The 56,975-nt window shown below is 33.4% G+C and overlaps 3 protein-coding genes and 1 long non-coding RNA gene across 4 annotated transcripts; 2 read left to right on the top strand and 2 right to left on the bottom strand.

The window, feature by feature from the left end:
* The first annotated feature begins 6,087 nt into the window (after positions 1-6,087).
* Positions 6,088-6,595, top strand: LOC131657177 (subtilisin inhibitor-like). Its single transcript, XM_058926654.1, has 2 exons — positions 6,088-6,240; positions 6,333-6,595. Exons 1-2 carry the CDS (start codon positions 6,192-6,194, stop codon positions 6,530-6,532), a joined length of 249 nt encoding a protein of 82 aa, XP_058782637.1. The 5' UTR covers positions 6,088-6,191; the 3' UTR covers positions 6,533-6,595.
* An 8,123-nt stretch (positions 6,596-14,718) lies between these two features.
* On the bottom strand, positions 14,719-17,648 carry LOC131657176 (uncharacterized). Its single transcript, XR_009300521.1, has 6 exons — positions 17,519-17,648; positions 17,362-17,436; positions 16,154-17,254; positions 15,919-16,072; positions 15,562-15,835; positions 14,719-15,193 (listed from the first exon to the last, which is right to left on the bottom strand). It is a non-coding gene; the product is annotated as an uncharacterized LOC131657176 (long non-coding RNA).
* Positions 17,649-23,775: 6,127 nt separating this feature from the next.
* Positions 23,776-24,372, top strand: LOC131657175 (subtilisin inhibitor-like). Its single transcript, XM_058926653.1, has 2 exons — positions 23,776-23,929; positions 24,032-24,372. The coding sequence occupies exons 1-2, from the start codon at positions 23,881-23,883 to the stop codon at positions 24,229-24,231; spliced, it is 249 nt and encodes an 82-aa protein (XP_058782636.1). The 5' UTR covers positions 23,776-23,880; the 3' UTR covers positions 24,232-24,372.
* Positions 24,373-27,091: 2,719 nt separating this feature from the next.
* On the bottom strand, positions 27,092-29,410 carry LOC131659762 (uncharacterized). The gene is made up of 3 exons (XM_058928908.1): positions 28,394-29,410; positions 27,671-28,210; positions 27,092-27,574 (listed from the first exon to the last, which is right to left on the bottom strand). Exons 1-3 carry the CDS (start codon positions 29,408-29,410, stop codon positions 27,092-27,094), a joined length of 2,040 nt encoding a protein of 679 aa, XP_058784891.1.
* Between the last annotated feature and the right edge of the window lie 27,565 nt (positions 29,411-56,975).

Genomic DNA, 56,975 nt, shown 5'->3' with positions numbered 1-56,975 from the left:
TACTTGAACACAGTTCGACTATATTATGTAGGTCTTCGACTGCAGCATGCGAACAAGCTTCGACCTCATGCATATTCTCTGTCGAACCAGAAGCTACCCTTCGACCTAATAGAGTTCGATCCAATTCTCACAAATCTCCACGTTGGAAAAATCTATAACATCAAAGAACAAACTAGCTTTCTTCATACAACTTTATCAACTGCATACAGTGGAAAAACTTGTAACTCGACAATGTCTTGGTGATCATATCAGAAACATTATGATCTATCGAAACCTTCAGCACTTGGACTTCTCCATGCTTGATTACTACTCTGATGAAATGCAACCTCACATCGATGTGCTTGGTTCGCTCATGATATATTGAGTTCTTCGACAAGTGTATAGCACTTTGACTATCACATTTAACAGTGATATCTCAACTTTAAAGTTTTAGCTCCTTAGCAAAACCTTCAAGCAACAATCTTTCACAGCTTCAATGAGGGCAATATAGTCCGCCTCAGTGCTTGATAAAGCAACAACCTTTTGAAGTGTTTCTTTCCAACTAATTGATGTGCCAAACATAGTGAAAACATATACAAAAGTAGATTTTCTAGAATTCATACAACCTGCATAATCAGAGTCGACATATCCTTCGATTAGTGCTTTACTATTTTTACCCAAGGCTCCACCATAAATTAGGACTTTGTTCAGAGACCCATTTATGTACCTTAGAATCCACTTTAATGCTTTCCAGTAAGCCTTTCCAGGATTCGCCATGTACCTGCTTACAAGACTTACTGCATATGCTATGTCGGGTCTAGAGACAAACAAGCCGACAAAAACAAGTTGGCCTGAACTAGTTGGGGGGTCACTATAGAAGAAGCCGAGAGGAAAATAAAGGAAGAGAATCCAAAGGCTGAAGTTCAAGTGGTGCCACATGATTCATTTGTTAAAGCTGATTATAGAATTAAGAGAGTTAGATTGTATGTTGATGAATCTAACAAGGTTGTTAGAGCTCCAGGAATTGGCTAATCCTTAAACCAAATATGGATTATAAGGGAATTTGGAGATAAAGCTAGTGATGTAATTTGAGAATAAATTTTATAAACTTCTATCTCTTATGAAATAACGAGGTGGAAGAAGATAAACGTTAAAGCGAGTAGAATTGTCCTTTTTGTTATTTCATTTGTATTATTGTATACAATAAGATTGGGACCCTAGGGTTGCTTTGATCTATAATTATAATTTGGAGGGTGGGTTCAAATTTTTTTTTTGGAAAATATAGAATTATATTAAGCCACTAAAATAATTAGGCTTAAATGCAGTTTTGACCCTCTCGATTTCTAAATTGTTTGATTTTGGCCTCCTATATCTTAATTGTCTGATTTTAGTCTCCCAAGTTTTTTAATTGCTTGATTTTGGCCTCTAAGTTTCAATTGCTTGATTTAAGTCTCTTAAGTTTGTCCTCTTTTGCATTTGATAGTTCTCTAATAACATGCAGATTAAATTTCTCCTTTTTTGTTGTTTTTTTTTTTAAGTTTTCTTTTTTACAATTCTATTTTTCTTTTCTTTTTTTAATAGTTAAGCTTTGAATTTGAATGTAATATTTTGAAAATCTTAAATATTTCATTCAACTTAGAATATACGGACAAACATGCAATATCCCTTATAAAAAATTGAAAGTCTATATGAATAATAGGATTCCTAGACTTTGGGATTTTATGCTTAACTATCAAGGAGTTATTGACCAAAGACATTGTTATTTTAATTAGGTAGTTAAATTTTTTTAAATATTACATTCAAAGTTTAACTATTATAAAGAGAAGAAAAATAAAATTGTAGAGAAGAAAATTAAAAAAAAAAAAAGAGAAAAAGCAAAAAATAAAAAATAAAAAATTTAGTTTACATGTCATTAGGGAACTATCAAATGTAAAAGGGGACAAATTTGAGGGGCCAAAATCAAGCAATTGGAATTTTAGGGAGCAAAATCAAGCAATTACAAAACTTGGGGGAAGAAAATCAAGCAATTGAAACATGGGGGACCAAAATCAAGCAATTGAAAAATTTAGGGGGTCAAAACTTCATTTAAGCAAAACAGTCATACATAATGCGATCGCACGGATCCAGCCATCTAACCTAGGCCTAACAAACTAAGGATTCACGGGTTTACAAATATGCTTCCTCAAATGAGGCCTTATCCAAATACGGTAAACTACGCTATCAATAATTTTGGAATCAACTAATAAACTATTCTTATTTTTCCAAAACAGTTGTCATTACAGAACTTCCACACTTTGTAGATAATTTCCACAAATGCACACTTCAAAACTGTTGCTTTCCCGCCTTTCCCCTTGCTACGCGTAATCATCCAACTAAGCCCCTTCTTCCAACTCCCAGGTTAATGATTAACGCCCACCTACTGCAGGACCTTTAACCAAATTTGCTTCAGAGGTTTACAGGTGAAAAGAAAGTGCTCCAACGATTCAGTTTGCTTGCAAAACACACAAAAATTGTTGTCCACAAAACTGAAATGGTGAAACTGCTCCTTAGTCGCAAGACGGTTGTTACAAGCTAGCTAAGTCATGAATAACACTCGCAGTCTCATCGCATTTCCGTACATAATCTTCCTCCAAGGGACAATAGGATACTGAATTTTCACCTCGTTGTACATTCCACCCGTATGGAATTTTCGCTGATGTAAGCTTATACTCTAGAACTACATCCTGCCAGCAAGACTCAACATACACGCACTCCAATGGGTAATCCTTCTCATCACTTTTTCCACCAAAACCATACAATCATGAACCTACATTTTTCTGCTACCCAAGGGGATACCCAGGTAACGAAATGGGAGGGAGCCATTAGAAAAATTAGTCCAGCTTCTAATATCCTGTTGGAGACCTAACGGAGGCCTAAAGGAGGCAGTTTACATGAAAGTTCCTCAAGGTGTGCAACTGCATAAGCTAGGCCAAGTTTGCAAATTCACCAAGTCCCTTTATGGCCTCAAACAGGCCAACAGACAATGGTTTGACAAACTGACTTGCTTCCTTCTAAACTCTGTATTCATCCAAGGAGAGGCAGATCATACACTCTTCATCAAGTCCACAACTGCTTCCTGCATAGCCCTTCTAGTATATGTTGATGAAATAATATTGGTTGGGCCTAGCATGACAAAATTTAATTCACTCAAGAAAGCATTGAATTCAAATTTCTGCATTCAGAACGTAGGAGAATTGAAATTCTTTCTAGGATTGGTAGTGGCTCACTCTACAAAAGGCATTTCCATCTGTTAGAGAAAGTAGTGCCTTGAGTTATTTGAAACTCCAGGCACGAGCAACTATAAACCAGAAAGCACCCTACTTTATCTTGCTATCAAATTAAGTAGTGATGACAACACTCCATTGGAAGGTGTTGGATTATAGGAGACTTATTGGTCAACTCATATATTTGACTACTACAAGGCCTGGCATTGCTCATGCCACTCAACAGTTGAGTCAGTACATGTCTTCACCTAATGTCAATCACCATAAAGCAGCCTTCTGGGTTTTAAGGTATTTGAAAAATTCACCTGGTTATGGTCTTATTTTTCCTCGAATGAAACTCAACCCTTCAAATTCAAGGATTCAGTGACGTTGACTGGGGAGGCTGTGATCAGTGCATTTTGATGCACATTCCTCTACGGTTGTACTTATACATTTCCATGGTTTGCTTTTCTTATTTTTTTATTTTATAATGTTTTTATATTTTAATTTATTTTTATTGTTATTTGATTTTCGTATTTAATTTTCAGCTTTAACAGTCTGCACGGAAACGATCATAACTGGAGTTTCAGGAGTCCGATAGAGGCGTTCTAATAATTGACGGAAAGCTAAGAGAAAGAGCTACAATTCTTATGTTGGAGTCGAAGTCAGAATCGGACTGTAGATGGGCCAGAAAATTTGTTGAAGTTGCAGCACTAGTTTTAGTTAAGTTTCAGGTCAATTAGTTTTGGGCCTGGGTCATATGTTTGACCCAGTTGGATTCTAAAACGGGTTGTACTTTTTCCCCTTAGGGTAGCAGCCGCGGTACTGTAGCGGGGATGATCACTATTCACGAAAATATTTCAAGCTTTTGTACGATCGTGTAATGGAGAACTAATCCAAAGGTGAAATCTGCCGGAGTCGAGTTCCAAATACTTTGAGGTTTTTTATCAATTCCAATTAAATTATTCATTCCTTTCAATATCGTGCTCTGTGTCTTGTTTGCTTAATTCAAGTTCCATAGAATATATATTGATTTGATTCGATGATTGTTCTTCCTACAATTTAATCGCGTTTGCTTTATCCGCGCAATTGTGTTTGCTTAATTCACAATACTTTAATCCGTTTGTTTAATCCGGACATTAGGAATTTACAATCTTGTAGTATGAATTGCGCTTGTTAATTCAACATTACAATCGAATAGGAATTGAAATCATTTAGGGATTGGAATTATATTGACCGATGATAAGTTGGATATCGAACCGGCAGATTAACCTGTTTTAATCACTTATTTTCAAAACAGCTTATTTTCAGAATCACTTATTTTAAGCATTTTTTCTGTAATTCGAAACTGAACCAACCCCCTCCCCCAAATTCGATTTTACTTTGGTTAATAAGAATAGGAATCCTTAAGAGACGATACTCGAGTTACCGTTACCGTCGTTGTTACTACAGTTTTACAAATTAACTCGTTTTTGACCCGCGTGCGACAGCGGATCAGGCTGCTTGGACACTAGGAGGTCCATCTCTGGATATTTCTTTTTTCTTGGACATTCACTCATTTCTTGGAAATCCAAGAAGCAAAGCACTGTTTTGCGTTCTTCTGCTGAGGCTGAATACAGGCCCCTTGCAACAACCACTAGAGAATTACAATGGATCACCTTCGTTCTGCAAAATCTTGGTCAACAATGAATTAGGCAAATTGTACTCTATTGTGACAGTCAAAATGCAATGCACATAACTGTCAATTTTGTGTTCCATGAAAGAACAAAACACCTTGATAGCGACTGCCACATTGTCATCCAAAAGGGTTGATGAAGTTGCTTCCTGTTTCTTCTGCCTCACAAGTTGCTGATGTTTCTACCAAGGCTTCTCATCCAAGACCTTTTCATGTTATGATGATCAAGCTTGGATTAGTGGACATCTTCCACCCTCCAGTTTGTAGGGGGTAACAAGAGTAGATGGTGGTGATGAATGAATGACTTGCTAGTCACCCTTGAGCTTTGTTTGCTTGGACGGTTACTTGCTTAATAAATCATCCGATTTTCATTGAGCTTTATTGTTTGCTTGGACTGTTACTTGCTTAATAAATCATCCGATTTTGATTAGTTTGTTATGATTCAGTTTTGGTAGTAGTTTTTTTTTGTTGTAACTACCTACCTTGAATCATTGTGATATATATTGATTGTAACACTACCTTTTCCGATTAATAAAAATCAATTCAATTCATTCACTTTACCATCCCAGTTTCATTTACTCTTACCTTGTTTTGTAATGAATTCACCTTTTGTTTATATCTTATTCATTAAACTTTTAAAGAATAAAAACTTTGTAGTACATTTATCATCGATTATTGTACTAAAATTCAAAAATAATAATTTATTTATCATGTATTTACTTTTAACTAATTTATTGACGTTAGTTTGGAGATGGTTTTTTTTGGGAAAATTACGTATCCCAATAATTTCTTTTACGAGTTTATTAAGGATCCTTTACTTTTTCTTTCGTAATATAATTGGTTTGTAATTTTTCTTTTTTTGTCGGACTTTTCCGTTTCTTCATGTAATCGGGTTGAAGAACCCTTAGTTCTCTCTATTAATACAACTTGCTTAAAAAAAATTAACGACCTAATATTAATCAATTATAAAATAATCACTATTACTATTTTAAAATTAATAATAATTTCATTTTTCCTATTTTTCTATTAAATATAATAATTTTAAAAAAATTATATATAAAATATTGGCAAACCTCGTGTATCACATGCAAACTCTATCGTACAAATATATTGGCAAGCCTCGTGTATCACATGCATTGCAACAATTTATATTATTGGATGTTAGATTTTATCAGCACTAAAATTACTATAAAGTCTCTAAATGTTTATCTATAAATATCACAAAGTTTAGTATCTTTAAGATATAACTTTCATAGCTCACCAAAATCTCTTTTTCAAAGTTTTCTTTTCTATTGATGGCAGAGGAAAAACAACAAGGAACTATTCCTCCTCAGGAAAAGCCAAGTGAGTTATAATTTTTAATATAGTTTTTTTTTTGGTTGAAAATTATTTAAACTATGTAATTATATATTGATATTTTTCTTTTCTTTTTGAAGGTGCTGCAAAAACAAGTTGGCCTGAACTAGTTGGTGTGACAGCAGATGAAGCTGAAAAGAAGATAAAGGAAGAGATGCCTGAGGCTGAAATTGAAGTGTTGCCTGATGATAGTGATGTTTCTCTTGATTACATATTTCAGAGAGTTAGATTATTTGTGGATGAATCTAATAAAGTCATTGAAACTCCAACCATTGGCTGATATTCCATGTAGTTATGAAGCTAGTGATGTAGTTTGAAGAATAAATTTAGTTCATTTTGATAAGTTTGTGTCTTAAACATGTATCGTTTTTCTTCAATAATCTATCTCCTTCAAAATTATTTTGTGGTTTTAATATTTGGTAAATCATTCAAAAATATGCTTAGACTTTCATCAAAGATTAAAACTGGTTACAATAATACTTTTAGCAACTAAAAATATAATGCTTTATATATACTAGAATAAATTAAATTATACTTCTACCGACTATAATTACAATTAAAAATAACTATTTTTATACCATTTAAAAATTTTATTAAAATATAATTAATTAACTTAATTATACAGTCAAAATAAAATTTATTATAATATTCTTAGTTATAATATTTTTGAATTATATAAAAATATATTAGTAATACAGTAGTTTATATAGATTAATAATATATGGGAACTGCTAAGCAGTGCTCTCAGGGCAATGGTTAAGTAAATTTATTTTAGTAATCTGCGTATTTAATACCTCGAAAATTAAAATATTACATTTTCTATAAAATATTTTCTTTTTTTGGAATGCTTAACCATTATCCTGAGAGCACTGGTTAGCCAGACCCATAATATATTTACCCTTATTTTGAATGACCTAAAATAATTAATTTCAAGGTAGACTAGTTTGTATTAGTAATTATACTAGCGACTATTTTTCATTGAATGATCAATTATTGAATATTTTTCTAATAAATCAAATAAAATATTTTGATAAAATATTTATGAAGGTTTATACATTATTGTCCTTCTTGTTTAAATAAAGATGGACGAATCGACCACTATCTATCTTACAACCTCTACATATCATACAACTACATCTACTAAAACTAAAAGTACAAGAAATTTTAGAGGTGCCACGATGATGATTAAATTGTCAAAATCTCATGAAAACGGTAGTATTAGTCACTCAATTGATTTTTGTTTAAAAATTGTTAAAGTTTATGGTAAAAATATGTAAGAGTTGTAAGAGGCTTCAACTTAAGGATATTTTTTGGATCATTGCCAAAGATTAACAAGTAATGTGCAAGAAATAAATTGAAGAACCAATTGATGAAAGGGTGGGTGAAAGGATACAAGAAGCCTTAGAAAAGGAGCGAAAAAAGTTGACTCATAAGGTGCGAGACAGCGTGACTCGTGAGGAACGGGAGATGATGCATCAAAAGGAGTGAGAGAGGTTGACCCAGGAGGTGCAGGATGATTTTATCTAAGAAGAGTAGCATATGGGTCATCAAGAGGAGCCGGAGAGGTTGACCGAGGAGGAACGGAGAAGATGGTTAAGGTTATGAGAGAGAAGTGTACCCAAGATGTGATTAAGGTACGTATAAGTTTGGTTTAAATTATTTTTGTTGTGTGTTGTTGTTTTTTATGTATTTAAATTTATGTATTGTCACTACTACAAATAATACATTTAATGACAACTATTTCACCTGATGTAATGAAAAATCGAGGTATAATTCTTGGACGCACCATTTTTTTTTAAAATTAAAATTCTATTATGTCGGTTTTAGATTAAAACCGATGGGTAAACTAATTCAGGGGACATGCTTCGTATTCCAGTAACTTCAATTTAAGTTTTTAATTCATAAAAGTGGCGTCTTCCTACATATTTTATTTTTAATCCAAAAATAAGTCACTTTTCACCTCGGTTATGTTAACCAACTAAGGTGAAATTGTTTGCTCTGATACATCACTTAACTTGTAGCTTTCAATTTCACTTGCCTAAAACTAAAACAACACACAAAGAACCCTAATAAAGATCCCTAAAAAACAAAATCCCTAAACACATAGCATCCTCAATATGAAGATGATGTGTGTTTAGGGCTCTTGTTCGATACTTACCATAATGAAATACCCAAATTATTTCTTTTATTTCTTTTTCACGTATCTGGCACGTCAAACATCACTACTCAAGTTACTATAATGTTTTTGTTATTGTTGTTGCTATTTTGTTGTTGTTATCATCATCGTCGTCGTCATTGTTGTTGTTGTTGAGACGTAAAACCCTAGAGGTATACTATTATTGTTGTTTTTAAATGGAGATTGATTGTATAGGTTTATTATTGATGTTGTTGTAGTTTTTGAGTTGTTGTTCAATGTAAGTTGTTGTTTACGAGTTATTGATGTTATTGTTGTTGTTTTTTTAGTTGTTATACCTTTCAATGTTATGAAAAGCTATATGTTTTAGTTTAGTTGTTGTTATTGAGTTTGATATTGATACTGAAATTATGATTTGTGATTCTTTGTGCCACTCTTATCTTATTCATCGAACATCTCAAAAGCACATTATAGTGAGAGAAAATACATATGAGTTTATTATATCTAATATCGATGGTTTGTTTCACTAACCCGTATCTGAACATATAACCTAATAAATTGATTTTGGAAATACTAATATGAAAAATATATTATTAAATCCAAAGATGAAAATTTATTTGTGTAGGATTTGGTTGTTCAAAAATCCAAAGATGGTACATTTTGTTCCACAAGAACGTCGTGACATATTGGTAGAATAGATTGGGATATTGGAGCATGCTGGGCATGTCCGTGGTCTTGGAAAAGGCGTCGGCTTGAGGATATTTTTTGGATCATCGTCAAAGATTAACAAAGTAATGCGCAAGAAAGAATTGTACCCGGGATGTGATTAAGGTAAGTTTGAGTTTGGTTTAAAATTTTTGTGTTATGTGTTGTTGTTGTATATGTATTTAAATTAATGTATTGTCACTACTATAAATAATACATTTTATGACAACTATTTCATCTCAAGTAACAAAAAATCGTGGTATAATTCTTGGATGTTCCATGTTTTTTTCTTTTAAAAATTAAAAATTTATTATGTTTGTTTTAGTTTAAAACTGAGAGGTAAACTAATTCAGGGTACATGCTTTATTTAATCTATAAAATAAGAAAACAAATGTACCTGGTAAATACTAATTTTCCATTTACTTAAAAAATAACACCTCATTGTTTAGGGGTAAAATGTGTCTAAAAAGATACTTTTTGTGACTAAATTTAGAAATTGGCTACATTAAAACTAATCGTTTGGTCTGTTTGTGTTACCATTGGACTACAGAAGTTGCATCTAGTTTTCCTTTATTGTTATGTATCCAAACTATAACTTTTTCATCAATACCAATGAGGCAGATTTCTCCTCTGTCCCAACAGTGTTTCTTTTGCTCATATCACTTCAAACTTTCTGCTCCAAACTGAACCACTTTCTTTCTGCTATCACTTCCTACCTGCCTTCTTCCTCTTTCCCATCCTTCTTCTTCTTTCTATGACTCTGCCTTTATATCTCTTTTTTTTATTACCTCAATCTCTTTCTTCCTCTTCTTTTTTTTTCTTTCATATCCAACGCTTCCATGGATACACTATTTTCCGTTAAAAAGTGTGAAAGTCACGAGAATCAGAACCGCAGAAGAGGATGTATCTATATTTGTCTTTGAAAATATTGAAGGAATTGGGTCATGAAGCATAAGTGGTATTAGAGGTATTTCATTGATAAAGTTTTGATTTTTGCTCAAATCGTTGTTGTATTCGAGGTATTTCGTTGATAAAGTTTTGATTTTTATATATTTTGGATAAACCCTTTTGTTTGTTTTAGCTAAATGTATTCAAATTTTTGTGATTATTGTTTAGGATTTTGATTATTTTGGATACACCATTTTGTTTGCATTCTCTTGTCTCAAAAATCGTAGCGAGTTTCATGGGCTTCGGATTTGAATCTTTGTCAGGTTACAATTATCTTCCAGTTGTCGTATCCAAATCCATCGATTCGTTCGATTTTCATCCCGTAACTGCTTCAGTTTCAAAACCCTAATTGTTTGTGTTGTGATTTTGAGGACCTTGCCTTGGATGATGCTTCTGTTAATCCATCATTTAAATTCATCAGTTAAATGTGAAGTTTGGTGTTGTTCAGAGATGAAATGGTTTAATTGGATTGAAATTTGAAATAAAAATTGAATTTTGAATGATGGTGAAAAAGAAAAAAAAAACAGCAGAAGAAAAGTTGTATGCAAAATAATAAGGAACTTAAATATATTTAGGATTGGTGGTATTGATTTGGTGATGAATTAGTTTTGAAATTGAAACGCTTAACGAGGATTTATTTGGATTTGTTGCTGATTTTTCTTTCTTGTATAATCACGTGGAATATTTGGGTAGATTACATGAGTTGTATTATTGCTTTAATCGTGTATTATCATCCTCTATTTTTTGTATAGGATTGAATCTTTTTGAATTGGTATATCTGAAGTGAAGGATGTTGATATTGAAAATATCCTTGCGCATTATAAGCTAGCATGCTTTGTGCAATTATCCTTGCCATTATAAGCTAGCTTCCTCTGTTTTTTGTATAGGATTGAACCTTTGTCTACTATATCGTATCAAAACAAAATACATGTGGATTATAATAACTCAAACTGTGACTTGATTTCAGGTTGTTGCAGCATGTGGATTATAATTATTATATTGTGTCAAATTACTGTCAAGGTCGACATGTTTGTGTCTTATTGAAGAAGCAGTGGGAACTGTGAAGAAGATCAAAGCACTAAATGAAAAAGCTGTCGAGATATAGTTGATAGAGATTTAAACAGAATATATCGTGAAAGGAATGAAGTTAAGAGTATTGTTACTATTGTATATGTCGTGAATAACTTTATATGTAACATCTCATGAATTTATTGTAGAAACCTATAATGGACATACTTGGAGAAGCTTATGACAGCCCAAACAAGGTTAGTCAATAACTATTTTAACTATATGTGGGAGTGCTGCTACATTCTTGGATTAAACATTCATTGAATTTTAATTAGACACAATTGGCATTGCAATTATACTGGGCCATTAGTGAGCATGGGGTGGTGTTGGATCTTTAATATTATTGGATCTTTAAAAATAGTTGTTTGTTTTGACTTTTGAGTAGTAAAATATAATCGGATCTTTCAAAATCATGTTTTTTCTGACAGGTGTGGACAGTACAACAAAGTTGTTGTTGTTAATACTATCCGAATTGAACAAAACCATGATCCAAGCAAGATCTTGATGGCTTCTTTAATGCGTAAAAATGGTTCTAAAGCATTACCTTTTTGTAGGAACTTACTTTCTGATGCACTTTTAATAGAACCAACTAACCGCAATGCTTTCAAAATGTATGAGTTTTCTTGTTTGATTTTTTTTTAATTTCTAAGAATTAATTGTTGTAATCTAAACTGGGGTTAGGGTAACTTTTAGTTCTTAAATGCTGAACTTATTTATCTGTTTTGTTATGTTTATGTTTTGATACTGATGTTTGTTTGTTACATTGATCAGTTTGTTTTTGTTGATGCAGGATTTGAAAAGTGGTTTGTTTTTTTAGGTGATTCTTTCTTGGATTACGATTGAGGATCACTTGTGAGAAAGCTTAATATCGATCAGATTGATTTTCTATCGTGTTGAGGTAATGATTGAAATTGGTTTTTGTGATGGGATATAGGTTGTATTGAGTGAAAATATCTGATTTGTATTTGATGATCTCAGTTAATAGTTTATGTTGTTATAGACTGGTTGGCTACTGGTGTAGGGATAAGCTTTTTGTAAAATTGTTTGCAAATTGCAAGTCCTTTTCAAATTTATAAGTTGACTTATTAATAGTTTAAGTCCTTTTCAATTTTATTGAAGATTTGCTTGTAATATTTAGTCTTTTGATAGAAATATAGTTGAGATACAATTGTACAATCATCTATTGGTCGTTGAAAGTTTTAGTTACTTAAAGTCAAGTATTGAAGGCGGTTCAAGGTTTGGTTTTGATCTAGTGGCTTTCACGCTTATTTTCAATTTTGCTGCTATCTTTTGTCAGTACTTATCTACTCGAGTTCTTTGGGTGGCATGTATACTGAGACTCAAAGTTCTGGATGCATATAAAAGGGCATTGGAAATACGGGGAAAAATGTATGGTAAATCCTAATATTTTTAGAAATGATATTTTATTATTTATTTAATTTATATACAAATACGTGTATCATACCAGTATCTGTGCGAACGCACGGGTATCCCGTTAGTTATTTGAGTGTTAAACGTTAAAAGCCAAATTTTTTAAAATAGAGGGTTAGAAACTAATACCACTTGCATATTACATGCATTGCTATCCACTAAACCACTTCTATTTTTTTACTAGCGGGATACCCGTACGTTCGCACGGGTACCAGTGTGGTACGCTCATTTGTTTTAGATGATTTATTTTGTATAAAAAAATAGTAAAGTTGTTCTACTATTATTTAATATTTTTATCAGTAACTTCATGTTCCCGTTATTAATCAATATTTTGATAAATAGTTTTATATTTCCGTTAATATTCAATATTTTAATTAGTAACTTCATGCTCCCGTTAATATTCAATATTTTGATCAATAAGTTCATGTTCCCGTTAATATTCAATATTTTGATCAGTAATTTAATATTTCTGTTTATATTAAATATTTTGATCAGTAACTTCACTTTTCCGTTAATATTCAATATTTTGATTAGTAATTTATGTTTCCGTTAATATTCAATAGTTTGATCAATAACTTCATATTCACGTTAATATTCAATATTTTAATTAGTAATGTTATATTCCCGTAAATATTCAATAGTTTTATCAATAATTTCATGACATAGGAATATTAGAACAATAGTTTGGTATAGTTACTCGTACATCCATACAATACTTGTGTGTTACCCATGCATTCGCACGGGTATTAGTGTGTTACGCGTCGATTCATAGTATTTTTTATTTTTTATTTTTATATAAACCATTTTTAATTGTAATTAATAAAAAATTATGATTAGTGAATTATCTTTAAAGAAACAAACTCAATCTATTTTTTAAGCACATATATATTATCATGAGTTCATAAAAAAATGTTTGTGAAAACTTTTATAGGGAATTATTTTAAAAATACATACAAAAAATAATATAGAAAAATAAATATGCATAGTACATAATTATTTTATTGATAAAAAATATATAGAAAAATAAATTATTAGATATTTATTTATTTCTATTTAACAATCATTTATTAATAATAATTTAATTATATTGTTAATTAATAATTAAATTTTATGTTTGGTTGTTATGTCTAATTTAAATATTCTGAATCATTTATTTTTAAAATTGAAAAAATTAATCTATTGTTCCTCAATATCATATTGTAAAAATATTTTAAAATTTATTATTATGAAAATATTTTTGTTGATAAAAGTGATTAATAAATTATGCACACCAAATGTTTGTGATAAGTCCTATGTAAATAAAAACATATATTCTTTAATATTAATTTAAAATTGTGTTTTAGGTCTCCTTTAAACGTAAATATTTTTGTTTATTGGACTTTTCTAAAGTTAAATCTTCCATAATTCTTTTAGTATCAATATTTTATATGCTTTAATTTTAACATTACTACTTTCTTGATATTATACACAGTAAGTTTTCTTTAGCGTCTTTGTTAGACATGTTGGAGATATCCAAGATGCTTCATAGTCAAGGTATAGCAAGTCATTTAAAATTGAAAAATTGAATCAGATAAAAAGATAATCATGTAGTATTTATGTAGTTTTTCTTTAGACCAATTAGAACTATCGGTAGATAAAATTTAGCAGAGTTCATCAATAGCAACTTCAACTGCTTTTATTTTTGTGTGCTATGAAATTCTTATTATAAAAATGACATATAGGGCCCATTTGTTTTGGCTTTTTTTAAAAATGATTTTTATAGTATTACCAAATTTTGTGAAAAAAAATTTTACAAAGAAACTTTTTATAAAAGCTTCAAATTAAAATTTTGTTTGAATAGTTATTCTTAAAATGTGATTTTAGGTATTTCATTTATTTATGGAAAAAAAATTTGAATATCAAATTTTTAAAAAATCACTTAATTTTAAAGCTATTTCAAATAGATTTTCATAAAAATCATTTTTAAAATACAACTTTTTGAAAAAATTTTGATTTTGACTAAGTTTTGGTCTTCAATTATGTATGTTTATGTTATAGGATGTCAAATTAAGTGTTTCATTTTAGAAAAAACGAATATAAAAAAACTTGTAATATTTTGAAAAACGGTTTTAGAAAATCTATTTTCAAAAATACAAAGAAAAAATCCATTTTTTTAAAGCTGAAACAAACTGGCCATAGTGTACAAAAAATGAACTTGGGTAAGTGAGTGATGTGTAAATGTTTTAGCACACCCAAAATACTGAAGTTTGGCATTCTAATGGCAAAATCATGATCCTTTTTCTTGTGTCATTTATATCTCTCTGGGTGTCAATGCCAAGCAGGCACACCGACTTGGATTTGAGTCTCCTTGGAATGTTGTTGCTTTGAGGCTGAATTTCCACTCACTTGAAGCTGTCAAATGATGTTTCTAAACATTACTAGTGGCTGAAATCTGCATGTTGTTGTGTCGATATAGCTGTTGTAGCTGTTGTGATTTATGGTGACATATGAGCATCATTTCAATAGAAGACTCTCGTTTTTTCGAAGAACTCGACAATATTTCTAAGATATAAATCAGGTGGGATGTTGTCGGTAACGGCTCTAATGTCAATGATCAAAAATGCTTTGTCGTGACTCATGAATCTCAACAAATTGGGACATGTCTTACTCATGCACCTGAAAAAAAAGTGTTCAAGATGATGTTATTACTCATGTTGTAAATTCTTCCAATGATCAAAATTTACATGCTATTACTATTATGGCTACTACTACTACTATTGCACATGATCAAAATGTAAAGACTGCTAAAAACATGTTACAAGCAAATGCCAAAGATACAAAATTGTCTGTTACCAACACCAATCTAAAAAAAACAAAGTAGAATTGGAGAATGGATATAACATCCCTCCAAATGACTCAAATCTCTAACAATTTAAGCAAATGTCAAAATAAATAAATAATGAATTTGTAGAACAACAGAAGCATAACATAGCATGCCTTCAATACACACAATAGTTGCCTACTTATCAGGTCGATAAACTTACCAATATCATGCTACTCCTTAAGTAGTAATCCTTATGAAGCAGCACCTCGAATCACGCAAACACCGCCAAAGCCGATCATAGACTTCAAAGCCTAAGCCCCTCACTATATTTCCAGCCATTACCACTACTATTCTATTTTAACCCCGCGTGTCATGAATGGTCAATAAGGAGTGAGAGCAATCTTATCCTACCAAGCCATCTATCTCACCCTCGAATCGAAGGGCAGATCCACTGATCTAATGAACTGTTCTTCATGAACTTGTAAACTAAAAGGCTGCAAAACAAACACTTCTTAAGCCAATTAAAACGCTGAAAGTTGAATTTTCATGATGAAATTGTAAATAAAAAAGTACACACCTCTGACGAACCAAATTCATAAGATGCATTGAGCCAATCATGTTTATTTCAGTAATATATTATTTTTCTCCATAAGGAAAAATCTTGTCAAGTTTCTTCATCGCCACTAAGGTACTATCTCCTAAGCTTCCTTTATACACACATCCAAATCCACCTACAAAATATAAACAGTTAGAAATAAATTATACTGAAATCATAGCGCAGTGAGATTCAATTCAATACATAACACACATACCTGTTCCTATAAGTTGCGAAAAATTGCTTGTCTTGATTTGCAAATCGTGGAAAGTAAAATTCACCGGAGCACCTGATAAGACCAATGAACTTTCCATCTCTCTTTTTAAAGTTATTTTTCTATGAACACTATAATACAATATCATACAAAGTAAAATAATGAGAACTATCATGCCTAAAACAATTGGAATATTCACACAACCAAAGCTGACAATGTTACCAATAAACAAATAGTTAACTATTCAAACATATGATTTAGAAGCACTTCACTGCAAAAGACTATACATACATAGCCATTGTTTATGAAGCAGAAAGAAGTACAAGGTTTGAGTTTCTATTTGAAAGTAGATCAGGAAGTAGCTATAGAGAGACTAACTCTTTATATAAATCATTTTCTACCACAACACTAATTATCCACGAGGGAAATTAATTTTTCTGCTTCTTATTTAAGTGCTACAAATAAATACAAAACATTGTCAACAAAATATTTACTAAAAAACAATTGCAAAAACTATGAATAATTTGAACAAATGTTAAACTTACTTCTTTCGCATCTTGCGCTGCTGAGAACAAAGAATGATAATCTGCCCACATGGAAGGATCCGTACAAGGTTTGGGCGACAACATTGCATCTTCTAATATCACAACAAAAAAAACACTAATGGAAGACTTAACACTTTCTAAATTAATCAACTGAATGGAAAACTGTGTAGTCTTGCTAAATTTTACAGGGTTGTTGATATGCGAAGATAACTTCTTCATAGCATCAATTACTTGCTCTTTAGAAGCATCCATGGAGGTTTTAAACTTCAAACTCTTTTTAGTGTTGCAGATAAAATTACAAATACAAACTCAATTGAAAAATTACCTATGAGATGAGAATAAAAGTAAATTTCAGTCAAGCTTTGAGTGTATGAAGTTTGCAAATATCATATTGATCATAGTAATTCTTAAAATCACTCTCGGTAACTGTGGATGCTATACCTCCAACAAATAGCTTCTTTGTGCAGATAGGAGTAAGACCCGTTGACCCATGACTGTTGTTGTTGCTTATGCTAAAAACGCTCTAATCATCTCTAGGGACATATTTTCTTCCTTCAACCTGCATGATGACACTAAAACTCAATTAAACACTATCATTTAATTGTATATAAGCAGTGCACAATTAAACTCAAACTATTAAACCAACACCAACTTTGAGAACATAACTTTGAATCCTACTAAGATATGAAGACATAAGGGTTCATGAACCGAAGGGCCATCCGCGTTCATCCAATCTGATAACTGAAGAAAGAGAAACCACCAGAAGTCATTTTTATTAGTTTAATCATTAAAAAAATCCCAAAATGAAAAAACAACTATTTACCCGTAGGATGTTTCCAGGTATCCATATTTGCAGGTCTTGAAGTGGACCATGATTTTTAATTACATTTGTATGCACCTTCGTGAAATAAATAATATTAGACAATCAGAAAAACTATTGAAATTTATTTAAAGAAAGAAAGTAAGAGAATATGAGACCACAAGCCGCTCAAATTCATCTTTAACCTTTGAACATTCTGATTTTAATATATAGGAAGCATTAAACCTATAATTCTATAATGATTAGTGGCACTTAGAATACTAAACCGTTATTTTTCAGAGATGAAGCCAATATAATTTTTTTTATCAAACTCTAATTTTCTATCATTCCACAATTGAATTGAATATAATTTTTATCATGAAAGTCACTCAATACAAAATATTCTTCTTTAACATTAATGTAATATTGAGCAAATACAACTATGCATACCAGTAATAATGTACTTCAACCTGTTCGTGAAGCCATTTTTGGAGTTTCAACAACAATTTTGATTGAACCCAACACAGATTCTCCTCTTAGATTCTGATTTTCCATAGCCGACATAAATTGTCTCCATTGTTCCCATCATCCGTTGTCTTTCCACAATTTCAATTCCAAGAAACACAACACCTCTAACTGTTCAGATAAATCAATTTGCTTACATTCATCCATTCTAACAGAAAATTGAGTTTTAGGATTTGCTCGAGAAAATTGGATTTTAACCCCAACATAAATTTAAGTAACCAAATCATTGGCTTACCCGCTTGAATTTCGATTCCATACTTCCTAAAATAAGAACATAAAAAAGTGAGATAAGAAGAGGAGGATGAAGAAGAAAAGGGAGAAGGAAGAAGAAGAGGATCAGTTCGTGAGAGAGTGAAGAACTGTTTTTCATATGGAATATGGAACAGAAACCGTTTTGGGAAGTGAAGTGGAAAGAATACATGAAAAAAAATTTGGAAAATAAGTGAAGTGTCATGAGTGAGAGCCGGTTGTTGAAGTTTGAAGAGAAACTCTTGTTGCACAAAGGATACGTGTTGAAGGAGTTTGGAAACAAATAATTTTAGATTTTTTTTTATAATAAAACATGATTAATTGTTAATCTAGCCACGTGGCTTTCTTATGGACTAATAAGGGCATTTAAGGGTTTTAATCAACACTTTCTTTTCTTATATGATATATTATAATTTGCAACGTATATTTATATAATGGATATTAACAGCAAATATTTATTGTAAAGTAGTAAATCGTCTTTAATATAGTAAAGTTAAAATTGTTTAAAATTCTAAATATAATTAAATAATAATCAAAATATTTTTTGTTGAATCTTTTTTACATAAATGTTTATAATAGCAGCGAATTATTTATTATAAAAATTGAAAATGATAAAATTTATTTTTATTGGATTAGCAACAAATTTTATTAATCATAAAAATTTAAATTTGAAAATTTTGAATCTTTAAGGAAAAGTTTCAAATAATTAAATAATTAAATTGTTTTAACTATTTAATATTTCAACAAAATAATCCAATTAATTAATTATTCAATAAATTAAATATTTAAAATATTAATAGCTAATACATTAATAGTTGAAATATTAAATAGTTAAATTACTAATTCAATAGTTGAAATAATGTGTAATAATAATAATAAATAATTTTTTAATAAACTCTTTGATATTTTAATTATTAAATAAATAATTATTTTAACTAAATATTAGTTCAACTAAATAGTTTAATATGAGATTACTTAGATTAATTTAAATATTGTTAATTTATTTATTTAATATGATAATAATTTAATAAATTGGTAGTTAAAAGATTAACTTATTTCATGAATTAATTAACAGTTGACTATTAATGATTATGCTATTCAACTATTTAATATTTAAGTATTAAGTAATAAAGTTTTTGCTATATTTAATAATTATTTAATAGTTATTTAATATTCAACTATAAATTAATTAATTAATTAATTAATTAAATTAATATTTTAACAACCAATTTATTAAATTATTCTCATATTATTTAGATTAATAAACATTAGTTTAAATTATCTAATTAATCTCATATTAAATTTTTAAAATAATTAATATTTTAACTAATTAATCTTAGATTAAGTTATTCTAATTAATCTCATATTAAATAATTAAATAATTCTAATTTATTAATATTTTAACTATTAATTTATTAAATTACTCTCATGTTAAATAGTTAAAACATTTTATTATGAGAGTTATTAGAATAATTTAAACTTTCGTTAAATAAATTATTTAATATGAGAATAATTTAATAAATTGATAGTTAAAATATTAATTTAATTAATGAATTATTTAATAATTGACTATTAATGATTATATTATTTCAGCTATTTAATATTGAAGTATTAAGTATTACAGTTTTGGTTATATTTAATAATTATTTAATATTTAATAAATTAATTAATTATTAATAGTTGAAATATTAAGTAATTTATCAAATACAAAAGAATTTATATAATATATTAATGATGCAATATTGTAAACAAATTATAAGCTTGGCCTAGTAGTTATAGAGTAATTTGTGAATCCAAAGTGCATCCTTTTATTTTTAATCTAAAAAATCACTTTTCACTTCGGTTAGGTTAACTAAACAAAGTCACATTTCACCTAAAACTAACCGAAGTAAAATTGTTTGCTCTAATATATATAACTTACTTTGTAGTTTTCAGTTTTACTCGCCTAAAACTAAAACAACCACACAAAACGCAAATGAGGATCCCTAAAAAATAAGAACTCTAAAAATATATCATTTTCTATATGAAGATGATATGTCTTTAGAGCTCTTGTTCGATACTTACCATATTGAATGACCCAAATCATTTATTTTACTTTTTCTTCACGTATCTGGTACGTCAAACATCATTATTCAAGTTACTTTAATATTTTTGTTATTGTTATCATTGTCATCATTGTTGTTGTCGTTAGTTGTTGTTGTTGAGATGCGAAACCGTAGAGACTTAATATTGTTGTTGTTTTTAAATTGACATTAATGTTATAGGTTTATTGTTGATGTTGTTATAGTTTTATCGTTGTTGTTGTTTAAACTGATATTAATCTTTTAAGTTTATTGTGATGTTGTTGTAATTTTTGAGTTGTTATTTAATGTAAATTGTTGTTTTCGAGTTGTTAATGGTATTGTTGTTGTTGTTTTTTAGTTGTTATACTTTCTAAAATTATGAAAAATTATATGTTATCGTTTAGTTTTATTGAGTTTGAGATTAATAGTGAAATTATGTTTTGTGATTCTTTGTGCCGATTTTATCTTATTCCGTTGAACATCTCAAAAGCACATTATAGTGAAGGAAAATACATGAGTTAAAATAATACTACTTAAAATTAATAATAATTTAATTTTTCCAATTTCTAAAAAATAATAATTTAAAAAACAATTATTATAAACAAAATATTTTGAAGATATTCTTGAGTATTTTCTTGATTTTCTGACTCTTATAGAATTGACCAAAAAATTTAAAAGACAACAGTCAACAAAAAATTATAATTCTTCAAAGATGTTTGATATTGAAATATTAGTTCTTTTGGAACAATTGCTCAATCATTATAAAGGATGATATATGAAAAATAGTTGGACAATCCTTCAACAAACGATATTATTTGAAATCCTTCTGGGATGATTAGAAAAAAAAATACATCGTTTGAACAATCCTTCAGGGATGATGATGATGTAATATGTTTATTTATTTTTCAAATCTTCAAACAAGATTAAAGATAAAAATTACGCAATTGTGAAATCTTTTTGGGATAATTCCCTATTATTGATGCAATTTTTTTAACATAATATTATAGATCAAATGCTTATGTGATTCGATAATATAATATATGCAACCTTCTAGGATGCATTAGAATCATTCGTGTCATTCTTCTGGAATGATAATCATTTTATGGATATATTAAAAAAAAATGTAGATATTTTAACATTATCCATGACATCCTTTTGGGATGCATGAAAATTATCCTTGATTTTTTTTTATTTTTTTCTAATCAATAGATCAATAGAAAATAGGTAGGATTACTAATTTATATATATATATATATATAATAAAACTGAATTAAAAAAAATAATGTTACCTTTTAAATCTTTGCTATCTTTCAAGGATAGCTTGATAAGTTCTTCCGGAACTATATAAAAAATTTAATATATTTCTATCCTTTAGGGATGCTTTATATGTTCTTCAGGTACAATATAAGTTTATTATATTTCTATCATTCATGGATACTTGATAAGTTTCTTCATAAGTTAATAAGATATAATATCATATCAAAGTTCAAGGTTAATAAGGTAAAAAAAAAGCATAAAATAAAGGATCAATATTACCTCTAATAGTTAGAACTTCAATATTTTTCCTTTTCTCAAGTTTGGTAGAGTTTCGTGAAACTTAATAAAATAATAGAAGATAGAAAGAGAAGAAGATAGTATATTCTATTATTCATATTCTGAGTGTAAGAGATTCTGATACAATGTGAGTCAAATTTATAGGACATATGTAATAAATAGAAAATCAACCTGAAATCTCCTAATTAGTGGATATCCATAATCATACTATTTATGACAATTTCTAAATATTTAGTAAGTTCATATATACTAGAATAAATTAAATTATATTTCTACCTATTATAATTATAATTAAAAATAACTATTTTCATACCGTTTAAAAAAAATACTCCAAATATAATTATTTATCTTGATTTCTTATACAATCAATGTGAAAGTTATTATAATATCTTTAGTTATATTTGAAATAAATTAACTATCAATATTAAATGTCTTTGAATTAAAGTAAATGTATACTAGTAATATAGTAGTTTATATAGATTAATAATATATTTAACCTTATTTTAGATAACCTAAAATAAATATTTCAAGGTAGACTAGTTTGTATAAGTAATTATACTAGCAACTATTTTTCGATGAATGATCAATGATTAAATATTTTTCTAATAAATAAAATAAAATATTTTGATGAAACATTTATGAACGTTTATTACAAAATATATATATATATTCTAACACAATGTTTTTATTGTCTAACAAATACCCTATGTATATTTTCTGAATGCACAATGTTTAATTGTGTTTTTTATATTATCCAACAAAATTTTCTTGGATGCACAATGTTTTTATGTTATCATCATCATCATCATCATCGTCATTGTTGTTTTCGTTAGTTGTTATTGTTGAGATGCGAAACCCTAGAGGCTTAATATTATTGTTGTTTTTAAATTGAGATTGATGTTATAGGTTTATTGTTGATGTTGTTGTAGTTTTTGAGTTGTTATTTAATGTAAGTTGTTGTTTTCGAGTTGTTGATGTTATTGTTGTTGTTGTTTTTTAGTTGTTATACTTTCCAAAATTATGAAAAATTATATATTTTAGTTTAGTTGTTGTTATTGAGTTTTAGTTTGAGATTGATACTAAAATTATATTTTGTAATTCTTTGTGCAGAGCTTATCTTATTCCGTTCAACATCTCAATAGCACATTATAGTGAGAGAAAATACATGAGTTAAAATAATACTATCTTCGATCCTATTTAAGAGAAAAAACTATTTTTTACATATATTGAATAATTAATGTATTTGAATAATATATTGTTTAGAGGATTTCAAGGGGTTTATTTGGAATCCGGAGAAGGTGAAGTCAAAAGCCAAGAGGACTATTGCAGCGGTCATATAGTTAGCCACACTTTGGTGCATTTGGAATAGGCGAAATGTGCTTATTTTCAAGAATGAGCCGTATAGTTTTACCGAAAGTATGACGGAAATCATTTATAACTCTTGGGGATGGCTTCTTTTTTCTGTAATTTAGCAGAAAATTATAATTTTCACATTTGAAATATTCTTCCACTTTTTTGTTTAAAGTGGTAGAAGTTTTCCGCCTTGTTTTCGGTTTGGAGTACCTCTTATACTCCTTTATTAATGTCATTGTTTAAATACATTAGATATTCAGTAAGACCAGAGGGAGAGGGAGTACTGATACCACTTAAAATTAAAATTAATAATAATTTCATTTTCCCAATTTCTACAAAAATAATAATTTAAAAAACAATTATTATAAATAAAATATTGACAAACCACGTGTATCTCATGGATGTTCTATCGTACACATGTATTGGCAACCCTCGTGTATCACATGCATTGCAACAGATGGATATCACAATTATTTATATGATTGAATGTTAGATTTTATCACCAATAATAAAATTACTATAGAGTCTCCAAATATTTATCTATAAATATCTCAAACTTTAGTAACCTTAAGATATAACCTTCATACTCTACATAGCTCACCAAAACCTCTTTTTTCAAAGTTCTCTTTTTCTTTTCTATCGATGGCAGAAGAAAAACAACAAGGAGCTAACCCTTCCTTGGAACAGCCAAGTGAGATATAATTGATGGTTCATTTAGGTTTTCTTTTTTTGGTTGAAAATTATTCAAATTATGTAATATTTATATATTAATATTTTTTTTTTCTTTTTGAAGGTAATGCAAAAACAAGTTGGCCTGAGCTGGTTGGTGTGACTGCAGATGAAGCTGAGAAGAAGATAAAGGAAGAGATGCCTGAGGCTCAAATTCAAGTGGTGCCCCCTAATACTCCTGTTACTTATGATTACAGGTTACAGAGAGTTAGATTATTTGTGGATGAATCTAACAAGGTCATTCAGACTCCAACCATTGGCTAATATTTCATCAACTCAATGTCAAGGAGAGGAGATATACTTGTAGTTATGAAGCTTGTGATGTTGTTTGAAGAATAAATGTAATCTCTTTTTTAACTATGTGTGTGTCTTTTTCTCTTGAATAATATATCTCCTTCAACATTATTATGTGGTTTTAATTTTTGTTTAATTAGATTGGAAATTTAATAGAAATTTATAGTAGGGATAAATTAGTTTTTGCATTCTCAAACTAAGACTTAGTTTAATTTATAAATTAATTAAAATATTGATAGGCTAAATATTTTTAACCAAAGTGACATGCACTGGAAGTGTAAATAATTTTACACTAGTGTTTAGTAAAAAATTAACAAGTTGCCGTATTATCTAAATAATTCTAAGATATAGAAAAAAATTAATAAAATACATTGTTTTTTTACCTCAATGAGCCTCTAGTTTGAATTTAATATAGGCACAAACACTTTAATGAATTCACCTTTTGTTTACATATATTTATTTAAATTTTAAAAAATAAAACCATCTTAGTACATTTATCACCAATCATTTACTAAATTCAAAAATAATAAAAAACTTTCTATTTATTTTCATTTAAATAATTCATTAATTCATAAATTCGGACTAGTGTTGACTAGTGTTACTTATTACGAAATAATTTAGAAAAATAATACAAGAATGCATATATTATTTTATAGCAAAATTTTAAATTTATTTTAAATTATTTTTTATTTTTAATAGGGATAATGAGATTGTAATAATAATGAATGGTTGAAATTTATTTTTATTTTATTTTGTTTTATATTTTGTTAACGATATATATTTTTTTATAATTTAATTAATAAAATGAAATCAGTGTCGGCTCTCAATAGGAATTTCGGAAATCTCATAAAAATAAAATTTGAGTTTTATATAAATCAATTGTAAAATAATTATTAATATCTAAATTAATAATAATTTCATATCCCATTTTTTATTAAAAATAATAATTTAAAAAATACAAACAAAATATTGGCAAACCTCGTGTATCACATGGATGCTATCTAGTACACCAAATATATGGTCCAAAGTTAATGTACCTTGCACCACCAAAAATTGAGGCATGTGTTTGGCATTGTAACAGCTGAAGCTGAATTGTTGGAACATACAAATCAAATTAAGGTTTCTTTAATGGGGAAAATGATCAATTGAAGAAGATGAAGATTAAAGAATGAATAGAAATAATAGAGAGAGAGAGTAATTGAGGGTGAGATAGTGAATTGGCATTAACCACAACATAGGAGTAGTGAGCTCCTTATATAGTACAAGTTACAAAATGATTGGAATGATTTAAAACACCCTAAAACAAACAGAAAAACAGTTGGGCTTCAGTGTAACCGGTTACGGCAAATAGCGTAACCGGTTACGCAAACGCAACATCTACAGTAAATCTGTTTCACGGGTTCGTAACCGGTTACGGTAACAGGCGTAACCGGTTACGCCAACTGAAGTGCTAAAAACAGCAGTTTCAACACACCACCTCACTTCAGTTGGTCCAAGTCCACCATGCTCAGCTTCCTTCTCAGCCCCTTAAACACCTCATTGGTCACAACCTTTGTCAATAAGTCAGCTACTTGATCTTCGCTTCGACAATACCCCAATCGTAACTTTCCATCGCTCACTAACTCCCTCAAATAATGAAACCGCATCTCTATATGCTTGCTTCTTCCATGTGCAATAGGATTCTTCGCAAGGTTGATCGCGGAGACATTGTCGACAGGGAGAGTAATAGCCTCACCCTCACTACTATTAAGCTCCTTCAATAGATTCATAAGCCACATGGCTTGGCAAGCACACAACGATGCCGCAATATACTCGGCCTCACAAGATGAGAGTGCTACCACCGGTTCCTTTTTCGAACACCAAGAGATTGGAGTTCTACCTAGCATAAAGATGTATCCAGCTGTTGACTTTCTATCATCCTTATCACCATACCAATTGGAATCGGTGAAACCAAGTAAATCACACTTTCGGCTCGTATCCGATGCCGGAAAGAGAATTCCACAACCAAGAGTCCCTTTAATATATCTAAGGATCCTCTTGACAGCTGCCATATGAGATACCTTTGGTCTCTCCATGAATCTACTCGCAATACCGACACTAAATGCCAAGTCCGGTCGCGTATTGCACAAATACCGCAATGATCCAATCAATCTTCGATATTGAGTTGGGTCAACATCTTGCTCATCCTCACTTTTGGACAACTGTAGCCTTGCCTCACATGGTGTAATGGCAACATTCCAATGTTCCATTTCACACCTCTTCAAGATCTCAAGTGCATACCTCCTTTGGTGCATGAGCAGTCCCGTTTTTGACCTTTAGAACTCTATGCCAAGGAAGTATTTCATGATTCCAAGGTCCTTCATCTCAAACTCACTCATGAGTTCCTTCTTGAACCTTGAAATACTCTCCTCACAGCTGCCGGTAATCAAGAGATCGTCCACATATAAGCAAAGAATTATCACTCCATCCTTAGCATTTGATCTCACATATACACCATGTTCGGACACACACCGCTTGAAACCAATGTCAACAAGGAAGTCATCTATGCGTTTGTTCCAAGCTCTTGGAGCTTGTTTCAAACCATACAAGGCTTTATGCAACTTGTAGTATCTCATCTCTTGATTCTTTACTTCAAAACCAGGGGGCTGTCCAACATAAACTTCCTCATCAAGTGGACCGTTCAAAAACGCAGATTTGACGTCCATTTGATAAACGCTCCAATTGTTGTTGTTTGCAATACCAACAACCAATCGGATGGTCTCAAGCCTAGCCACAGGAGCAAACACCTCCTCAAAGTCTATTCCTTCACGTTGCAAAAACCCTTTCGCTACTATCGAGCCTTATACTTGATTATCTCGCCCTTCGGATTTGCTTTCACTTTAAAGACCCAACGGACACCAATTGGCTTTTTACCATGAGGTAGAACAACTAACTCCCAAGTACCATTTTTCTCGATTGATTCCAACTCCTCTTTCATTGCACAAATCCATTTTGGATCCCTTAGAGCCTCCTCCGTATTCACCGGTTCGGATTCGGCCATAAGCGCAAAATGAACGAAATCACCTTCATTATTAACTTCGTTATCTTGGAATCTCTCGCATTCTTGGAGTCTAGAAGGCAACACCCTTTGCCTTGTTGATCTTCTACGGTGCTCTTCAGTTTGAACGTTATTCGGAGGCTGCGGAACTGTTTCGGGACTGACTGGATCATCAAAAAATACAGCAGTTGGAATTCTGTTCTGCTCGTAACCGGTTACGCCTGTATGTACAGGCTGGCCGTAACCGGTTACGCTGTTCTCTGCAAAATTCTTGCCCTGTTTTTCCTGTCCGTAACCGGTTACGCCAGTTTGTACTGGCTGGCCGTAACCGGTTACGCTGAGACTGCTGCTGTTATTTTCTTCAAAAATAACATCTCGACTAATTTGAATCTTCCGATTTCTCGCATCGAACAGTTTGTAACCGCCTGTAGAGTGATATCCAACGAATATCATTTCTTCTCCTTTATCGTCCAACTTCTTTCTCAATTGTCCCGGCACATGTTTATAAGCCACCGAACCGAATACATGCAAATGACTTAGATTCGGTTTGAATTCACACCAAGCCTCTTCCGGTGTAAGCTTTTCAAGCTTCTTTGTAGGACAACGATTCAATAAGTATGTGGCTGTAGAGACCGCTTCTCCCCATAGTTCCTTCGGTAGACCTTTACCGCTTAACATGCTTCGAACCATGTTCATAATTGAACGATTTTTCCTCTCGGCAATACCATTTTGCTGCGGCGTATAGGGTGGTACAACCTCACGCACTATACCCTCATCATCACAATTCTTCCCAAACGCAACCGAGGTATACTCACCTCCACCGTCCGTTTTGAGAACTTTCAACTTGCGACCGCATTGCCTCTCCGCCATGGACTTAAACCTCTTGAATACATCAAACACCTCATCCTTTCTCTTGATGACGTAAGTCCACAACTTTCTACTAAAATCGTCAATGAACGTGACAAAATATCGATTGCCACCAAATGTGTCCACTTGCATAGGTCCACAAACATCGGAATACACCACCTCAAGGTGTGCATTGGTCCTATGACCCGCATCCTTGCTAAAACTTCCTTTGTGTTGTTTTCCTTTCACACATTCCTCACACAACTCAGCTGGAATGTTAATGTGTGGCAGCCCGGTAACCATACCTTCTTGTTGCAACGCTTTGAGATCACGAAAATTCAAGTGACCGAGACGATAATGCCATAACCACTTCTCTCTACTTGCAGCTGTAGCTAAGCACCTATGCTCCAATACTTTCAGCTCAACTTTGAAAGTCCTATTGGTAGCCATGGGAGCCTTTAGGATCAACACTCCACTAGCATCAACAACCCGCAAGATCTTATCTTCCAACCGTATATTGTAACCTTTTTCGAGCAATTGACCAACACTCAAAAGATTACACTTAATACCTGGAATATATAGCACATCCTTGATCATAGAATGTCCACCATCCTTTTTCTCGATCAACACATCACCGACACCTTCGGCCATGAGAGTGGAATCGTCCGCAAACTTCACTTTGTTTTTCGCCACTTGATTGATTTGCACAAACCAATCTCTTCTTCCCGTCATATGCGTTGAACATCCGGAGTCTAAGTACCACTCCTCTTTGCCTTGAGTTCCATCACGAACCGAAATCATCACATTTTGTTCCGAACTCAAAACTGTCGCTTTTTCTGCACTGCTGCAGCTGCTGTCCCGTGACTTGCAGCTGCTGTCCAGCACCTCTGCCATGCCTTCGCACTCATCGGTAATCATCATTAAGAGTGTGGCTTCATCATCCACCTCTTGCCTAGCAACCTTGGCTTCATCCCCTTTAGTTTCAAGCTGTTTAGCACCACACTTTGATTGAAAATGCCCAAGTTTCCTGCATTTCCAGCATTGTATTTTGCTCATGTCTCTTGGTTTTCCACCTCTCGCGTTGCTTCGATCACCATAACCGTTTGAGCTGCTGCTCTCACCCTTTTGTCCCTTCGAATGTTTAGGTTCACCATCGCCTTGCTTCCCTTTCGAAGGCCATTTCCCTTTCGAACCTTTACTCCTTTCATTGAAACGAGCTTGCAAAGCTAATTCCGCCTTTGCCTTATCGCTTCCTCTCTCGTCCATTCTTTATTCATGTGCTTCTAGGGAACTTTGAAGCTCATCCTTGCTCAACGACGTAAGGTCCTTCGACTCTTCAATTGCAACCACAATGTTGTCGAATCTTGACGTCAACGAACGCAAGATTTTTGATACAACATTCTGTTCTAAGATCGTTTCCCCACACGACTTGATTTGATTCACTAGGCGCGTAATGCGCATCACATAATCGTTGATCGTTTCCTTCTCTTCCATTTGCGTTAACTCGAATTGCCTCTTGTGAGTTTGTAACCTCACAACCTTCGCCTTCGCAGCCCCAACATATGCTTTCTCAAGAATTAACCAAGCTTGCCTCGCGAACTCGTAATCACCGACCTTTTCGAAGTTATCACCATCGACGCAAGAGTGTATCAAGAAGAGAGCTTTGTAATCTTTCTTCTTCTCTTCCCTGAAAGTGGCTTGATGTGCAGCTGTAGGTTCAGCCCCAAGAGGTATGACACCATTGTTGACGATATCGAGAACTTCTTGATATCCAAACAAGACTTTCATTTGCTTAGACCACTTGTCGTAATTCTTCGAATCAAGAATCGGTAAATTGGATGGGATTCGATCATTGGTACTCATTGTTGCAGCGGAATCGGACCAGAACCAGAGCTCTTGATGCCAAATGTTGGAACATACAAATCAAATTAAGGTTTCTTTAATGGGGAAAATGATCAATTGAAGAAGATGAAGATTAAAGAATGAATAGAATTAATAGAGAGAGAGTAATTGAGGGTGAGATAGTGATTTGGCATTAACCACAACATAGGAGTAGTGAGCTCCTTATATAGTACAAGTTACAAAATGATTGGAATGATTTAAAACACCCTAAAACAAACAGAAAAACAGTTGGGCTTCATCGTAACCGGTTACGGCAAACATCGTAACCGGTTACGCAAACGCAACATCTACAGTAAATCTGTTTCACGGGTTCGTAACCGGTTACGGTAACAGGCGTAATCGGTTACGCCAACTGAAGTGCTAAAAACAGCAGTTTCAACATGAATAACACTTGATTCTATATGATCGGATGTTAGATTTTATATCCAATAAAATCTACAAAGCTCACCAAAATATCTATTTTTTAAAATTCTCTATTTTGCTTATTGATGGCAGAGGAAAAACAAGAACAAGAAACTAATTTGTCGGGAGCAATTAAGTTGTTGAAACAAGCAACTATAAGAGTGGTGAATTTGAAGGTAGATAGGGAGAGAATGAGAGAGGATAATTATTGAGGGTGAAAATATGATCATTATTCATCAATATTATGATATCTAAGGGGTATATATACTAACAAGATAAGAAGAGGATAATTTGTGACTTGCTTTCCTTTTAGCTTTTTGATTTCTATATGGTATGTGTCTAATCAGTTAGATTGGGTAGTTTTATTTGTTAAGTTGTTAGTATTCTCTAACTACTTTTGTAACTGTAACTAACATGTATATAAGTTAGTTGATTGAAACCTTGAGACGTAATGAATCAATTGCAGTTCATTCACTTTTTATAAGTCTTTTAGTTTATTGTTATGGTAGAAATCAACCTGATGATGCGGTTGATCCGTAATATATACACCCATAGGAGAAACCAACAACCGTTTGTGTCACACCACAGTTGGAAGGAGATTCTAACTATCATGGATGGGCGGATAGGTGTTAGAATAAGATTGAGAATTTATGTTCAGAATCTGGTTTTGATGATAACGAACATATATTTTGTGAGTAACAATTTTATTACTAATGGTTTCATTTAGTGTGCAGAAATTATGCTTATACAGGTTGCATCAGAATCAGACATGAAAGAAGAACCAAACATTCAGAAGATTAACTAAAGCCGAAACATCAGATGTTCTGATCAATAATATGTCAAGCAAGCATAAGACCACAGATCAGAAGCAAGAGAAGCAATAATAAGGAACAAGACCATCCAGAAGAACAAGCAATATCAAGGTCTACATACAACAGTCTCAATCAGAAACTACATCAGAAGCTGCAAGGAAATAAACATGAAAGATCAACCGCAAGAAGCTTTGCAAATATCAGAAGATCATACAAGTATGAAGATCAAAAGTTCTGAAGATACAAATTCTGAAGCTACAACGCAACGACATTCAAAATACAAACATTAGTTGAAGTCATATACAGACCAATGAAGAATCTACAGCTCAACTCACAAATTAAGCAAAATATAAAGAGCTTAGAATCTAAAGGAGAGCCGTTAGAAACATTATCATAAGTAAAAACGGTTGCAACATTAAATGGATCAACTCCAAAGGCCAAAAGAAGAAGCAAGCCACATGCAGCGCGTTGGAAAGATAAGCTTAACCAAAGAAGTACGCCATCAACTGTAATCATCATGTTAAGGATAAGGTTCTGCCAAGAATAACACATGTCACAAAAGGCTCAATCCAGACGAAGCATTCAAGACAACATTCAAACAAACCTCAACGGCTAAATTCCAATGGAAACATACCAAACTCTATAAATAGATCAAAGTTTCAGACTTGAATGTATGCGTTCTAGTATGTGTATGTGCATGCATCTAGAATGAGCATCAGAGTATGTATCGAGGATACATCTACAGAGTGAAGATCAAGAAGTAATTCAAAAGAAAGTCTGTAGTGAGACACTGATCATGAAAATATGAAAGAAGAAATCTTGAAGACATGTATCGGAAGTTACGCAAGAGGCAACATACATGAAGTGTATGATGGAGCAAAAACGTTATTATCATCTTCCTCCTAGACGAAGAGCTCTAGAGAAGACAGACAGTTCCTGCTAAATGAGCAGTATGCTTCACAAGAAAACTAAGATGTACACTTACTAAAGATGCATCAAAAGTTGATGATGAAGACAGAATCAAATGATATAAGAGTTGCGGCTTCTTATGCGATTATGGGAAAAGAAGATGAAGATATTTCTAAAGAAGCAATCTGTCATACCCCAATTTTTGACCCTAAGATCACACATCATTTACATACCAATCATCAATCAAGAAGTTTTAACTTAGATCTCTACTTGTGGTGTTATGCTCAATTCATCTGCAAGGGAATCATCAAGCACCAATGTTTTAGTCTTGTATATATTGTTTTACTAACCAAAATACCAAAAATATTGCCTTGTGCTTTTGTATGTTTGTGTTTTGTAGGTACCAAGTCAAAGTATCCATCAAAAGGAGCATTTTTCAACAATTTCACTGTGCAAATCGATTTGCATAAGGTGTAAATCGATTTACACAACTGTTTCTGCACCAGATTTGCTTCTGCCATCAGTGCAAATCGATTTGCATAAGACAGCAATCGATTTGCATAACTGTTTTTGCCCCAGATTTTGCCTTTTTCAGCTATGTAAATAGATTTGCGTAAAGCGTAAATTGATTGCACCAGTGCGAATTTGGAAAAATGAAGGCAAATTTCAGCTTTTGAGAGTGTTGACATCATTTGCAAGCATGGGAAGCATGACTTAGCTCTTGTATTTGATTACCTACATCATTTAATCATAAACCCTCATGTGATTGCATCAAGACCATTGGATCTCATTTTTTGCTCCAAATCCTTTTCCCAAGCCTAATTCTATTTTCCAATCCTAACTCCAAGCCACAAAATTTCCCAAGCCTAAGTGCTATAAATTGAGGCATTCCCCTCTTCATTTTTCAAGCTTTGATAGCCAAGAAAACTCTTGCTCTTTCTCTCCTCACCTCTTCCAAACCCCTCACTCAAAGCTCTTTTTCTTCCACACAAATTAGTGAGTCACATCTTGAACCTCACTAATTTAGAGCTAAACCTCAACATAAACACTACTTTTTCTTCATCAATTGTGAGAGATCAAGGCTTTTGGTTGTGTGTTCTTGAAGAAGATTCAAAGTTTGTGAAATATTTGGTAAAATTCTAGATCCATTCCATAATTTAAGATGTGATCCATTGTTGTTTATGCTTGATGCACCTTTGGTGTTACATTGATGAGTTTTGCTTGCTTACTTGATACACATTCGTGCACAAATTGATCCAAGATCACAAGGTGTTTGGTTTTATGTTTAAACAAGTTTTCTTCTCTTGATTTGCTATTTTTTTGAAAAACTGTGTTGTGCAAATCGATTTCCATCTGGTGCAAATCGATTTACATAACTAAAAAACTGCGCAGATTTGAAAACAGAGTTATGCAAATCGATTTACACTCTGTGCAAATCGATTTACATCTGAGCAGAATGTGTTTTTTTGCCTTTTTGACTTGTTTTTGGTTCTAACTCATCTTCTACTCCTTTCTTTTGATATTTTCTTTGAATCACAAGTTAGAGGCCTAATTTCTCTCTAATTTCAATGGACTTAGGGCGTCGATAGGATGAGAATCCGAATCCGCAATATTAAGTGATTGAAATTATGGATGAAAGGAGCTTTTGAATGTGGTTCCATCTTTTATTTCTTTTTCTTTTGATCGATGAAAGTCTTTGATACCTTGAGAATTCTTATGGATTCTTGGTAAAGACGAGATCGCTCCCTATTTTTCTTTTCGTGCGGTATTGCTTTCGGAGAGTGATCTACATATCACTTCTCTCGCCTGCATTAGCACATAAAGTTTTGACCGGCCTCGTTGTAGGGTGATTTCTACATAAATCACTTGGCGATCTGCTTAACATAGCGCAATATTTCGTGTCCCGAATCAAAAAGATCAAATATGGAAGAGAATTGTATGCGGTTGATTTAAGACTTATGGAGGTTTATCGTGTAGTCGCTATGATTTTATCAAGCTTCTGATAAATGTCCATTGAATTTAAATCCGAGAACATCCTTCACTCACCATCGATCTTCATTACTAACTTTGATAACATACTTGACAAGTTTCAAGATGGTTATCTTTAACATCTAACAATTGACTTTAATTTCCGCAATTTATTATATCGCTATTTTATTTTTCGCTTTATTGCTTTATTTTATCATTTCATCATATTTACATTCCGCTATTTTTTTCTTTGTCCATTTAGACATTTATATTCCGCTATTTTCTCTTTGTCCATTTGGACATATGTTTATGCTTCCGCTATTTTTCTTTTGTCCACTCGGGCCATACTTTACTTTTATGCTAAAACATTAATAAACAAGAAAAATCTAAAAAACACTTAAGGCTCTTTTGGACTATTGGTTACTATCCCTAGCATTTTGGAGATTCGGACTTATGGACTTAGTACCTCTGGACCCTCAGGATATTGTTACTCTGTTGTTATTCTGTCTGTCTGGCATTGGATTGTTGTCTGTTTATGTGTGCAGGTATTTCCTTGAAAGCCCTTGATGGTTAATTCCAAGGCATTGATATAAGGATTTTACCCGAAAACAGCCGTTACTCTGCCCGATTTTCGTCAGAATTTTAATGTGCTTAATGCAAAGTGGTGCTAAAGATAATAAGTTCATCTGGATCCTCAAGTGGTAATGTGATGGTTTAGTATTGATATTCCAAAGGATGGGAAATCTACCTTGACTCATAATGTCAAGTGTTGGCTTCTTCTTCGGTTAGACCGTTCTTTCCTTAGCTTTTATTTTATGTATTAGGATAGCCTCTTCATCTCCTCCCCTTCTTTAATTTTCAAAATCTTCTCCCTTTTTTCAAAAAAACCTTCTTATGTTTGCAATCATTTTCAAAACGTTTTCTTTAAAATATCTTTTTCCCTTAGTGGCCTTTTCCTCTTTTTCTTCAAAAGTTTAGACACTGTTAATTGTCGAAACGAGTGGTTATACCCCACGATTTTGAAATTGATTGATATAATGAGATCTTTTCCGCGTGAGAGAGCTAGTGGCATACTCGTCGATTTTATCCAAGTTGGAGCCCTTCTTTCATTTGCGATGCAAAGAACTCGTTTGTTCTCATGCTCAAGATCAATGGCTGAGTATTTCTCTCCGACGACGATAAAGTGTTTATTCGTTTTAAAAATGTTTTCCCTTTAAAGCGGAACTACATTAGCTCTGACTTCTCCATTGCACCGAGGAGGTATGTAGGCACAAAGCTTAACGCTTTGCCGAGCTTATTTTAAAAATAAAACAAACCCTTTTTAGAACACACGACACAAATTTTCAAAAAGGTTCCTGTGGAGTACCACAGATATGAGGGGTGCTTAAAACCTTCCCCTTGTATAAACAACACCCGTACCTAAGATCTCTTCTTTTTGTTTTAAAAAAACAAACTTTGGGTTTTATTCGTTCTTTTCCCTTTTCCTTTGGAAACAATAAAGCGCGGTGGCGACTTTCACTGAAATATTGAGTCGAGTCAATTCCATGGCTTCGATCTCAGATTTTCCTCGCTACAGAAAAAATGGTGACTTCACTGGGGATCCAGTTTTGAGTGTGTTAAGCCTATTTTTGTTTATCTGTGTGTTTTATTTGTATATTATTTTGTGCTTTGTTTGTTTATCTTCTTTTTTTTCTTTTTGGTGCTCGATGGTTCCTCTGTGATGAGATAAAGTCCTAACCCGGACTTTGGTGAGTAACTTGAGATAGGAGGTGGTAAGACCAATAGTTGCATGTCAGGAGCAATCCTTAACATGAGCATCATATGGTGGAACCCCAATCAGTGGAGGCCTCATGGAAAGTAGTAGATGTTGTTACGAACTATCGTAAGAACGCTATTACTTTCAATAGTGAGTGTCCGTAGAAGCTGAATGACCTAGAACCCTTTTAACCCATCTAAGCCTTTTTAGGATGTAGCGCAGAAACAAGTTCGAGTACCAATTTGAGCTTGTTGTTATGCGATGCTACGCTCAGACGAGGTCTTTTTAGGCATATTATTGGCGCCCATGAGCAATTGTGCGTGCCGGTAGTATCCGATAGAAGATTGAAAACTCTGGGAACCTTTGTAGAACCCGTTTGGCAGGTACAAAATTCCCTAGTACATACCTTTGTGGGTGGTTCTTAACTTTGACTCCATGCTCGTGATGTCGAACCTTTGAACTTTGTCCGTGCAGCCATGTGTGATCTTGATTATGATTGATGCATAAACCATTCATCCACGCATCCATTTGATTTCCAAGGAAATCATAGGTCTTTCTTTGTAAACATCATAAGTTTCATCAAACTCAATGGATCTTGGGTGTCGATGAGGTGAAAACCTTAATCCACCAAAATGGATGATTGATCTTGATGATAACTTGATCAAAGCTTTGATCCGATTTAGGATTTATTTCCTTTTTGTTTTGATGTTTACAAATTAATAACTTGAATTCCTTGAAAATCAAATAAATAAATAAAAAAAAACAAAAAAAAATAGCAATTGCATCATTTGCATACATACATCCAGGTTGTCCAGAAAACTTATCCTTGTCTGTCTCCATCTTCAGAGGTTGTCTGTCTACCGTCAAGCTGATTCCTCCACACAAGTACGGAACTAGAGCCAACGTCAGATTGAGAATGGAATACCAAGAGCAACACAATGCAGAGGTCATAATGGAAATTGAAGAGTTGAAGTCAGGCATGACAAAGCTAACTGAAATGCTGCAAGTTTTGATTGCTAGAGGAGAACCGCCTCAGAAGACCGTCATTGTTGAAGTCTCAAGTGCTGATGTTGACCCTCAACCTACTCAACAACCACCTTCTACATGGCCTGAGTTTGGTTTGCCACCTGGTTACACTCCTCCCTTTGAGAAGACTCCTGGTATTGGTCAATCTTCACAACTTGTGATTGGTCAAGCTTCAAATCTAATGTTTCATGCTCCTGTCTTCACTGAATCTCAGCCTATTATGCACACTATTTCTCAGCCTACTTATGTGAATCCTCTGTTTGAAAATCAAGCTGCTCGTTCCCAGAACGGAAGTCAAGGAGATGCTGGAGATATTGAAGATGTCAAAGAGCAGTATCAGACTTTAGAAAAGCGCCTGAGAGCCATGGAAGGAAATGATTACTTTGGGGTTGCTGCTAAGAATATGTGTTTGGTTTCCAACTTTGTCATGCCTGCAAAATTCAAGACTCCTGAGTTTGAGAAGTATAAGGGGAACACTTGCCCAAGAAGCCATTTGACTATGTACTATCGCAAAATGGCTGCTTATACCCAGAACGACAAACTGCTCATCCATTGCTTTCAAGATAGTTTGAGTGGAGCTTCGCTGAAATGGTATATGGGACTTGAGAGTAATCACATTCATTGCTTCCAAGATCTGACTGATGCTTTCATGAAACAGTATAAGTATAATCTGGACATGGCACCTGATTGCCGACAACTGCAAAACATGTCTCAAAAAGAGAAAGAATCTTTCAAGGAGTACGCTCAACGCTGGAGAGAGCTAGCTTCTCAAGTGGAGCCACCTTTAGCTAAAAAGGAACTGACTGGCATGTTTATGGACACTCTCTCACCGTTCTTCTGGGAGAAGATGATTGGTAGTGTATCTTCCAACTTCACAGACTTGGTTACCATTGGCCAGAGACTTGAAGAAGGAATCAAGAATGGGAAAGTTACTCATGTTGCTGAATCTTCTAGTGGATCGAAGAAACCTTATGGAAACTTCCACAAGAAGAAAGAGAATGAGACTAATGCTGTGTCAAATGACAGAAGGGGATCTCGTCGTAGACCTTAGAATGTTGATCAACCTTATGTAGCTGCTGTTGCTCCTGTGCAAGTTCAAAATGCTAATCAGAATCAAAATCGCGATAGGACTCACTTTGATCCTATTCCTATGTCTTACACTGAATTGTATCCTGCATTGGTCCAGAAAGGGTTGATTACAACAAGAGCTATGTCGCCTCCTTGAAATCCTCTCCCTGATGGTTTCAGATCTGATCTTCATTGTCCTTTCCATCAAGGTGCAGCAGGCCATGATTTAGAAAGATGTTTCCCTCTGAAGGAAAGAGTTCAAGAGTTGGTTAGATCAAAGATGCTCTCTTTCAAGGATATGGGTCCTAATGTTGTCACTAATCCTTTGCCAGACCAGAGTGGCTGAAAACAAGTCAAAGCCCGATTTTCCTAAAGCCAAGTGTTTTAGACGAGATAGCTCATCTTTGTTGCTGATTAGTCACTAGGCCATGTTTCTGTATTGTTCGTATTTCCTTTATTGTACTGTTTACTTTTAGACTTTGTTTGTTTCTGAATGGTGATTTTAATGAAATGAGCATTGCATATTTTGAATTCATTCACATCTACTATGTTTATGTTTATGCCTTCTTTTACAAAACTTTTTCTTCCATCTGCTATTCTCTATCAAACTTGTGTTTTATGCAAAGATTGGAGGGAGGATGATGACAACGAAGTACCCAAGTTGTTGAACTGTATGCTTTCGAATAAAACTTTGCTGATGATGTACATGCATTGTTTCAATTCCCAAACACTGGAGAAATAAGGAAGTTAATCCCTTGTCAACCCCTCTGAGCCTTCGAAGTTGGTGTTTCTTTCTGTATGAAAAAACCCGCATTTTTAACCTGGGGCAGGGTAGTTCTCAATTAATTTGGCTGTGCATTCTATTTTAAGAGAATCATTCAGTACACCTTTCCACGAAGGTTTCAATCACAAGCTTTCCTCCGCATACATCAAAGAAATGTTGGAGATGCCAATCAAAAGCCAATGATAGTTCATCAATCATTAAGCAAGGCAGTCACTATCTTTCAAAACAATATGTATAAAAAAATATATACAAAGAAAAGCCTGCTAAGTCAAAACCAAAAAATGACTTAGGCAAAAATAAAGGCATCCCGCTGACTGTGAGTTCAAAAATAGACAGTTCAGGCAAAAGTTAGGGATATCAAAAGAAAAAGATGAAAAAAGAGAAGTCAATAAATTCCTCAAACAACAAAATGTTGTGATATCAAAAAGGAAGAAGTGACTGCAATCTCAAAAGTTCTCTTTGCTTGTGAGCTATCATCATTACAAAGGTGCAATTCCAGAAACCTCTTGGAACCTGAATGCATGAGTTGAATTAACTGAGTTTAGGACTGAAGATCATCACGAAGGGGGTGGGTACAATCAAATTTTGAGCCTTATATCCTTTGCTTCTTAAACCGTGAACCTAGCCACGTTACAACCTTTGAAAGACCTAATTGAAGCAAGGTTTGTTTGAAAGCATACTACAACAAGGTTGCGTAAGCTGACTCCCATAAGATTTGCCAATCATTTGTTTTGATATCATGCCTTTGCATTATCTTTCACTTTGAATGTCTTAACCTTTGCGTTTTGACTAGTGATTCCATTTGCTTTACATTAATAACATCATTCCAATAATGATTTTGATTTCAAAAATATTCTTTGAGCATTGCATTAAAATTACCATTCTTGAATGAACATTTTATCTGCAAGTAAGCACTCATCTTTCAGGAAGTTCAAACAGTCGAGAAACTTGATCAATGATCCTATCAGGGGCACGTTACTTCAAGATCCTGTTGTTCAGATGTTAATTCAAGATTTTTTGATCAGAATATCATTTCAAGACTTGTACTGGGGCAAGCCATCCCAACATGCATTTAAAGAATTGAAGCCATGATCAGTTCATCCCCAGTACAGTTCAACTGAAGCCATAATCAGTTCATCCCAAATATAGTTCAACTGAAGCCATGATCAGTTAACTTACAACAATCACTCAATCAGGGGCAATCTTCTTCAGCAATCCCCAAGCAGTTTTATCAGCCCTTCTGAAAGGATCATCGTTTTGATACAGTTACCGGTGTAATAGAAGTGTGTCCAAGCATCTTCTTCATAAGCAGAATTGGCAGGGTTCCCGTGTTGAGGAATCGAGTTCCTATCGTGCCTCACAAAAGAGTCTCCCTCAGTTGTAACAAACAATTGCATTGCATTGATCATATATCATGCATAGAAAAATTCAAAATCATGCATTGAAACAAATTTCATACTCATTTGCATTTTTCGAGGTTCTGTTGCTATCAACATCTTCACCTTGAGATCAAAGTCCAACTTACTTGGCACCTATCCAAAACAGATACTTGTTTGTCTTGTCCGTCTATTGTTGTTCCTTGATGTATCCTTTCTTCATTTAGTGCCATTCCTGGATGTTATGATTTCTCCCTCTTCTTTCAGTGTCATTCCTGAAAGATTTCGACCATGTTTTATCTTGATTGTCTCTGATCATGCTTTATCCTGATCATTTACACCATGTTTTATCTTGATTCCCTTCAATCATGTTTTATCTTGATTGTCTCTGATCATGCTTTATTTTGATCACTTACACCATTTTTTATCTTGGTTCCCTTCAATCATGTTTTATTTTGATTGTCTCTAATCATGCTTTATCCTGATCGCTTTCGACCATGTTTTATCTTGGTTATCTAATCATGTTTTACCTTGATTGTCATTTGGTATTTTTTCAATCATGTTTTACCTTGATTGTCATTTGATGTTATCCAATCATGTTTTACCTTGATTATCCCTTAATGACATCCAATCATGTTTTACCTTGATGGACCTGTGATGATTATCTAATCATGTTTTACCTTGATTGTCATTCGATGTTGCCCAATCACGTTTTACCTTGGCTGTCAATTGATGTTGTCCAATCATGTTTTACCTTGATATTCATTTGATGTAGCCACATTCATGTAGGCCTCAGATACTCTCTTCTCGAAGTTCAATCATGTTTTATCTTGAAAGCTTTTGTCGACTGTTTCTTTCTTTTGTGAAGTCCGATTCTATTCCTAGATGACGTATACCTTTTCCCCAGTGGAATCCTTTCTTATCTCCCCAGTGGTGTTATACTCCCCTCTATTCTATAATCATACTTGATGCATCCATTAGCATCGCATCATACCTTAGGTTCAAAAATTGTGTGTTTTATATTTAAGTCTCTTCAATTACGTCGAGCTGAGGATTTTAACCCTCACATCTCTGGATAGAAGAAACTTAAATAGGGCATCTGTCATACCCCAATTTTTGACCCTAAGATCACACATCATTTGCATACCAATCATCAATTAAGAAGTTTTAACTTAGATCTCTACTTGTGGTGTTATGCTCAATTCATCTGCAAGGGAATCATCAAGCACCAATGTTTTAGTCTTGTATATATTGTTTTACTAACCAAAATACCAAAAATATTGCCTTGTGCTTTTGTATGTTTGTGTTTTGTAGGTACCAAGTCAAAGTATCCATCAAAAGGAGCATTTTTCAACAATTTCACTGTGCAAATCGATTTGCATAAGGTGTAAATCAATTTACACAACTGTTTCTGCACCAGATTTGCTTCTGCCATCAGTGCAAATCGATTTGCATAAGACAGCAATCGATTTGCATAACTGTTTTTGCCCCATATTTTGCCTTTTTCAGCGATGTAAATAGATTTGCATAAAGCGTAAATCGATTGCACCAGTGCGAATTTGGAAAAATGAAGGCAAATTTTAGCTTTTGAGAGTGTTGACATCATTTGCAAGGATGGGAAGCATGACTTAGCTCTTGTATTTGATTACCTACATCATTTAATCATAAACCCTCATGTGATTGCATCAAGACCATTGGATCTCATTTTTTGCTCCAAATCCTTTTCCCAAGCCTAATTCTATTTTCCAATCCTAACTCCAAGCCACAAAATTTCCCAAGCCTAAGTGCTATAAATTGAGGCATTCCCCTCTTCATTTTTCAAGCTTTGATAGCCAAGAAAACTCTTGCTCTTTCTCTCCTCACCTCTTCCAAACCCCTCACTCAAAGCTCTTTTTCTTCCACACAAATTAGTGAGTCACATATTGAACCTCACTAATTTAGAGCTAAACCTCAACATAAACACTACTTTTTCTTCATCAATTGTGAGAGATCAAGGCTTGTGGTTATGTGTTCTTGAAGAAGATTCAAAGTTTGTGAAAGATTTGGTAAAATTCTAGATCCATTCCATAATTTAAGATGTGATCCATTGTTGTTTATGCTTAATGCACCTTTGGTGCTACATTGATGAGTTTTGCTTGCTTACTTGATACACTTTCGTGCACAAATTGATCCAAGATCACAAGGTGTTTGGTTTTATGATTAAACAAGTTTTCTTCTCTTGATTTGCTATTTTTTTGAAAAACTGTGTTGTGCAAATCGATTTACATCTGGTGCAAATCGATTTACATAACTAAAAAACTGCGCAGATTTGAAAACAGAGTTATGCAAATCGATTTACACTCTGTGCAAATCGATTTACATCTGAGCAGAATGTGTTTTTTTGCCTTTTTGACTTGTTTTTGGTTCTAACTCATCTTCTACTCCTTTCTTTTGATATTTTCTTTGAATCACAAGTTAGAGGCCTAATTTCTCTCTAATTTCAATGGACTTAGGGCGTCGATAGGATGAGAATCCGAATCCGCAATATTAAGTGATTGAAATTATGGATGAAAGGAGCTTTTGAATGTGGTTCCATCTTTTATTTCTTTTTCTTTTGATCGATGAAAGTCTTTGATACCTTGAGAATTCTTATGGATTCTTGGTAAAGACGAGATCGCTCTCTATTTTTCTTTTCGTGCGGTATTGCTTTCGGAGAGTGATCTACATATCACTTCTCTCGCATGCATTAGCACATAAAGTTTTGACCGGCCTCGTTGTAGGGTGATTTCTACATAAATCACTTGACGATCTGCTTAACATAGCGCAATATTTCGTGTCCCGAATCAAAAAGATCAAATATGGAAGAGAATTGTATGCGGTTGATTTAAGACTTATGGAGGTTTATCGTGTAGTCGCTATGATTTTATCAAGCTTCTGATAAATGTCCATTGAATTTAAATCCGAGAACATCCTTCACTCACCATCGATCTTCATTACTAACTTTGATAACATACTTGACAAGTTTCAAGATGGTTATCTTTAACATCTAACAATTGACTTTAATTTCCGCAATTTATTATATCACTCTTTTATTTTTCGCTTTATTGCTTTATTTTATCATTTCATCATATTTACATTCCGCTATTTTTTTCTTTGTCCATTTAGACGTTTATATTCCGCTATTTTCTCTTTGTCCATTTGAACATATGTTTATGCTTCCGCTATTTTTCTTTTGTCCACTCGGGCCATACTTTACTTTTATGCTAAAACACTAATAAACAAGAAAAATCTAAAAAACACTTAAGGCTCTTTTGGACTATTGGTTACTATCCCTAGCATTTTGGAGATTCGGACTTATGGACTTAGTACCTCTGGACTCTCATGATATTGTTACTCTGTTGTTATTCTGTCTGTCTGGCATTGGATTGTTGTCTGTTTATGTGTGCAGGTATTTCCTTGAAAGCCCTTGATGGTTAATTCCAAGGCATTGATATAAGGATTTTACCCGAAAACAGCCGTTACTCTGCCCGATTTTCGTCAGAATTTTAATGTGCTTAATGCAAAGTGGTGCTAAAGATAATAAGTTCATCTGGATCCTCAAGTGGTAATGTGATGGTTTAGTATTGATATTCCAAAGGATGGGAAATCTACCTTGACTCATAATGTCAAGTGTTGGCTTCTTCTTCGGTTAGACCGTTCTTTCCTTAGCTTTTATTTTATGTATTAGGATAGCCTCTTCATCTCCTCCCCTTCTTTAATTTTCAAAATCTTCTCCCTTTTTTCAAAAAAACCTTCTTATGTTTGCAATCATTTTCAAAACGTTTTCTTTAAAATATCTTTTGCCCTTAGTGGCCTTTTCCTCTTTTTCTTCAAAAGTTTAGACACTGTTAATTGTCGAAACGAGTGGTTATACCCCACGATTTTGAAATTGATTGATATAATGAGATCTTTTCCGCGTGAGAGAGCTAGTGGCATACTCGTCGATTTTATCCGAGTTGGAGCCCTTCTTTCATTTGCGATGCAAAGAACTCGTTTGTTCTCATGCTCAAGATCAATGGCTTATTTCTCTCCGACGACGATAAAGTGTTTATTCGTTTTAAAAATGTTTTCCCTTTAAAGCGGAACTACATTAGCTCTGACTTCTCCATTGCACCGAGGAGGTATGTAGGCACAAAGCTTAACGCTTTGCCGAGCTTATTTTAAAAATAAAACAAACCCTTTTTAGCACACACGACACAGATTTTCAAAAAGGTTCCTGTGGAGTACCACAGATATGAGGGGTGCTTAAAACCTTCCCCTTGTATAAACAACACCCGTACCTAAGATCTCTTCTTTTTGTTTTAAAAAAACAAACTTTGGGTTTTATTCGTTCTTTTCCCTTTTCCTTTGGAAACAATAAAGCGCGGTGGCGACTTTTGTGAAATCAAGATTCTCAATGGAAGATCTTTTGTTTTGATGAAGACAAATCATACATGACAAGAAGGAAAAGATGATATTCAAGATAAAGCATCATGTGTAAAGACTTTGATTCAAGCTATGGATTCTTTGAAATAGGTATAATCATAAATTACTTAAAGTCTTAGATGCTCAAAAACCAAACCACAAAATTGCATAGCATACTCCTTCTTAAATCTCAAGTTTCATAAACAAAAAATGCATTTTCACCTAGTGTAAATCGATTTACACTTACTGTAAATCGATTGCTTGCTGAAGGTTTTTACATGCGCTTCTGTTTTTGCATGTGTAAATCGATTTGCACAATAGAGCAATCGATTTGCACTGAAGGTTTTTTGAATTTTTTTTGACTGTTAGAAGTTGTGCAATCGATTTGCACAAAGGTGCAATCGATTGCTTGCTGAACGTTTCTGAAAAATAGCATCTTTTCATTACACCTTCTCAAACACCTTTTCATTAAAACCTTTCCTTTAATCTTGGCAATGGTTCATGATTAAAATACAGAAACTTGTGATATTTCAAGAGGTGTTATAAACATCTATATATACTCAAAATTTCAAATTTATTCTTCACCTCTTCCAATCAAAAACTCTTAGAAATTTTCAGAAATTCACATTGTTATTCTTCAATCTTTTTCAAGATATTTTCTACACACTTTCATATCATCCAAATCAGAAAATATTTTGAGCAATCTATTACTTTAAAGAATTGTGAATTATTATCATTGGAAGGGAAGATCAATCAAGAGATTGATACATTGTTCTACTATTCAAACACTTATACAAAATCAAATACTTGTTGTATTCTTGTTATTCAGGATTGTTGGAAACAAGTTAGACACTTTGAGAGGATTGTTCTCATAAGTGGTCTTAGTGAAAAATCCAAGAGGATTGTTCTTGGTCCAAGAGGATTGTTCTTGGTGTTTGGTTAGACTTGTACAAGATACCAATTATATTGAAATCTCTTACTGCGTAAGGGGACTGGAGTACTCTCGGTTTGTGAGGGGAACCAGGATATATCCTTGTGTCATTTATTTTTCTGCACTTTACATCTTTTAGTAACATTACCATAAACCAGAAAAATAATCACTTTACACCATAAAACCGAAAAAGTTATAAAGTACCTAATTCACCCCCCCTCTTAGGCATATCTGATACTTACAACTTTCACTGAAATATTGAGTCGAGTCAATTCCATGGCTTCGATCTCAGATTTTCCCCACTCCACAATCAATCCCTCGTGCAAATGCTCAATATAAGCTTAATCAGAATTAAAGGAGATGATCTTACTAGAAGGAATGATTGCTCAAAAACTTCAACCTCCATATTCAAGGAAAGAATTAAAGAAGCAAATTTACATAAGAGTTGTTGCTCTTAAACTGCTTAAAGAAGAACGAAGATGAAGATCAGATTGAAGAAGCAAACATCAGGAGCAAATATTCTAATTCTGCTTATCAATCAGAAAAGCGAATATCTCATGTAGAAGCTGAAGACTAGAAGACTGCAAGACATATGTTTCTTGTACTCAAAATGTAAAACACATAGAATTGTTACTCGTCGTGTGTTATATCTTAAATTATGAACTTAGAATAAGAGACAATCTGCTTAACTAAGAAGCACATGTGTAATCTCCAGAAGATAGATGAACGTTATATCCTGCTAGGATCCCTGAACGGTTCATTATCAGAAGTTAGTCACAGTGGCTAGACTGTGCAAGGTGCCTGAGTTAATGGATGTTATACCTCGTGGAGATCACTGAACGGGTCATTGTCCAGATGGTTGGTCACAACAGTTGGCTGTGCAGAATAGTTAGTCAAGACGGAGGATCGTGCAGTTGTAATCTTGATTTGGTTATAGTGGAATAAGACCTCTGTTGAGAGGCAAATCACCTAAAGAAGGTGGACTGGAGGTAGCCTTAGTAAGAAGGTGAAGCAGGATAAAAATGAACGTGTCTTTTACTTTCTGCACATGTCATTTTAACTCAGAACTTCCAAGCTTTAATCTGCAGAACTGTACTGAACTCGTCAGAAGTTTTGATATCCTTAGAAGTTAAAATGAACATCTTATTAGTTATGTAGCTTTACACATCATGCTTCCGCAACATCAAAGCATAATCCAATAGATGACTAAACCGGAGAAAGAAAAGACGTTAAAGAAAGAAGAAAGGGGAATTTTATTTGATAAAGAACACAATGCAATTCCCCTTTGTGTTTTTCTCCACCTTCAATTGGTATCAGAGTATGGATCTGTATTGATCTCAAGATCAAACACTTAACCGTGTAGAGAGATTAGAAGGAAAAAAACCACACTGAGCTGAAGATCAAAGTCATATTCAAACACTCAGTATAATCAGAAGATGTCAAGGCCAAGATCTCAAGACTCTGTACACATTGTCAACACATCATAAGAAGTTTGAGAATCAACAAAAAAGTTTTGACAAAGCTCAAAGACATCAGAAAGAAGAATACGCGCTAAATGAAAATATTCAAAGATAAATAAGTGTAGCTGACTCAAGACAAGAGATCATCTTAGAATCATCAGCATCAGTCAGAAGAAGAAGATAAGGAAGAACAAGATTGTAAGAATGAAAACTCCTCAAAGGCAAAGATCAGAAGAAAAAGCCTTCTACTTCAGAAGATATACCTTCTATGACGGTCAGATCTTTCTAAACATTACCTCCTTATCATTCTAAGTACATATGTGATTACATATTAAAATTTCTCTTATACATTATTAAATGCATTTATCATACCTAAGCGCTCTTATAAAGGATTCATGTATAGCCATACTCACCTACCTCCCCTTCAGCTCTGCTCCCCATATACCTTAGATATCTTGCAATAGGATAGTTATAGTCACCTACCCTCAGTCAAACTAGAACCTAACGTATGTCAGTATCTTTCATCTGTTCTTGCACACTTTCAAGACAGTTAGAAAAGACTAAAACCTTAAAATTAACATCAGAATTTTGTCTCATCATGACTAACACTTGCTTTTTACTCCCTACATATACATAATTTGATCTAATCAGTTCGCATTGAAAACTCTCATCCTCCCAAATCAAAAACTCTTCAAAGTTCTCTCATATCCATCAACCATATCAATAATGACTTACCGTGGAGATTCAAACTATCTGAAAGTTATCACTGAGAAGGATCCAAACCCTGCCTTCCTTCTACAAGATGCGAGAGAATTCATATCAAGTTTTCAAGTTCAAAATTGGGAAAATTACTTCACGATGCTTTGAGGCCCTGTTTATCCTATCCTGGTAAAAGAATTCTGGAAATTTGCCAGGATCAGTGATGATGAAAGCACCATTACCTCTGAAATATTTAAAATTCCCATTTCTATTACCCTGTCATCTGTTGTCAAAGCAACAGGTTGTGTCTCCTCTGGGGTTACTCTTGAAGAATTCCAATCTAACTTAAAACTAGTTAAATTCTTCAAAATACCGTTCAATGATTCAGTTCCTTATGATCCAAATAACCCTGAAAATCTTCTTCATTATCCAAAGATCTGGTTCAAATTCATTTTAACAAACCTTCGTCCTAGAATGGCAGTCAGGGATGTCCTGACCCATAGTGACCAAGTATTGGTCTTTCTTTTATCGTACCATCATAGGATTAACCTTCCTAAAACATTCTTCAGTAACCTTAAAGACACCATCACTATATCCAGAAATCAGGATCACTTTCACATACCTTATGGAAGATAAATTTCTGAGCTAATCATGAACGATGATAGCTTTAGGTTTGTTAGCCTAGAAGGACCTAAGAGAGAACTCGCATCCGAAAGATGTGATCGAGTTGAAAAGATAGAAGAGCTCGAGGATTAATTTCTCTCACGAAGACATCCACGAAGAAGCTCAAATTAGAATGTGCTCAATCAGGATCAGTAGAACAAGAAGTGTTCAGTTAAGTTTAGGATTGTTGTCGTCTAGTAATCAAACGTGTACTCTATGTTCTTAAGTAAAATTAATAATTAAATTATTCCTGTCAGATCTTAACTAGAATTACACATTCTTAGAAATAATAAAGGATCCAAGTGATTCCATTGTTTTAAAGAAAAGTTTATATCAAAATGTCAAAGACTTACAAACTTCAAACCAGAAAGAAGTAGTTAATCAGAAGTAATTGAAATTAATGTTAAATCTTCATGAAAAACATAATCATCTCCAAAATCGGCTTAACTCCTAACTCGGAACACTTCTCAAGAAGCAAAATCAAAAGTTCACACGATTGACATCTAGGAACCATGATTAGAATAATTGTCTTGCCTGTCTCTATAGTCTGAGCATTTATTGTGCTATTATTACCTTGTTACCTCAAAAGTCATACATCTCCTTGGAAACCTCTCCCAGAAATGATAAACTCTAGTGTCTAGGTATTCTTCCTGTAGCTACTCCCAAAATCAAGCAATAATGTCCATTACACTTCCCATTTACCACTATACATGTCTCCTATTTAATGTCATCATTCAACCACTCATCTCAAAAAACCAAAGCATCTATCTTCGTCAAGAAAAAACCACCCATCATGTCCATTCAAACCTTTCATGGTAATGAGAACCTGCTAGAAGTTCTGATAGAAAAGCAACTGGGAAACTCATCAGATGAATACCTTCTCCATAAGGTCTTTGCTTGTCAAGATGGTTCTGGTACAAAGAAATTCTTAAAAAACCTGTTTATCCAAATCTGGTCAAAGACTTTTGGATACATGCATCTGTCAGCAGTGATGGAAGAAGCACTTCTTCCAGTATATTCAGTTTCAGAATCATTATCACTAAAGACTCCATTTCTAATGCAACACTATGTTCAACTCATCCAAACTTTGTTTCCTTAGAATTAGTTGATCATATAAATCATGTCCAGTATCCTCAATTCCTCAAGCTTCCTGCTCCCATAAGAAGGTATTATAAAAATCCGAAAAATTTAAAACCCATATGCAGAATCTGGTCTACCTTCATAACCTCAAACCTGGTACCAAGAGGAATCTGTCACAACATTTTATCTGCTAGAGACAGACTTTTAGCTGTAAACTTTCAAAGATGTCATAGGTTTGATCTTCTAGCCATCATCTTCACACATCTAAAGGAATCGATTATGTTTTCTTGAAACTCTCAGGACACATGCTACATACCTTACGGCAGAGTTCTCTCTTTGAAAAAGTTGGAATCCTGACTAGTCTTCGACAAGCTGAGTTTACAACAAGTGACATAATGCGTAGCTCTAACTATGAAGAATTTACGTTAGATTACTCTCAATTGTAATATGTGTTGATGTTAAATGAAAATATTTATATTCTCTAACAGTCTTCTACATGCTACAAATGTTTGTTGATTACCTTAGGGGGAGATTGTTAAAACTTTAGAAAAATAAACAAATAGGATTACCTAATTCAGGGGGAGCCATTAATCAGAAAGTAATTCATATGGGTATCTAGCTCAGGGGGAGAGTACATATCTCAGGGGGAGAAAAAGAAAAGGATAAGATTAGGTCCTTAATTAATAAATCAATTGCTTAATTGAACAATAGAAGTATTTCTAAGTCTGATTCCACCCTCTTAAACGCTTTTTGATAACAACAAAAAGGGGGAGAAAGAATAGTACATTTTGATGAAAATTAAAGTTGCTTGATTGAACATTTAAATTGAGATGAAGTTTACCTGCTTAATTATTATTCTCTCATAAAATTGTTCCATCAAAATACATGGTTTTTGTCATCATAAAAAAGGGGGAGATTGTTAGAACAAGATTGAGAATCTATGTTTAGAATCTGGTTTTGATGATAATGAACATATATTTTTTGAGTAACAATTTTATTACTAATGGTTTCATTTAGCGTGCAGAAATTATACTTATACAGGTTGCATCAGAATCAGACATGAAAGAAGAACCAAACATTCAGAAGATTAACTAAAGCCGAAACATCAAATGTTTTGATCAATAATATGTTAAGCAAGCATAAGACCACAGATCAGAAGCAAGAGAAGCAATAATAAGGAACAAGACCATTCAGAAGAACAAGCAATATCAAGGTCTACTTACAATAGTCTCAATCAGAAAGTACATCAGAAGCTGCAAGGAAATAAACATGAAAGATCAACCGCAAGAAGCTTTGCAAATATCTGAAGATCATACAAGTATGAAGATCAGAAGTTATGAAGATACAAATTCTGAAGCTACAGCGCAAAAACATTCAAAATACAAACATCAGTTGAAGTCATATACAGACCAATGAAGAATCTACATCTCAGCACACAAATTAAGTAAAATATAAAGAGCTTAGAATCTAAGGGAGAGTCGTTAGAAACATTATCATAAGTAAAAACGGTTGCAACATTAAATGGATTAACTCCAAGGCCAAAATAAGAAGCAAGCCACATGCAGCGCGTTGGAAAGATAAGCTTAAAAAAAGAAGCACGCCATCAAATGTAATCATCATGTTAAGGATAAGGTTCTGCCAAGAATAACACATGTCACAAAAGGCTCAATCCAGACGAAGCATTCAAGACAACATTCAAACAAACCTCAACGGCTAAATTCCAATGGAAACATACCAAGCTCTATAAATAGATCAAAGCTTCAGACCTGAATGTATGCGTTCTAGTATGTGTATGTGCATGCATCTAGAATGAGCATCAGAGTATGTATCGAGGATACATCTACAGAGTGAAGATCAAGAAGTAATTCAAAAAAAAGTCTGTAGTGAGACACTGATCATGAAAATATGAAAGAAGAAATCTTGAAGACATGTATCGGAAGTTACGCAAGAGGCAACATACATGAAGTGTATGATGGAGCAAAAACGTTATTATCATCTTCCTCCCAGACGAAGAGCTCTAGAGAAGACAGACAGTTCCTGCTAAATGAGCAGTATGCTTCACAAGAAAACTAAGATGTACACTTACTAAACATGCATCAAAAGTTGATGATGAAGACAGAATCAAATGATATAAGAGTTGCGGCTTCTTATGTGATTCTGGGAAAAGAAGATGAAGATATTTCTAAAGAAGCAATCAATCCCTCGTGCAAATGCTCAATATAAGCTTAATCAGAATTAAAGGAGATGGTCTTACTAGAAGGAATGATTGCTCAAAAACTTCAACCTCCATATTCAAGGAAAGAATTAAAGAAGCAAATTTACATAAGAGTTGTTGCTCTTAAACTGCTTAAAGAAGAACAAAGATGAAGATCAGATTGAAGAAGCAAATATCAGAAGCAAATGTTCTAATTCTGCTTAACAATCAGAGAAGCGAATATGTCATGTAGAAGCTGAAGACTAGAAGACTGCAAGACATATGTTTCTTGTATTCAAAATGTAAAACACATAGAATTGTTACTCGTCGTGTGTTATATCTTAAATTATGAACTTAGAATAAGAGACAATCTGCTTAACTAAGAAGCACATGTGTAATCTCCAGAAGATAGATGAACGTTATATCCTGCTAGGATCCCTGAACGGTTCATTATCAGAAGTTAGTCACAGTGGTTTGTTGTGCAGGGTTAGTCACAATAGTTTGGTTGTGCAGGGTTAGTCACAGTGGGTAGACTGTGCAAGGTGCCTGAGTCAATGGACGTTATATCTCGCGGAGATCACTAAACGGGTCATTGTCCAGATGGTTAGTCACAGCAGTTGGCTGTGCAGAATGGTTAGTCACGATGGAGGATCGTGCAGTTGTATTCATGATTTGGTTATAGTGGATTAAGACCTCTGTTGAGAGGAAAATCACTTGAAGAAGGTGGACTGGAGTTAGCCTTAGTAATAAGGTGAACCATGATAAAAATGAATGTGTCTTTTAATTTCTGCACATGTCATTTTAACTCAGAACTTCCAAGCTTTAATCTACAGAACTGTACCAAACTCGTCAGAAGTTCTAATATACTTAGAAGTTAAAATGAATTTCTTATTGGTTATGTAGTTTTATACATCATGCTTCCGCAACATATCAAAGCATAATCCAATAGATGACTAAACCGAAGAAAGAAAAGACGTTAAAGAAAGAAGAAAGGGAAATTTTATTTGATAAAGAACACAATTCAATCCCCCCTTTCTTGTGTTTTTCTCCACCTTCAATAGGATGCAGGTAGTTCTTTGTCTCCAAGAACAAATTCATATTCGTTAATGGCTCGATTTGGTACCAAGAGAGGATAATCTCAATTTTGTTCCATGGGAGAGATACAATAATGTTGTACATTCATGGCTGATTAACTCCATGAAGCCTCAGATTGCTGAAAATGTTGTGTTCATGGAGGACATTGTGGATGTATGGAATAATATCAAGGAGAGGTATCCACAAGGAGATAGAATTCGTGTAGCTGCTTTTTATCAAGACCTTTCGAATTGCAAGCAAGGAGACCTCAAAGTATTTAAATATTTCACTAAAGTGCAAGAAACTTCAAGAAGGAAGACTAGATAATTCAATTTCTTGTGGGATTGAATGTGAAGTACCAGAGTGTTAAATCTCAAATTCTATTAATGGAACTGTTTCCAAATATCAGGAAAGTCTTATACATCATGATATAAGAAGAAAAATAACAGAATTATGGAGTAAACAATCGTCCTGAATTCAAAACTAAAGAAACTGATGCATTGGCTAATTCTGTTGAAAGTGGAAATATAAATCAAAATTTTAGTAGAGGAAAAAAGATACAATGGGTATCAAGGAGATAAAGTTTGAGGCAACCCATCCAAAGAGAAGGTATGCACTTATTACGGAAAAATGGCCACGCGGTAGATGCTTGCTATAGAAAACATGGGTATCCATCCACCAGGATGGGGAGTTGCTTGGGGAAATGCCTCAACCAACAATGTTGTGTATAATGCTCAAGAAGTTGGTGCATAAATGAAGATAAAAAAATTATGAAGGAAGCATAACAATCACCAAAGATCAATTCAATACATTGATTGATTTACTTGAAAGTAACAATATATATCCAAGCATGCAACAAATATGGTGAGAGGACAGTGTAGCGGCTACTATTCTGCAGGAGCAATAGTTAAATACCCTAACCATGATAATTAGACCAAAATTTATGATTGCAAATGGATCTTAGACACATAAGCCACGTACCATATTTGCAACTCTATATAGTGGTATATATCATGTAGTGAATTAGTTCCCCCTATATTTGTTAATTTACCAAATGGAACCAATATTCAAGCTCACAAAGCTGGAAGAATCAAATTAGATGATAACCTAGTCTTGGAGAAGGTCCTTTATTTGTCAGGATTTAACATCAATGTAATATTTATATCAAGATTATCCGAGAAAAACAATTGCGCCAAAATGTTTGAAGATGATTCTTGCATTACATGCGTGTTACAATGTTGATTGTTGTGAATCAATTGATAGCATTATAAGTATGATTCTATATGTATGTGGGGACTAATATGATAGAACTACATAATAGCTTACATATATGATTCTGAAATTCTAGCATGATAAACATGTTTGAGTAAGTGAAACATTGGAATGAGTATCCTTGGATGCTTGTTTGGCCATATTCACCTGTACGCTTGATTCAATAGAAATGTATACCATGAATCCATGTATAGATAGTTAGTATCATAATATGCTATCATACAATAGATTGCATGACATGTTGAATACATTCACTTATTCATGACTGATTTACTTGGTTTGTTGAAATGATGAATCTTGTGTGTCAACTTGATGAATGTATTTGGTGAATTGTATATATGTGGATACAATAGGCTAATTCATTTTTAGATGGATAGAAATGATGTTATTTTATCGTTCGAATGAATATACATGCTTGCGGTTGGCTGAATTGAAATAGAGGTACTAGGTCTAAAAAAACTTGGATTGGGATGAAGCCAATTGGGTTTGAAAGATAATTAGAAGTAAATTTTATACTGGAAAGTTTCATAACTTTATCATGTAATGTGTAACTATGGTATTATTATGAAGTTTTATATTTTGTTTTAGAATGCATACATAAAATGTTTGCCTAATAGAAATTACCTGGTGAGCGGACCCTAGGATCAGTGTTATCCGAAATAGGGAACTGTTTAGAACTGGAAATATGAAACGTTGATACTACCCAGTACACCCTAATTCTGAGGTAATGGAATCAAGGGAGGGAAAGTTGGGAGTGTCCGACTAATGGTAATGCGTAGTTCGAAACAGTAAGCCCCATTAGATGGAAAGTAAGAGAACACTAGATACCGCCTTGCTAGGCTAGTTCTAAGGGAAGGCGGCAGATAATTTCTGGAAACCACCTTATAGGACTTACTCATATTAGAAGGAGCAAAAACTTCTCTAAAACCTTGCCCCAATGGGTCGTAAGGTCGATATTCAACAGCGTTGAAAACACTAGTTGGGCTAGAGGTTTGTCAAAGGCTTCGACGTGATAAATTCTTGGCTCTTATTTTTCTACATGGCTCGTACATTTATGCTATTAGCTTATATGTTATTTTAAAGCCTATTATGCCCCGTTTCTTAAGACCCATGAAATAGTATATATGTGAGTAATAACAGGATAAGATAATGATAGTTTACCCTCTAGAGTCGAGTGGACCCATAGGATAGGGAGCTCCACTGAAATAGTTTATCTAACCCCATTTCTTATCATATTTTAGGTTACCATGTTGAAGGTAAGGACCGAGGAAGATGTGATTAGTGACGTGAAGAAGTTGCACTTGATTCTAGTGTTGTTGTGTTGTGATATTTTTACATTTTTTGTGTAGTATTAATTCAATGGAATTTGTTGTATATTATACATATTGAGATGTATTTTTATCACTTATGAATGTACTCAGTACCACTATTTTACACTTGATTAGTATGATTCTAGATGCATATTGATCGGGGTGTTATAGTTGGTATCAGAGCCTAGTTGACCCTCGACCTAGCCATGAGACTTCATTAGTAAACTCTCTTATTCCTCAAGCAAGAAATTGATCATACTCATCATTATCTTCATTCGTACACGGTTAGACGGTACCACTTATTCTATACATCATAAGAAACACGGGAAACATAACATAATTAACACAATATAACTCTTAAAAAAGGAAGAATTAGGACCATCAAGAATCGTATAAAAGGTATTAAACTCGACCGGAAGTCTGGCACCTGACTTGTAGAATTTTTTTAACTTAGCCATCATTATGTCACCTCTTTGTTTCTTTTCGATTCTTCGCCTACAGATTGAGAATCGTTTGTACTGGTTTCATTTGTAAACGTAGCTTCGTCGCTACTGGGTGAAGAAATGCAAAGACAGAGACCATCTATCAAGATATAAAACAATCAACATCAGGACACAAACATCATTCACAATAGCATCATCAACTACAAATACATAAACAACAACAATGACATCATCAACAACATTGACATCAATAACAATGATGACATAAATAACAACAAATACATACACAACAATAATGGCATCATCAACAACAATGGAAATATAAACAAAACCTAATGAAAAATGATAGTACTATAGATGCACGGGGAAAACGTTTATGTACCAAAAATGACGTTGTCTCTTTCTTTAAGTTCCTCTTCGACTACTAAACCGAAGGCTAGTCAAGAACGGTGTAATACGGTGAACTGACTTTTTTGAAATGTTGCGGTTAAGCAAGAGTCGCCACCGACTTTTATTTTATCCAAATATCAGAAAGGCTAAAAGAACAGGAAAAACCTTTTAAATAAAAACTTAGTTCGGGGGGTAATTATGCAAAGGGAAGGTGTAAGGCACCCTTTGCATCCATGGTTTTCCACGGGCTCTTAATTGCTTAGCTCACTTGTTTGTTTGAAAAGTTTGAAAATGAGGTGTGAAAAGTAAAAACTTTGAAGAAGAACTTTAGCTTGTAAATAAGCGTAGTCTTTTGAAAAGTATTTGAAAATAAGTGGAAAAAGAGCTTGAATTTGAATATGAAATAGAGCAAGCAATTAATAGCAACTACCCTAAGTTTTGAAAAATTGTTCTTTTAGTCTTTCGGGTGAAAGGGTCTATCCATACCATAAAGGGTAGGAAGCCTTTCAATTGGATGTTGAAGGGTCATCGAGTTATCGTTCGCCATAAGACTGTCCCATCCCATAAAGAGGGCATGTAGTCTAAGGGAAGGATAAGATAGTCAATTTAAGCTTTTTAGGCATCATGCGAGGATACCTTAGCAATTAGGACAATCATCTTATTTTTCGAGGCAGCATCGAGGGAGTTTCAATAACTTTGAAGGCAACATTGCTTTAGGTATCCTCGGGATCGAGGGACTTTGACTATTTAGTACACTTAGAGGCAACAAGGCAACAATATAAGGCAACAATAAGGCAACAATAAGGCAACAAGAGGAATTACCATAAAGGTGTGTGGGTGCAACAATCACGTGATTAATATTCAGATAATTTTATCTTATAATTAGTGAT

The sequence above is a fragment of the Vicia villosa genome, linkage group LG3 (genome assembly GCF_029867415.1).
Source record: "Vicia villosa cultivar HV-30 ecotype Madison, WI linkage group LG3, Vvil1.0, whole genome shotgun sequence".
In the NCBI taxonomy this organism is placed as follows: domain Eukaryota; kingdom Viridiplantae; phylum Streptophyta; class Magnoliopsida; order Fabales; family Fabaceae; genus Vicia; species Vicia villosa.
The sequence above is the reverse complement of the archived record's forward strand: the minus strand, read 5'-3'. Positions and strand labels throughout refer to the sequence as shown.

Excerpts from the sequence above, each read along its gene's own strand:
- LOC131657177 (XM_058926654.1), top strand. The coding sequence starts at position 6,192 with ATGGCAGAGGAAAAACAACAAGGAACTATTCCTCCTCAGGAAAAGCCA. Across the intron at positions 6,241-6,332 it reads TCCTCCTCAGGAAAAGCCAA|GTGCTGCAAAAACAAGTTGG; the intron begins GTGAGTTATAAT and ends TTCTTTTTGAAG.
- LOC131659762 (XM_058928908.1), bottom strand. The coding sequence starts at position 29,410 with ATGGACGAGAGAGGAAGCGATAAGGCAAAGGCGGAATTAGCTTTGCAA. Across the intron at positions 28,211-28,393 it reads CTGAGTTGTGTGAGGAATGT|AGAAAGGATGAGGTGTTTGA; the intron begins GTGAAAGGAAAA and ends TACGTCATCAAG. Across the intron at positions 27,575-27,670 it reads AGATTCAAATTAGTCGAGAT|GGCAAGAATTTTGCAGAGAA; the intron begins GTTATTTTTGAA and ends CAGGAAAAACAG.
- LOC131657175 (XM_058926653.1), top strand. The coding sequence starts at position 23,881 with ATGGCAGAAGAAAAACAACAAGGAGCTAACCCTTCCTTGGAACAGCCA. Across the intron at positions 23,930-24,031 it reads CCCTTCCTTGGAACAGCCAA|GTAATGCAAAAACAAGTTGG; the intron begins GTGAGATATAAT and ends TTCTTTTTGAAG.